Genomic DNA, 70,639 nt, shown 5'->3' on the forward strand with positions numbered 1-70,639 from the left:
ATTCCAGTTCATTTATGAGCAAGTGGGAAATGCAGGTCCCAACAGATCTTGCACCCACAAAAGGTGGCATGGGGGAGTCATTGTAAACCATGTAAACTATTTGTCTCCCCAAATGTATCCACCATTCGGCCTGCTTTTAGTCTGGAAGAGCATTGTACAGACCTTTACTTAAAGAAAGGTAAGCAGTTTCGTGTTCAGACTGACAGAGTCTGCAGTACCTCAATCTCAAACTCACCAGTAGAGCTGCAGAGTTCTGAACTGGTCTTACCAGCCACTGCCCTCAAAAACCAGTGGGTTGCAAGGAGATCACCTGCAACAACATGCACACACTCATTAGCAACATATTCCTATGCATGTCTCCTCAGACATAACTCCAAATGTGTTCAATGGGACGTACTCCCCGGAAAGTGCATGTAGGATTGTGGCCTCAGACGATCCTCAATAAAATAACTGGAGAGGTATACAAATGAACACAAACCCCATGGCCTACTTTTATTTTGGTGAATTCTATTGGGATTTTTAATCTAGTTTAAGTGGTTTTTATTTAATTCAGGTAATCTGCAATCTCAAACTAGATTCCAAAAAGGGAGAGGTGCTAGTCATCACCCTGGAAATATATATGGTCAGAGAAGCAAAGACTTTCAGAAAAAGATCATTTTGTGTTTGATAAACTGCAGCAAAGACTTTTACTCTGTGGATCAGAAGAAGCTCTGGATGGTCCTGAGGGTGCCTCAACACCTGATTGTCTTGAAGTGTTTGTTTAGATTCCTAAATCTTCTGGGATATGCCCATTGCTCATTTCACTGCTCAATTGCATCCTCCTCAGAAATTCCATCTCAGCCTCACTACCTGAAATAACATAGAATAAGTTCCCGAAAATATCCACCCATCACCCCGCTTTCAATTATTTATCTCAGTTCTTCCAGAAAGAAGGAAAGGAGCGTGTTTGTTGGTGAGGGGAGGAAGAGCCGGGGTCATCCCAGAAAATATCTGATGAGGAATTCTGGAATGCTGTTCCTACAGTCCAGTCCACTGGCCAAAGGCAGCCCATCTCCATACAGCCCCTACACAGCTTTCCCCAACTCACAGAGAATCCGTAAGAGGTTCATTGGAGCGTAGAAGCTGATGGGTCAGTGAGGAGCTCCTGCAGCAGCTCCAAGCCCTCTTTCCCTTGACACCATCTCAGCCCCACTCATTTACTCTTACCAGATGGCTGAAACTTTCAGGGCTGCTGTGCATGCACGCCTCTATCCCCTCCCACTTGCGCACACACAAGCAAACAGACAGCAACTCCAGCAGTAACTAGGAGCGAAGGATGCAAGCTTTGCACCACTCCATCTAGTGAGTCGTTCCATATTTCACTGTCAGAAACAGTTACAGAAATAAGATGATTTGTTCTACCAAAATAACAATTGCAAATCTAGCCATAGAACTCAATTGCTTTTAGCACGGAACTCAACAAGCTCTCCCTCTGCCCAACAGAGGACCTAAAGGGTCCTGGATGACAAGGCCACTGATGTTCCTCAGGGCAAAAGGAAGAAGTTCTTCTATCCTTGCAACTTCTGTGATGGAGCATAGCATAAAAGAGTTCTCTAAAATGTACAAAACAGGTTACCAAATAGTTCTGGGAGGGTCACAGATTGTAACATGGTGAGAAATTACTTTGCCATTGGATTTTTAATTTGGAAAATGCAGTGTGGGGGAAGAGCAATTTGAGACTGTGAAGCCAGAGCAGACAATCTTTCCTTCAGTTCTCCAGTTTAAAATAACTACACAACCCCACACTGCTATTTTCTCCGTTGTTGAAAATATGTATAAAGGCAGTTCAGATGTCTTCTGTTTGGGGAGGGTGATGATAACTGGAAAGTAGAAGGTCAAAGAAAGAAAATAGAAGGTCAAAGAAAGATGCAGTGTGGGGGAAGAGCAATTTGAGACTGTGAAGCCAGAGCAGACAATCTTTCCTTCAGTTCTCCAGTTTAAAATAACTACACAACCCCACACTGCTATTTTCTCCGTTGTTGAAAATATGTATAAAGGCAGTTCAGATGTCTTCTGTTTGGGGAGGGTGATGATAACTGGAAAGTAGAAGGTCAAAGAAAGAAAATAGAAGGTCAAAGAAAGAACCCCACATACACTATTCTGGCTCTGATCCAAATTGTCTTCTCCCTACCTCCACTGCCACATTTATCAATTAAAACAACAGCATTATTCACCAAGCCAGGAAATTCTACTTGTTCTACCTGCTTGGGCAATTCTGAGTTTCTTTTGCTGAACTTGGCTGCAGGGAATGACTGTAAGCCATTTTGGATATTGTTGAAAAGGGAAATATGCAAATCTCTAATGGTGGTGGTGATGGTGATTATGATAATAGCAAAATAATAAAATATACTACTAACCTAGGCCTTGAATGCCATTTGAAGGATTCATGAAGGATCAGCCAACAACGGTGGGATCTGTCATCAGAGATGTGCTGAACCTCTCTGGAATCCTGTCTGCACCTGCCAGTCAGACTTCTTCCAGCACACACCCTTCTCTAAGGAGGAAGCTGAGCCTGGAAGAAGTCCATGAGCATTCATGGAACCTCAGTTGTGCAACTGGGAATGTTTCCCAGCTGCCCTGCATGGCAATCAACCTTAGAAACATAGAAACAGAGCAATCCAGAAGGGGCCTCCCAAGCCAACTAGTCTGATGCCCAGCTCCAGCCAGTTCCACTCATGACATGCCTGCCATGTGCATGTCCAGCCTATCCTTGAACTCCCTCACAGATGGGGTTTCAACCACCTCCTGTGGAAGCCCATTCCATACCCTTGGGGTCCTAACTGTCAGGAAGTGCTTCCTGGCATCCAAATTGAGCCTCGGTTTCCTGAGCTTTGCTAACCCTAATCTTCTTCCCTGTTTGCTGCCGCCACCAATGCACAAGGAAAAGGGACGCAGTGAACATCAGCCTCCATTCCCAGGGGACGTATGTGGACATATGTGCCAGCCTCCATTCCCAGGGGCCAGCTTTCATCCCCGCTTGCTGCTGCCATCAGCAGCAATGCACATGAATGAAGGGAACTACTTCTGCAGAGCACAAGGCTTGATTCCTGGGGAACACTGGACCGGGAGGCTGAAACCAGGGAATCTGGTGGCTTTTCCTCCCAAAGTGGATTCCTCACACTCCTCTATCTAACATGTCCAATAAGAAAGAATTGCAGCTTTGCACCTAGCACTCCCTGGCCATATGAATCCCCTGATGGTTATGTCTGTTAGTTTTGATGGCGTTTGTTCCACTGGATTTTGTGCTGTAGCAACTGAAGCATGTGTATATAATTCATATCAATATGAGTTGCTTGCCAAGTTCCACATGGACAGGCTTCCAGGCCATGGGGCAAGCTGAGTAGGCTTGGGTGCAGGAGCAGTGATCTGGTGACCTGGCCTAGCCAGTGTGAATGAGATAAAGAATGAACAGTGAAAGATGGGGTTCTTGCAAAGAAAAGGTCAGGCATAATCTGAAGAGGTTTCCCCTTAAAGAGATATGGTGAAACAATCCTCATCTGATGGAGTCCCAATTCACCTGTATTTTTGAGAAACAAGCAGCCGTTCCAGACAGCTCTGACCTAGTCTGAGGGCTGTCATCGTCATTCCTTTTCGGTTTGTCTCAGGAAGATTAAAATTAGTGCATGCTTTAAAATGGACCTTAGACTGAACCATTGTGGTCATTTTTGCAACATGCCTGGCTCTATTTTCAGTTTTATTTTCCCCCATTGAGGTTTTTGAGAATGCATGTTTAATATTCTATATATAGTTTTTTAAACCACATTGTCTCCTGCCATATATCTACACATACACACAGGAGAGGCTGAACCTCAAGCAGGCCACTGGGGTTGGGTTTATGCTCCCAGAGGCCAAACATACATGGGTTGTAAGAGTGTCTAAGGGGGCAGGGACATATTAGCTCAGCAAACGTGAGGTTAGAGGTAAGGTGAATGCAGGGACAGGGACCTTTATTGTGGAGCCCCTACAGAGAGGACATGTCCCAAACATTATTTTCCTCTAGGCAAAGCTTTCCTGTTGGTCTATTTTAAATAGCACTGTGCATGATTGTAGGTTAACTGATCAGCTCATGGAGGACACATGGCTGTTTTTAAAGCAGATTCTCAATAAGCTAGCCAAAGGCCATGTACAGGGATAATTTAAGGATAATACATCTAATTACCTAGCAACTAGGGCACCCCTTTTACTCATGACTGGCCCTTATATACTTCTCTATAGCTGCTTTCAGAGAAATATGTTTTGTTTTTTGCTTTGTGTTGTGTTGTTTCTTCTGATGCTGAAAATGCCCTGACTTTGGCACACACAGACAGCCATTTCACATCAAACAAAATGCTTTCTGTTGAATGAAAAGTTGCTTGGACCTTCAAATTTAATATAGAAATAGAAAAAAATAGAATTAGCTTACTATATTCACCATTGAAAGACCTGTCTTACTTCGAAGACTCTTGTATGGATTTGGAAAAGACCGTAGGACTCTTGAACAAAATCAGGCCATGATATCTGGGCAAAGGATGCTTCATACCACCCTTGTGTTAGGCCAATTCCCATGCTTTTTTCCATGCTAGGTTAGTAGATGGATACATGTGGTCTGTGTATTAGCATGGCTTGTTCTATGTCAGGCCTATGCGGCTTGTGACATGCCGAACACAAGGATGTGCCATGCAGGGCAGCCCATCAGTTGCTCAGTGTATTTCCAGGTTTTGCTGCCTACTTGGAACTTTATGCCTCTGCAAAGATTTATCATGTGCCAATAGATCTTCCATCCTTTCCTCCATGAAGTCCAAACTACAGGAGCTCCACTGATTTGATGCAACATGATAGGGAACCTGGGTTAGGGCAATACTAGAAGCAGATGCCTCCAGTCTCCTCAAAACCACAGTGGAGGAGGAGAGGAGAAGAGGAAGCACAGGAGCCCGTGACCCATGTCTGCTTGTGTGTGAAACACTAAACTATGGTTTAGTGCTTTGCTGCTCAGGCTGTATGTGGAAAAGGCTTTCTGCCCCAACTTCTGGAGACTCTGTGCAGTGCAGTGCAGTGCAGTGCAGTAGATTTCATGGGCATCCCCTGATCATCCACAGTGGCCACTTACGAATGGCCAAAGATGAAGACAAAAGAGGACAACAGTAGCCATAACATAGATGTGAGCCCATTCAAACATACCCATGCAAATGTGCAAATTCTTCTTGCAATGTGGATGAAAATACAGTACAGCTCTCCAAGGGAGACCTGTGTACCTATCTGTTCACTCTCCCATCACTTGCTATTTATTCATTTGATTTATATCCCATTTTTTGTTTTTTAAAGAACTCAAAGTGGCTGACACCATCCTCCTCCTCCTGCTCCCAATTTTAAACACCCCACAGTAACAACTCTGGGAGGTAGTTTGGGCTGAGAGTCTGTGACTAGCTCAAAGTCTCTCTGTTGGTTCCATGGCTGAGTGGAGACGGGAACCCAGATTTCCCGAGTCCCAGTGCCACGCTCTTAACCATTACACTGCACTGGCTCTCAGTTGATGCTCTCAATAGCTGATGGGCAATAGGGTTAACAGTTCTTTCCCTACAAGCTGGGATTGAAGAGGTCTGCTCTTTGAGCAGAGGTGGTCCTCTGGTAGCCCTTCAAATAGAGAACCACTCTGTGTAAAAGAGGCCATCTGGTGAGACAAGGAAACCCGGGAGGTATGGTGAAGATGCAAGCCAAAATCACCCCATCACTGACAACCCTCTTGACCCAAGGCTCTCCAGTGCCAAGTAAGGTGTTGCCAATTATTATAATTCCAATACAAATATAATGTGGAGGACTGATCAGGTGACCAATGTGTTGCTAGGTGCTGGTAATTGATGGGTTTAATTCTATAAACCAGAATTAGACAGGAATGCCCTTCAGATACAGGATGGTCCCCTGGCAGACTTTCAAACAGAGGAATGTCCTATGCTGAACACAACTAGATGATGAAAGTCAGGAGGTATTGACCTGAGCCTGGAAAGGACTACAGAAAGCCTTTAAGCTTTTGGTAGGACTTGAAGGAAATGTTCACTAAAAGCTGGATGTACCTCCTGAGTTCATGCATCCCTATTGCTGTTATTCCTGCTAGGAAGTATAAAAATCTACATTCTCAGAGGATATGTTGGGAGAGGTATCTTTGAATGCAAGAACGGCATAGGAAAGTCAGTGTTCAGCTTCCATGCCATTACTTGAGGAGGAGGGAACAACTGGAAAACAAAGAGTGCCAGCCAGCAGATTCAAACCAAAGAGGAGCTGGAGCAAGAGGCAAAGAAATATATAGTGACCAAGAAGGAAGTACATATTTTATTTGTCCATTCATCCACACATTTTTGCTTTATTGCCATGCCATCTCCACTGATGCCCCACTGCAAACATTTATCTCAGAATCATACAAGAGCATCCAACCAGGTAGCATCTAGCCTAAGGTTGATTGTCTTAATTTATTTATGGGCTCAGTGCAAAACCAGGTGCATTGCTTTCAAATATGTTACCTTTTCCCATTGCAGCTCAAAAAACATTTCACTTAAACTGGTATTAATGTTCAAATTATCTGAGTGGTTCAAACCACACACTGATTTAAACAGCCAGTTGATCTGGGGACTAAAGGAGGTGACACCACTGTGGGAAACAACCACATCATCAACCACATCATATTCAACCCAACTGGGTTTATGAATCATTTTGCATATTGGTTTAGTGGGAAGCGAATATGTGACCTGCTTGGAGCCCCAGTGTGCAGGGGAGGCTGGGTGCAGGGACTCTCCATCAGGTCCTTGATGAAAATTAAGCTGAAAAGGCCAGAGGGTCAGGATTTGGGGAGGGGACTGAGCTCAGTGGGCAACAACCTCTGAGGACATTTGTTTCTCTAAACGGTATTTTTCCCATGCATCCAAATTACTCTGTCTTCACAAAGAAATGTGATAGTGCAGGTGATGGATCCTGGCACCTATATACTGTATGGCAGTGATGGGGAACTGCTGACCCACAGGCCTAATCCTGCCTCGGCATCAAAAGACTTCCTGACTATCTCCAATTTGCAGCCGGAGATTGCAGAGGGGCTTCGCCTGTGTGCTGCTCTCCCATCGTGGGCCAGGGGGTTCCAGCAGGGATGCAGGTGGCCAGGGACTGGACTGGTGCCGGGAGAAGCCCCTCTTCCCAGGCCATCGGAGCCCTTCATCAGTGAGCACGCTGCACCCAGGGAAACAACTTGTACCACCCCATGAGTGCTCAAGTTGGAATCTGGTCCTTGCTGGGAAACTTTGCTGCTCCTCCCATGCCTGCCAGGCCCTGGCTCCATGTCTCTTCCACACAGAGAAAGGGAAACTGTCTGTGGGGACCATTCAGCCTCCCCACCTCGAATGTGCTATTGGTTTGCTCTGCCAATAAGGGAAAGGGAAAATGTCACACAGAGAGCCTGTGGGGGCCATTCAGCCCTCCTCACTTAAAACACGTGCTCTAGCTTTTTTCCACTCAGCCCTACTATAATGGTACTACATATAGTGAGATTTGCCTGGTGCTCAAGCAAACTGTGATGGACATAGGTTCCAAAGCATTGTGCTCATTCTTATGTGAGTTTCAGAAGTTTCAGGTTCAGACCATGTTTCAGCAACATTTTTCCAAAATAAAGTTGAAGATGAATGATGAGCCCAGGAGGAGAAGCACTATGATGCAGCGGAGAATCCAGATATGCAGAGGTATTGCTGCGCCTGATCACAGAAAGAAAGAGTGTTATCGTCTTCTCTGTGTATTGTGCAAACACACAATCAGGAGTGACCAAACTAAGGCAGCAGTCCTGTGTCACAGTTATGCCAGCTGAGCAGCGTCAGGGAGCAAGCGATTGCTGGCGTATCTGTGACCCGGGATTACTGTGAGCATAGGAGTTCTCTGCCTATTGTGATACAAACCCAGAACATAGAAATCTAACTATTTTATTATAAAATGTATATAACACTTGTAGTCTATGAACTTAAATGCTGTCCATATTTATTCTAGCTTTCCAGTGTAAGTGCAGAGAAGTGAATGCTATCAATGGAACATTCATGGAATTCGTCCTGAATGAAGGACAGATGTTTGCATGCATCTTTTTTCTAACAATTTGTGCCTGTAAGAACAAAGGTTTAGAAGTCAGTTTTCCTTTTTGGTGTACCTGCCATTGCTTTTGGAGCAGAGTTAAATGAGCTAAATACCCAGCAGAAATGCTTTTTTAAAAGTTTCAATTCTAAGTGGGGTTAACAGTCCTAATTCAGCACTGCACAGACCATCTCAGAGGGCAGAACTTCGCACTTACTGTCACACTCAATGAAATATTGAATTTGTTGTTTTGCTTGACATACACATTTTTTTTAAATACAAATAGTAGCTGGTAGAAAGGCAGATTATACTTAGGATTGAAGCAAGCAGGGAGAGGGAGCAGAACTGTCTCCCCCACTCCAAAGCCCATATTTGCAACAGAGAAAAGCTGCTATCACTCATCCAGTCCACTCTGGAAATTCATGAAGCATTGCTTAACCTTTCAAGAAACCAGTGCAGTCACAGAGATGGAAGGTATAAGCTTCCATTTGTTTGTTTATATCAGTGTATGGTATTCAATGCAGTGCATATCATTTTTGACACAAGTAGTTTCATGTCTTCCTAAGTATCTCCAGTTCTAAAGTGAAGATCATGGGATGGATCTGCCTCTGGGCTTAGAACAGAGGAGCAGAATTTTGCACATTTGACAGCTAGTCCACACATGAAGTTAACTGTTAAAGTCTCAACTCAACTCAGTCTTAAAACATTCAGAATTAATCCTGTAATGGAACTGGAAATTAGTAGGATCAGAGTAGGGATGGAGGGAAATTTTATCCCTGCCGTCCTCTGCCACAGTTGCAAAGGAAAAGCCATCTCCTGAGCTAGTGCTTGCTTGGGATAAATCCCCCATTGACACCACTGGGAGAATCCCTAAGACAAATAACAAGGGCAGGGAGTTGATTTAGATCAAGAATGAATGGGGGCCAAATGTTAAGGCCCACATGCCCAACCATGATATGCTGGGAGCCCAGTAGAGTCTGGGTTCCCATGCTAGCAATTTGCTTCCTTAAAAATGCATCAGTTGTGTATCTGGGGCTGAGCATCTACTTTGATCCTGAGTAGATGCACCAATTGTTCACCTGGTTTAACCCTAAGGCCCATTTATTTGTGCCACCCATACTGGCAAGGAAGTGCAGCAGCAATTACCTAAATCTCATGGCTTAATTCAGAAAGGTAAACTAAAGCAACCCCAAAACAGCGAACCACCAGAAGAAATCAACCTTCCCCCCTGCCTCTCCACGGAATCCAGAGCTGCCTGTCAGTTATGAATTGAAATCCTGCTCAAACCATGTTGAATGACCTGATACATAGACCTTCCTGACCATTCCCAACCCTTTCTCAACACTCTGCAGCTACAGCCATCAAATCGCTGAAATTTCTTTCAGCACAATTCAGCCCTTTCCATTTCACATGCATGCAGGCCTCCACCTCAAAAGCTTGCACGCATCCAAAGATTACTCTCAGCAGTCTCTGCCACTGCTGCACCTTGTGACACGTATGGAGGGCTTGGGAAGGAAACCGGGGCTCCCAAAGGGGTTGGCATAAACTCATCCATAGCTTGGTACCACTGGCTGAACTCAATAACTAGCACAACCCAGTTAGAAAGCAGAGACAGTATTGCAAGTCAACCTCCCTCGGCAAGATTATCGCCTTGCTAAATTATCTTCACCTGCCTGAAATCTTGCCACAATCTGAATAAAGCATGATTTTTTAACTTCTGGTACCTATGGTACTTTTCATCAAATCAAGTTTTATCAGCCAAATTTAAACAAGCCCAGTTTTGACAATATTTTATCAAATTATTGTATATTGATATTCAATTGAATTTGATTATTGAATATTATCAATTTTTCCATATTCAGAATGAAGAAAGAACACCCATGCATGCATACATGCAAACACATTGCTCCCTCCAACCAGGCCCACAGTTCCGAGTGTTTGCGCTTCAAAAGTGTGGGTTTGAATTCTAATTCAAGCTAAGTCAGGCTGCCACCTATTCGTTCCAAGAGGCTCCTCACTTTTAAAATCCATGTGGCAGGCAGGTACAGTACGGTAACTTTCATGCTAGGAATAGCTAGATGAGATAAATGAGGGTTTCCTCCAGCACATTTATTGAAAAAGAATTTACCAAGTTTTACAAAATTCTCCAAATTTAGGAAGAAAATCTCCCTTCGAAGAAAAAATGAATATATCAGAATGTGAAAATGCCACTCACACAGCACACAGAAATGCTTTGCCCTTTTTGACTAGAAACGTCAGTCACAAGGGTGGGAGGCATAAAAGTAAATCAATCTAAAGGATTTGTCACCACAGACGAACACACACCCACAAATGTTTGCTTGACTCTCGCTCTCTTACCTGACAGGACAGTCAAATTCCAAGCGTCACTGAGGATGGAATTCTGCCTCTGGTTATTCCAACGCCTGTGCTGATACCCACAGTAATAAAGTCCAGCACTCTGTTCATTGACTGAGAGAGAGAAAGTGTATACAAGATTGTCTGAGACCCCCTTTTGGGCTGAAAGGGAATGCCCATCCTTGCACAAAAATATTTTTATGTCAGAGGTGTTAGAAGGGGCTTTGCAGCGTGCCAAGACAATATCCCCTACGTGAGCTGAGGACATGTTCAGGAACAGCTCTGGTGGCGGGAGGACACCTAAAAGGACAAAAGAACAAGACATGAGCTTGACCTGTCAGGAACAGGTATGGCTCGCAGTGGTTCCCATGATCCAAGACAGCTTTTTGCATAGCTGCTAACACTCTTATTTGTACTGCTTGCTATTTTTCCTGTTTCGAAGTCTTTGCACCACCTTGTCTGTGTCTTCACAGAGTGGTGTATAAATATTAACAACATAAATACATAAGCCTGATGCCTCAGATGCAGTGAATAGTTCTAATGCCATCACCCATGTAGAAGGAAACAGTCCAGTTAGCTTCTTTGTGGAAGATGGGAAGATAAGCGATCTGGGCCTTTGTTTGAGGAAGCTAAACGTTGCGGACCAGCCCTGATTCCAATAGAACTGTTTTATTTTCTTTCTTTTGTAACCCCTTCCCTGTGTATTCGAAGGAGGTTGGAATTTCAGGATGGAAATGGGGGAGAAAAAGCTTGAATTCTCCACTTCCATAATTCTCAACCAAGGTGGGGCAGAATAAAGAAGCCAATTTCGCACAGCTCTGCAGAACTGTTTCATTTGTCCCATCTGCTCACCCGGAATGCTGCATATTTCTAAATCTTTTCCATGGGTATCTTCATCCAAACACCAGACAGCAGTCGGTAATATACCTACAAGAAGACAGCACAGCACTTACTGATTTTGAAATTTCTTCAATATGTGAAGGAAAAAAACCTGCTTTTGTGAACTAAACAGGGAAGATTGAAATTAGAAAAGACAGCTTCCACATGTTGTTTTGATATTTCAGAATTCTGAATAAAAATTGAGAAATATATCTTCAGGATGAAAATATATCTTACCAGTATCATCTTTAGCTGTCAAAAGATATTTTGATGTTTTTGCTGCTTGAGCCAATGGGCCTAAATTTTACTGGGCATTCACCATTTTCCCAATATGTTTGTTTTAAATAGGCTAAAGCAAATTCTATCTGCCATGAATGACTGTTATTCAACTAGCATTTCATGAGCTGCACCAATTGATAATATTTTGCAGATGGAGATGTAGCAAATTGAGTTTTTTCTACCTATCACTTACAGCTATTTGTTGTACCTTTGTTCATTTATTTTTAGGAGAAGCATATAACATGCAAATATACAAACCTCACCCTCTTTTGCAATAATTTCCCTGTGCTTTCCCTATCAGTCCAGTCCAACCCACATTTTGTATGCCTTTGGTACCAGGGGTTCCTACAGCCCTCTAGAAAGACCATCCTTTCCAGTTTGCTCTTGTGACTTACAAATCAGGCACAGGATGCTCATTGCTGGCAAACGGGAGTCTTCAGGCTCATTCTTACTGGCACTTCTTCTTCGTTGTATTTGCCACCTATCCCAGCTCAGCCAGAAACCTACAAGCCTCTTCAAGAACACTTAGGACAGCCCCCGATCCCTCCCTCCACACTGTGACTTCAGCACTGAGATTAAAAAAAAATGTTTTATACATTTGGATCTCTGTAAACATGAGGATTGGTCAGGCAAAGAGGTTAGAGAGTGTGAAGGGTGGAAAGAGGTACCTTCCTAAAATAGTGTCTTCTGCATAAGGAAATACTTGACATGAACATTGGAGATTTATTTATTTCCCTTCTAGACTGCCCCACAGTGAAGATCTTTGGGCGATTTGCAGAGTACAGGAAAGAAGATGATAAAAGTACAATAAAAAGTTCATAAAATCAGGGAAAAATAAAAAGTTTAAAACAGCTACAGACAGACAATAACAAGGAATAATTGAGGCGGGGAGGGGAGAGATATTGATTCTGCAAAACACCTGGTGGTTCCTCTCAAGCTCTGGGTGGCCAAGCAAGTCTTTAAAAGCCTCTGAAAAGAGAGTCATCCTAACCTGACACTGAAAAAAAATATTATTACATTTCTATATCGCTCATAGCCAAAGTTCTCTGGGCAGTTCACAACATTTAAGTCTCCCATCCAGTTTTCAACCAAGCCAGACTCTGCTTAGCTTCCAAGATTAGGCAAGATGAGGCACCTCAGACCATATGAAGATGAAAGATTTGAGATGAGCTCTTTTTTATTATTTATGTATAGGTTAACTCTTTACTCTCAATTAGAGTGGCACTTTTTCCAGGAAAAGTGGAAATGCATCACCAAAGAGGACAGAAATGTGCACAGTGTACATTTGCTGCTTTATCCATATAGATGCACATTTATTTTATTATTTTGTTTCTACAGTACCCATTAGCCAAAATGGCTCTCTACAGCTGTCTACAATGTAGACAAAGTTACTGTAATTTAAAGGGAAATGCAGTACATCTCACTGTAGCATAGAAGACAAGGAGCAGATGCCTAGGTGGTGGGGATGGGGAACTTCAAAGCCCACTTCTCCCTGCTGATAGTTCTTTATCTTGAAATCCAACTGAACGGATCAGCGCTTCACGCAGAAAATCCCTTCAAATGCAGGACAGGCCACCCTGCGTAAGGTGCAGTGGTGGAAATGCATAGGAAAGGTTAGCTTTAGCACAGCTAGTCATTTCTGGACCTAGACACCAGAGGGCGCTAAATCCATACGTTTGCGGCACAGTTTCTCTTCCCTTCCCTTCCCTTCCTTCCTTCCACAAATCTGACTGCACTTCTTAGGAGAGAATTACAAATTATTTACAACGCACAATCAAAGAAGTTTCAGAAGGGTGGATTTGAACTAAAGAATCAGCAACTATGTTTGTTCATCACATTTGTATGCTGCTCCATAGCCAAAAGCTCTCTGGGCGGCTCACAGTGCAATATAGAGATCAAATAAAAATAAAAATAAATTTGTTCCCTGCATGCCATTTCTCTGTCGTGAATTGCTTTGTCCACCCACAGGTTTCAAATCTGGGAGAGTAGAAAAATAGGATTTGGAGTATACAGAGAACTGAGGGAGGGACTGGGTCAGGCAGGGCTGTTACAGGCATTTGCACATGGAGTTCCCTCACCACCCAATCCAAAACAATTCCTTCCAGAGACCAGCTGCTTCAGACAAGGGCTCTTAGAGGTAGCAATCAGAAGGCACTGTGCACGCATCCCATCTTTGCCTCTTTGTGGATTTTCTTTGCTAAGGAAAAAGACAGAAGCAGCTAGGAGGGCACCTGGGAGCATCACAAGTAGATGATGCCACCTGGACCAGAACATTCTGTGAACAGGGAAAGGCAGTCAGGAAAACACCCTTGTCTGGAACACCCTCTGTGGAGTTTCCAAGCCATAAAAATATATATTCTGGGGTTTATTTATGCACAAGGAGGTGGAGGTAAAAGTGAGACGAACAGATTTCCCTACTGCTCCTCGCAACCAAATCTTAGTGTAACAATTCCAGTCTGTGCTCATGGATGTCATTAGAACAGACAGACTGGATGCAGTGGGACACTAAATCATCATGCACATACAGAAGATGCCCGATGAGACAGAGGATGCTTCCAGATTAGCTTTGATTGTGCCAGTGCCTTTCCCCGTTCACAGAATTTACAGGGCACCCGGGCAACCTCTTCTGCTCACAGCCCTCCTACTTTTTTCCACCATTTCTGGTTTTGTTTTTCTTACCACAGGAAAATCTGCTAAGGAGAAAAGAGATGCAATGCCTTCTGATCAGGGGTCCTCCATCTGCAGACACCCAGGCATGTTCTCAGACCTTTCTCCACAAGCCTTTGGTCCCACTGAAATCAACATAAAACATGAATAAATTCCCCTTGATTTCAGTGGGAACAAAGTGCAGCTAAGCCCAGAATATGTCCTGCATTGTGAGCCACTCAACCAAAAGTGGCAACAATAAAAGTGACAAGGAAAAGTGATCAAGTAATCTCCAAAATCACTAGGGAGGAAGGTGTAAATATAAAACTTTTTTAAAATGTGAAGTATTAACTCAAGGTCATTTAAAGATTATTTCATGAGTTTACACCATGAAAATCCATACATGAGCTAGTAGAGGAAGCAGTGCTTCTCCAAAGTTGTTTCTATGCTACAGCTTGTTTGTTTTTCCTTACGGTCCAGGCAATAAACAAACATTAACCTGAGAATTGCCCAGACAAATTTGTTTTGTTTTACCATGGTTTGAGTACAGCCCAAACCTGTCCCCTTCAGCCTGCAACTTCACAAGGAAGATGAGTTTGGGGGGAGGCCTGGGAGAACAATCAAGGTAACCAGTTTCAGCACAAGCTTCCAGCAGAGAATGGTGAAATTTACATGACACCCGAATAGCGAAATGATGGTTTGGTGCACTGTAATTCCCTTTCTTTGAAGAGGTGCTGTACTAAATGATGGCAATAATCATGCTTTATTTGAATTCTTGATGAAAGTGACCTAAGGAAAAAGACTGATTTTTTTAGTCTGTTCATCAACAGCTTATGCTCCTCACAATGGCAGAATACCACAACGTGCAAGCAAGAGCATCGAGCAATTCAGCCAGTGCTTGTTCGTGCTTCATTCAGCTCTCTTGTCCATATAGAGAGGGTACATGAATTCCCTGGAGAGAGAGGAGGTCCCCCTTCTTGCTGAAGCAGTCTCCAAACAGGTCACAAGTGTAAGGCCTGTCTCTTCAGTGCCTCTTTTGGTGTTTATAAAAATTGGACAGATCCCCAAAGGTTTTCCCACACGTCAGACATTGGTAAGGCTTCTGGGCTAGGAGGTGATGGTAGAAGTTGGAAGTATCCTTGTATCGCTTCCCTCACTTGCTACAGAGGTACGGCTTCTCGCCCAAGTGGACCCTCAGGTGGGTGATGAGGTGACACAGCCAAGCGAATCTCTTCGCACAAATGGTGCAAAGGAGGGGCTGCTCCACCGCTGGATCTCCTTGCGAAAGGTGGGCAGGAACTTCCCCCACACTCACAGCTCTGCTGAGGTCCCGCACCCCCCAAAGACTGGCCGAGCTTGGCTTCCTGTGTCCTTTGCTTACTGCAACACCACCTTCACATCTGTGCTTTGTGACAGGAGGACCCTCAAACCTCTTCTTGGCCCTCTTTCGTTGGATAGTGGGTTCAGCTTCTGAGCAGCCATCCCGCTCACCTAGCTGTTCTCCTTCCAGTCGGAGGAGGTTGCCTCACCTGTATAGATCCTGGGGTACCTCCAAGAACTCTTCAGGTAGACTATTAGTAGCTCAGCTGGTCATCATGGCACCTGCTGAGATTTCAGAAACCAAATAAATCCAAGTGATACTCCCATCACCACAATCAAATTATTCCTAGTAAAGGGGCTTCCTGTAATTAAAAAGAGGCTCAAAATGGATTCAGACCCATAGCTTGCATTACCAGTGTTTGTGGGGATTGAGGAGAGGCAGCAAAAAGTGGGCATATGATGAATTTGTTCCCTGTTCCCTGTCATTTTTCCTCCCCCCGTGAGCTTCACGGCTGAGTGGAAAGTAGAACCCCTCTCTCGGCGCAGCCCCCTAACTCTCCCCCAGTCTTCCCATAGACGCCCAGTGTAAACCAGAGAAAGTCCTTTGTATATAAGCCCACAAATCACAAGTCTGTAACAATATCATGTGTTATCCTGGGGGTGTTGCCTGGGCAGGCAGCCCAACACCCACCCACTAAACCAGTTAGAGCTCATACCAGTGAAGGGCTTGAATTACCACAAGGTGTAACCTGAACAAACCTCCTCGAAAGGCTTCCTGAACCGAGAAGCATACCGGTGTGCGAAAGAGCAGATTTGTGTCCCACTTGAACCAGCTTGCCCCTTTCAAGGAAAGCAGCTCTTGAAACCTGTCCAGGGCAGAGCAACCCAAAGGAGCAAAGAAAGAAGGTCTGCAAGGAAGGTTGAATGCAATGAGAAAAATCAGAATGCCTGTATCAGCTGTTTTTTTCTATGCGTCACACCTGAGCAGGTACATGCCCTGGCCAGTGTATTGTGCCATTTTTAGCATGGATTACAAACTTAGGAAGGAGGCCCCTAATATTTCCACAGTGCTCCTTGTTATGCTTGTTCAGCCATGCTCTGATATTCTGCATTGCAACCAGCACTTCTTTCCCATTCTACTCTGCTCCCTTCTCATTTTGTGTGTGCATATCCACCTCTTCATCCTATCTAACAATAGAAAATTCTGCTTGGTTTTCCTGGTACTAACTTCCAAACCTCACAAATTTCATTTGCACCCATCTCCCAGGTACTGTTATGTATCTGGCACTAGCTGGCAGAACTCCAGGTCTTAATACATCCTGGAAGCTTTAACTCAGGCTGCCCACACCTGAGTTACAGCGAGACCCAAGTTCAAATCCCTACTCACTGGGTGACCTGGGGCAAATAATGATTGAGAGGAACTGTAACATAGCTGGCAGAGGGTTGAACTTGAAATCAAGGCCGTGACACTCACTGGGTCTCCTTGGGCCAGTCACTCTTTCTCAACCTAATGTACCTTGCTGAGTTATTGTGAAGATAATGAGGGGCAGGAAAAAAATAAGTATACCTAAGCATGGGATTTTTAAAAAACATAACACAGAGAAATCAATTAGTAACTCTCAGCTTAACCTAACTCAAAAAACTGTTCTGAGAATAAAAATGTCTTCATCCTGGAAAAAAAGGTGCAATATGCAAAGATAAGTAAAAACAGTGAACAACCAGAGAGGAGAGTGAAACACAGATACCGGAGTATGCTGGGAAAGGGGGATATTCTTACTTTATGTTAGTATCATTACTTCAGTGTGATTCCTGAGTCAATAGCTACACAACAGCTTTTGGCTATTTTCCACAATATAGATGTGAGAAACAGGTATTTTAGCCTACAGTTCCCAGGATCCCTCCCCACTGGCTATTTTGACTAGGAGTGATGGGAGTTCAACCCACAACATCTGGTGGGCCACAAGTTGCCCAATCTTGCAGAAGACAGCCTAGATCAGTCTTCCTCAACATGGTGCCCTCCAAAAGTTTTGGACTACAGTTCCCAACGCAGTAACCACAAGGCATGCTCCTAGGCTGGCTGGAGGTTGTGGTCCAAGATGTCAGAGGTCATTACAGTTCTTTCTACATGTCATCTGGTTCTGATCCAAGGATTTCCCACACAAAGACCAAGTCATTACCCACTTCCTGTGGGGACTGAGGTTCTTCGCTGGGTTCACAGGTCATGCTGTGGTTCTAGGGGTTCTTTCCAGGAGACTTCCAGGATGGTTCTGGGAGCCAGAAAAGCTGCACCGTGCAGTACACGACATCGTCGCTGCTGCCTCCAAGCTCACTTCCTCCACCCTCATGTGAACAGTGTGACCTGAGGAAGAAAAGATGCATCAATCCCAAATTGGAATAGCCTACAAGACAAGGCTGATGGCCAGTTTACCTGCTTCCAGCATACTAATTGCGAGGGTGCTTGAAACTGTGCACAGGTAGCAATTCATCAATAACACAGAATTATGTAATCCATGCTAGTAGCAGAGCACCTGCTTTGCACATGAAAGGACCCAGGTGTAATCCCTGCTATCTTTGGTAATAACCATCGGATTAGTAACAGGTGGTCAAAAAGACCCATATCTGAGTAAGACCTTAGCGAATCGCTACTAGTCAAGGCAGACAACACTGAACTAGATGGATAAGTTGCCTGTCTGCAATTTCTTACATTCAACAGCGTGTTTTCTAGGGCAGCATTTCACATTTTCTCCAATCACGGCCCTTCTTCCAAATGGACTCATCTCCCAAGGAAAGTCCTTGTGTCACTTCGTTTCAGAATTCCACTGGTTGCAGAAGATCCTGGGGCACATTTAGGATCCACAGTCATTTCATGTGGCGCACTGCCCAACAGGACCTCATCACTGTCCTGAAATAAGAGTGTGCTCCAGTCCAATACTCTCCCATAATGCATTTCAGGGAAAGCAGGCATGCTGTCTCCCAGAGTGTTCCTCTGCCATGGCCACGTGTCTTCTGGGTCCTGCTACTCAGTCTTCACCACAGGCAGTAGGTCTTCCTGAAGCCAAGACAGGCCCAAGAATGTAGCCTTTGTTCTCCTTGTAGCTCAACAATGTATTTTCAAACCTGGATTCACAGGCCTCCTTCTGAACTAGTGTGTGGAGATCCCTGAGCCAAGGACCCAAGCGATGGCCAAGGTCCTTCTGTCTACCACATTCAGAGTTCTTCTGGCAAATAGCAGTTCTGTAAAGACATGCCACGAGAAACAAAGGTGACTGTTCTGCCTAGCAATGAGGCAACAGAAAGATAAAAATGGCAGGCAAGTACAAGAGGAAGGGTCCACTGTCTGCCCTTCCATAACCAACAACCCAAACTCAGCAAAGTGTTGAAGAATAATTTTCCAGGGGCAGCTTCTTTCCCACTGTGGTTGCCTGGATTTTTTACCCTGCTCTGCCCTAGAGCCTAAGATAGGTGTATACGCATACACATAAATATATCGTTTATAGATATATATACATTATAGAGCTGCCAGGTTGTTAACAGGGACTTGCAGGTATGAACATATAACACTGGACATTTACCACCTACACGGGCTACCAGTTAAAGTCCAGGCCCAATTTAAGGTGTTGGTGATGCCCTAAACAGCTTAGGACCTGGTTACCTGAAGAAGCATTTCCTTCCATATATGCTTGCCTGCCCCTTAAGATCTGGGGCAGAGGCCCTTCTTTGGGACCGCTTCTTGAAGGAGATTGGGAAGGTGACTACCCGGAGAAGGGCCTTTTCTTCTCCGGGTAGTCACCGGAGGTGGCACCCTGATTGTGAAATACACTCCCCAGAGAGGTTCACCTGGTGCCGTCAATTTATTCTTTTCAGTGCCAGGCTAAAACCTTTATTTTCCCAATATTTTAAGGTTTGACTATTATTTTAATATGAGTTTTATTGTTGACTGGTTAAGAATTTGATTAGGATGCTGTGTTTTGTTTTGTTTTGTTTTTTGTTTTTTTGTCTTACTGTTAAACCGTCCCAACTCTACAGTAAGGGACCATCTAAAAAAGTTTTAAATCAATAAAATCAATCAAACAATAGATAAATACATAGTTATAATTTGTATTCTGCCAAGCAACTAAGCACAGGATTTTTTTACCTCACAATGACACAGGGAAGCAGATTAGGTAACCAACCCTTTGCCCATGAGGGCCCAGAAAACTTCAGGTAAGCAAGCATTTGACACCAGTGCACCCCCACATGGGAAAATTCCTCTCCAGTTCCAAATATGGCAAACAGTCAACCTGAGGATGAAGACACATCCACCCACCACAACTCAATCCTACCTTAAACCAAGAATAATTCTTAATCTTCGTCTCAATATCCTGCTCCAATTATGACCAGGGAAGAATGAGGATGGGGACCCTATTACTTTAACATGGAGGAACAGCGCTTTCCCTTCTCATGCTCATGAATACTAAATTGAAATCCAATGATGTTTAAAAGACACTGCTGGAAGTTTATTCTAAGACTATGGTTCCGTGGTTTTGTTGCTGAGCTTTTCTTTGCATCGGGCCTGACACATTTTGAGTTCAAATCCTGAACTAACCCAAACTGAAGGCAAGGAAGAAGTGGTGCCTTTGGTTTTACTTAGGAATCACGTAAGACATTATACAGAAATGGATCATAATTTTGCAATAGAAATTGTGGGGAGTGTCAGAAAATCCCGGAATTTCAATTTGTGAGAAGGAAATAAAACTCGGGTTCATGGGAAAGATCAAGCATCCAGACCATCTGTGGCTTTATTGTTTGGCCCAGGTTCCCACGGTAGACTCACGATAATGCATTACCGGTCAGGCAGAGGTGAACTCACTGCAAAGTTTCAATACAACTATAGGGTATTTTATACCCTCCTCGTCACATACACAGGTACAGAGCAATTGATGACGGAATGCAGACATTACAATAAGATTCTGGTGTCATCATATACAGAACAGATAAAGGAATGTCAGTCCATCATACAGTGACAATGAGATTACAACTCTTCCAATTGCAGAGTATTGACACTTCAGCCAAGTAACTTGAACTCATCTCCAGGTCTGCCTAGACATGTAAATTCAAGCTGCTGAGAAACTATTAATGAACTCATAAGCTCGTCTAGACTCAGACCCTAAGTAATGCATCTACACCATTCTGAATGGCTGGGGCACATAGAGCCCTCTGGGCTAGCAAAAGATACTTCCTGGTAAACTGTGAATTCCAACAATGATTATTTAATAATTGTGATGGTATATAAAGTATATTTGGACTAAATGGCCTATCTACAGTAACCTACAGCTAAAGGTGAGAGAAAGGAACAGGGGAGGAATGCCATTTTAAACAATGACTTAGCTTGGTTTGAGAAGGAGTACAGGATTGCTTCCACAATGCAAAAGCACACAGAAGCAATGTTTTTCTGACAAGATTTATCCAAATTTTCCCAACGGGAGCTGGATGGTGATAGGGTTAAAGTGTATTAAACATAAACATACACACAACTAAAGTGGGAGTCTAGTCCAGTCCCCCTTGGGTCAACTCTACAGCTAAAATGAAACATACAAAACACTTTTGTTTTGTTTTGCTCCTAGCTACATCTTTTAAGTGTTGTTTATATTGACCCTGAGAGCACCGGTGTTAAGTCCAGCCTTCCCCACCTGATGCCAGCCAGATGTGTTGGGTTCGACTCCCATCATTCATAGGCTTTTCAGTCCAAAAACACTCACATAGATACGTACATACAAACACACACACACACACGAATGAGTCTTTAATGCAGCGTCAAAAAGCAACACAATTACACTAAATCCAGAAAAGCTAGTTCCTTGGAGTAGAAGATGCAGCCTTTCTGAACTCAATCTGTACTCAATAAAATTGCTAGTGCATGTAAACACTTTAATTGCGTATCTATTGTATTTTATATGATCCTGTAAACAGCCCAGAGGCCTTAGGCTATTAGCAGTACTGAAATGCAATAAAGCAATACATAACAAGAACAGCAACGAACAGTTCAAACTTAGCATGCACTAGTATGTTTCCGTCCCAGTCGCTACGATCTTACTCACACTTTACTCACTGAATTCAGTAGAACTTCTTTCGGAGTCGATATACCCAAAGTCAGCTGGTTTTAATCCAATTTGTTCCCTTCCTTACGGGCAGAATACGACTGTAGTTCTTCCGTCTCACTTTAATCATCGGCTCCAGCAAAGCACCCTTTTTTCCCCTTGGCCGCTAAATCACCCAGAAAAATCTTGCAGTCCCAGAACAGCTATAGGAAGAGAAAGCCTCTCCTTCCAAAACAATCTGGACGGCTCTAGGACCCAGCAAGTGCTGCCCACTTAACTCTTTTGCATATTATTCGGCAGAAACTAGGACTTCGTTTTCAGGAGATCCCGGCGCCGGGAGCTACTTTTTCACTCCAGAAACCTCAACGATCGGAACCAATGAAAGAGCAAGCAAGAGGGACGTGCTTCTGAGCATAGACAAAGAGCCTTTCTACCGCCCTTGCATAATCACAGCCAATTTCCAGACAATTGGGATCACTAGGGGGAAGGACTTCCCGGGTCAGAGGGATGTGGTTTCCGGGCAGCTTTGAGCCCCGGCACCTCTTTTTTGATTTGGAAATTAACCGCCGGCAGAAGCTCAAGCAGAATAGCCCGCAGCAGCAACACTGGCTAAAGTTGCATTCTCAAGACCACTAAACACAGATCAGTGCTACACCCTTCAGCCACCCTGCCGTGACTTGTGCACAGTGTACGCTGCGGGGCAGAACTTAATTTCAGCCAGGGCTCCCACCGCAGGTACCGTTGCCCCCTCCCTGAGCTGCAGCATCCGCTGTAATTTTCTGGATGTTTGACTGCCCGAGAGGAACCGGTTGTACCTGGTCCTCGCCACTGTTTGCTTTGAACAGCAGTAGACCATAGGAATGGGCAGGGCAGTTCATCCGCTGCCGGAGGAAGAGTTCTGTGTAACCTGGAAACTTGCTGGGAAGGGGTGGAAAGAGGACCTTTGCGGTGGGGCGGGAGGCTGGGCACTGAAAACGGGTGGGATGCGGGGTTGAGTGTTGGAATTAGTCAGTGCTTATTGAGAGGTATAAATGTCGGCCACTTTGGAGAAAATATGCACTAGTAAGGTCTTAAGATAGGCAGTGAAGGGAAACTTGCCAGACCTGTTCCTAACTAGCTAGACTGAGACCTTGGGACAGGGCATTCCTTTATCTCAGGAGGGGGTTTAGCAATGCTTTCAGGAGCCTGATCTTGAGAATAAACACTGGGTTGAGTTTCGACGCTCTCCAGAATCACGGGCAGACGGCAGCTTCGTGCAAGCCACTGAATAAATAACCTGGCAATACTGTGCGCACTTATCTGGGACGAAGCCGCTCTGAACGCAGTGAGATTTGCTCCTGAGTAAACATCAGTAAGATCAAACTGGAAAAGGAGCAAACAGGCTGTGGACCACAGGGAACAATAGAGAAAAATGTACGATTTATTGCTGTGAATTACCCCGTTATGTGTAATCTGATGGAGGCGGGACAAGATGCAAAGGAAGACCAGGCACCTGTGCTGTCCGATCCTATGCGCCCGTACTCAGAAGTAAATCCTACTCGCTTCAACAGAATTTGCTCTCAGGAGCATTTGTGTCGGGTTGTGACGACCTTAATAGGCTTGAAGAAGATTATTTCTCAGATCTTGCAGCTTCCCCGCATTTTTTTTCTGGGGAAAAACCTGAAAATGACCTCTGTGGTGGACCTTAAGGCATACAAGGTCTGCCCTCTTTTGCATTTTATCACCCCCAGGTTAGTCAGACAAGCTAATAGCTTGTTCAGGCTGTGCTTTAAAAGATCAAATTCTAATCTCGAAGGAATTTTTTTCAAAGTTTACTTAGAATTGCAGCCTCAGCGAATCCCTCGAGTAAGTTTTCTTGACTAGTTCGCTTTACCCATGCTGTAGTTACGCATCACATGTTGCACTTGCCCTATACTACAAAGAAACGGAGGCTGCAGTGCTAAATCTTCTGACGATAGGGCCCCACTAAGACTTTTCAGTCAATATGCATTGGTTTCTTTAGGTGCAGAAGCTCCAGGCATATCCAAGCTGCATCACAGGCAGAAATCAGCTGGTAAACTTTTCCCCAATCCCTTGCATTTCCATGCTGAGCAAAATACTTTTGGTTGCAATCTGACTTCTTGTAATTACTCGTTCCATTGCTGTAACCTAATTCTTACCAGTCCACATTGTTGTTGTGTTGTTTTGAAATCGCTCCCTCGGCAGGCTTTTAAATCTGAATTATATTGGCAAGAATTTCTTGAAGGTGATTATTGGGCAAAGGTCAGGAAATGAAAGGAGCCAAGCAGTCTGGCCAGTTGATGGCCTTCTTTTGTGCAGTCAATGCACTCTCCTGGGCTAGGCTTTGTTCCCATGCACACCAATGGCACATATTTGAACACAGGCGTTCAACTGTTCGTGGGAAATACAAATTGGCTTGAGACCACATGGGTACAAGGAGGACTAGTTAGTTGCATGCTGGGAGAAGGGCGGAGGTTGATGAAGTCATTCCAGAAAGAGTGGGATGCAAAGGCAAAAGAGCTTGGCCGTCTGAAAAAGCAAGTGCTTGGCCATCTGAAACTTAGTGCCAGCAGTGGAGAACACTTTGGGGTACTTGGTGTGCAAGATACTGGACTGGTCTGGCATTTTTTGAGTGACCAGCGTATACTTGAGAACCAGGCTTGTAAGAATTTTTTTTCCAGATCTTATTCCAATTTTTTATCCAGGTATTGATTTAAATTGCTCCCTTGCATGGCTTGAGTGGAATGGATTCTATTGGAATGGGTTTTGAGCAGGTCATCGTAGGGTTGCTACGTGAAAGAAAAAATATTGTTCCAATAAAAATGTAGTTCTAAACATTTTCATTGCCTGGTGATAAAGCATTGTAGGTCTGAGGAATCTAAACTTTGAAATGTTTATGGTCCAAAGTTATAGGATCTTCATATCTTAGAAGATCTAAGTTATATATCAAATAAAGCAGGGGTCTCAAACTCGCGGCCTGCGGGCCAGTTGCCGGGACGGGCAGGGCACAGGGGAGGGGCCCTGTGGCCTTCAAAGTGCAGGCGGCGCCCGGACCGCCTGCGGGATGAGCGGCCCACCACCACCGCGGTGGTGGAATACTTGATGCGGCCCAGCCTCACCCAAGCTCTACTTCCATCAGCCCCCGGGTAAGTTGAGTTTGAGACCCCTGAAATAAAGCATTAAGGGACATAGAAGAATGTAGAAAGATTCCAGTATTGTATCTGCACTTGTAAATAGGGTCAATTTAAAAAAAAAAACCAAAAACATTACCATGTTTTAATTTTTGGTTAAAGTTATTGACCATGCCAAATGTATCAGTTCACAAAAATGTGTTCACAGGGTCAAATGAAAATTGGCTTGCAGAAAGTTACATCCTTATATTAAGGCATAATTGCCCTATTAAAGAAATTTGGAATCTTGAACACCTATTTCTTTCAGATGAGTTAAAATGTAGACTATTATGTATTTTCTTTGGCTGAAATCCTGTGTACCCTTTTTTTTAGAATATTGCCATTAACCTCATTAGGACTTATTTCTGAGTAGACATGGCTACAATTAGATCGGTAGAACTTTCTTGTCTTAGGACAGTGAGCCAGTGATATAATCTATTCAAATATGAACCCGGTTTCAAGGATTATCCATGCAGAATTGATAAATTTAACTGAAGAAAACTTATTTTTCCCAGATTTCAACCAATGCTATGTGTAGTGTTAGAGAGATCCAAGTTGACTAGCTTTCTGCATTAATTCTTGCATCTATCACTTAGGAGCAACCAAACCTAGGCTCTTATTTGCTTTTCTAATTGGCACTACCTCAGGCTGTAAGAGGAAATGGATATGCGATAAAAAGAGGTTAATTGGTCTGATCTCCAGAAAAGAGGGTTCCTTTGCTTTTTAACAATGACTACAGGGTAGTAGATAAAGCTGCTGTATTTTTAATGGAATGAGCAGACTTGGCTTAAGCAGAACATAACTGATTGTGTTACCTATGTTAAACTTAAAGGTTTTTCTTGTTTTAACTACAGCAAGTTTTTTAGATATCTTGATTCTAATTCTTTTCCTTGGAGTTTGTAATGGTTGATGACTATACAGTCAAATGAATTGAATAGCAGTACAAGCAGCATCAGTTGCTTAATTCTGTGTGACAGGCTTTGAGGCATGGAACCTACATTAGTGGGAAAAATGAGAACCCTACATATTTGTGCAATTGCTCCAGCTGGAGTTAGTTCATGTGACTTTGAGTCTCCATGCTGAGAATGTCTGTTCGATGGATCAGCAGTGCATTCAGTGCATGCTGAAGAGACTTGCGGTTACTTGGGAATGCATCCAGTGCATCTCTCTATTATAAAATAGCTGCACCACCATCAGTGATGAACGATGGAAGCCTTGGAAGCACAGGAGAAGCCATGCCATACCTGCTCGTTTCATGTTCTCAGTGTTCCAGTTTCACTGTTGTAAATTCAAGGAGGAGGGTGTGTTTCTTCTATCTCTGGATCAGATTTGAGGGGCACAGTGCCCTCTAGAAGACCTGCTCATTAGTTAGTCAGCTCTGGCAGAGTTACCTGGAGGTGGAGTGGCTGGCCTCGGCCAACATTTTAATCTCCTTCAGTGCCCCAAAGAACTGCCACAGGGAGCAGGGTGGGATTGTGCTGGATTTTGTCTTCTAAATGTTGGCAAAACATTTGCTGGTCTTATGTGTCATCCCTGCTTTGGTCCTAAAGACCGCACCTCAGATTAAAGCAACAGATTTAATTTTGTTGCATTTAATAGTGAAGAGAAATCAATCATTCAAGAGAAAGCCAGTGTGATATGGTGGGTCGGGTGCTGGACTGAGTCCAGGGAGATGAGGTTCCAATCCCCTACTTGGTTGTAAGTCCCACTGAGTAGCTTTGGGCTAGTAAAGGACTTAGCCTAGCATCCCTCATGGGATTGCTGTGTAAGGGTAACATGGAAACGAGGAAGAGTATTTTGTATACTGTCCTAGGCTTCTTGCAGGGTCCTAAGCAAATGGAGAGACCGTAATAACAGTTCTAGCATTCCTGAAGTGGGCCTATGCTGTGGCAGAGACACAGTGACCCCAGGGATTCCAGCCCTGGAAAACCATTTCTGTGTATTTGAAGAGCTATTTAGAATAAGGATGCAATTCTGTACATGGCCCAACAAGTCATAATGTCATAGGACTTCTTTCTGTCTAAATGTGCAGAGGATGGCATTATTAGTCATTTGACATTTTTACTTTGAAGTGAGCTTTCCTGAGTTCAGATACATGTGCACAGAATCCAAGTCATAGGAGCTAGAACCCTAATGTTTTGTTTTATCCATGTTGTTATAGATCTTTTCTCCCTGTTAGCTAATCTTCTTTATTAGCTATGAATTTAAGTGAACTGGCTTGTTAAAGCAGAATTAATCAAAAGATGTGTGTCACTTAATCCCATAGACTGCATTATACTCCTTTTCACAAAGCAGTGATGTAGTCAGAATAAGAATTTTTGTTGCTGGATCAATTTGATTAGAGTTGTACTTAAAGCACAAAAAATCTGCTTTGTGTGTCCAGCAACTGGTCAGTTATTAATGCCCTTGTTTATTATTATCATCAATTAATTCATTAAAGCATGCGTTCCTATTAATACTGTAGCTGAAATTAACGTTTTAATGAGTTTATTCATGTATGCTATACATTGTATGATTATTATCTTTCCAGCTTGGCAACCCACCCCATTAAGGAATTTTCCCATCTCTTAGCGCTCCCCTGTTGGCAAATTGGTCATTGAAAACCCAAGCAGAAGTCCGTGGAAGCGCAAAAGCTGCCCCAAGGATGAGGAGGAAAATGGCAGCAAAGCGGAACATGGCCCAATATCTCCAGTGTCAGGCACCATTGGAGCAACGAGTGCAGCAATCAGTGAAAACGGAAAAGGAGCCAGACCCAACTGGCTCCGACTCACTGGGAATATCAGAGGGTTCTGTAAAAACCTATCGAATTGTGCAGGTGGGAACTGCTGGAGGAGGCCTAAGGTTGGTGACACCTCAGCAAACTAGGAGTGAACGTCTGGAGGCTCCCCAGCGCTGGGAGATCCAGGGACAGGAGTTACCAACCCCAGAGCTCACACCCGTCCAGTCCCCGGCATGGAGAAATCTGCAAGTGCCAGAACTCACGCTGACAGAAGATGTGGAGACCTACTTGGCTACCTTTGAGGATGTGGCTGAAGCCTGCAAATGGCCAAAGGAGCAGTGGGTGACCCGGTTGGTGCCAGCTCTCAACGGAGCTGCACTGCAGGCTTACAATAGCTTGGATCCTAGAGAGAGTGGGGATTATGGGAAAGTGAAAGCCGCCATCTTGCGGGAAGATGCTGTCAGCCTGGAGAGGCAGCGCCAGAGCTTCAGGCACTTTCGCTACCAAGAGGCCGAGGGACCCCGAGATGTCTGTGCTCGGCTGCGTGGGCTCTGCCATCGCTGGCTGGAGCCCGAGAGCCGTAGCAAGGAGCAGATCGTGGAGCTGCTAATCCTGGAACAGTTTCTGACCATTCTGCCAGAGGACATGCAGGACTGGGTCCAGGAGTATCGCCCAAAAACCTGCATCCAGGCAGTGACCCTGGCAGAGCATTTCCTGCTAAAGCAGCAAGAGGGTGAAAGATGGGATCAACAGGTGAGCACTTTTTTCTTGGGAAACTGAAAGTCTAGGAAGAGGCAGGACTGATAAGTTCTAATGCAGAACCTGGCACAAGGATAGTGTACCTTTTGGAGCTCATGAGCATGTCTGGCATTTAAAAAAAAATATCCCCACTATAAATTTGTGCCTGTGTATGTGGGGAGGGGTAAACATTTCACAGGGCTCCTTCTCTACATCATAACTTTTCATTTGCCCCTTCTCTGGTTTCCCATGTTTCCTTCCACCCCACTTGTCTAGATTCCCCTTTGTTCTTTTGCCATTATCAGTGGTCGGGGAAAGAGTGTCTTGCTGAAAAATATGCTCCAAGGGTCCTTGATGGAGGGTTGGCTTCTCTCCCCCCTCCCCAACCATTTTTCAGTTGGGCACCCTTTCCACCTCCTTCCATAAAAGTCAATGAGGCAATTTTTGCTCCATTGACGGACAGAGTGAGGAGGATGGGTACCCATTAGAGGCATTTTCTGGCGTCTTGGTTGCCCCGCACCAGTGACCGCTGCTAAAGAAGCTTGCACAGAAACATGGGAAATCGCCTTTTTTCATTCTTTTAAAAAGAACAAGTTTCTGCCCTTGCCATTTGAGGACATCAACCCAAACAAAACCATAAAATATGTTCAAGGAGCCAGTGGAAACTGTGTTTATTGCTAATGTTCCTCCTCTGAAGCCTAGAAAAGCCCAGTTTCTTTCTATTTGTTTTCTAAGAGGTTGCCAGCATTGGCCAAATCCCACAGAAATGTGCTTGTTTTTTGTTTATTGTTTCTTTTTTAAGAAACTGATTAAAGGTGCTGAATTCTGCAGCTGATTGGGTTCACAGTCCCAGAATACACATATCCTTGCATGTAAGAATATGAGCTGATGAAAAGGTGGTTCAATCCTTGCAGAGACTGACTGTACTGTAATAAATCTGATAAACAGTGCCATTTGTCTAATGGTATTCCTGGTGTGAAAATAATGTTGCATGTCAAAAGGTTAAACTGAGGTTCACATGAAGGAGTAAAGTGCTCTTGTTCATTTTCTTTAGATACAGCTATCTTGCTTTACTATAAACTACAGTGAAAGTGACTTACAAATAAAATTCCTACCATCACCATAAAAACATTTTGCCAATCAGAAGTGAAGTTTTGGTTGCCCTTTAGCTTCCATATTGTTCACAGTAAGAAGCAGCTGGAGTAATTCATTAACTTCTGTGTTGCTTCACCAGATGAATTCTACAAGAATGGGAGGTCTCTTCTCTCCAAATTGTATCTGTTCCCTTAGCTAGAAGGTTCATTTCTATCTAGCAGAGCAGAGATGGTATAGTCCTTGGAGAGGGCAAGTCTGATAACAAAGTGTGTGAAATCATGTAAGGCTATAGCTCAGTGACAGAGTATGTGCTTTGCAAGCTAGCCATGGCCAATCTCAGACTTCTCCAGGTATGGCTGGAAATGCTCCTGCCTGAAACTTGGAGAGCTACTGCCAATCAGGGTAAACAGTACTAAGCTAGATGGACTAATGGTCTGACTCAGTGAAAGGTAGCTTCCTGTGTGACTTGAGGCCCTGGACAGGCAGAGGCCGCATGATATCCTCTTAAAATTCACAGATGGTGTGTGGAAAGTAAAGGGTATATGAGTGAGTGAGAGTGAGACAGAGAATGATCCCGACTGGAACAACTGGTTCTTTGGGTTTGTGTCAGACTGGCATGAATGCTGGGCACCAAGCTTAATGGAGCCCATCGGGCATGCATGGCAGCCTGCCAGGCGCTTGAATAACTCTTCTGATCATACCTACTTTTTCCTGAGCATGGCAGGCTACAAGATCAGATTTACTGAGCCATCAGTGGGCTATGTCTGGCTTGGCAACTTGCAAGCTGTACAGGCCTGGCTTTTGCAGCTGTGAATTCAGCACAGAAAAAGCATTTGCTCTTTCCTTCCCTGCCCTACTCCCCAAGTAAAGATATTTGGCTGAAGTCCAGGCAGTGTTGTATTGGAACCAGGGCCTGCAGGGTCAAGACATCAGGATTTTTGGATTACAGGTATGATTGTGCCATTTGCCACTCTCATCAGGGTTTTTTTCCTGCCCTCTGAGCTGACCACTGGCAATCCTTAGAGCAGCAGGCAGAAATAGATTTTCCCAGGAACAATGTCTTTTATCTGTTAGAATTCCCTGCCTGGAATTTGCTCTCTGGATTTACAGGTTGTTTTACTACATATTTTTGAAACAGATGATTTTGAGACTGAAACAGGAAAGCACAGCTCTGCCTGTAGCCCTTATCTTTCCTAATGGATCCTATATTTTCCTCCCTCTCCCTTGTGTCCTTCTGCCTTGAATGGGGGCGCCCATGCTGCTGTTTCAGGTGCTGGGGCCATATGTGCTTGAGGAGGCCGTGAGTTTCCCAGAAAATGAACAAGTACCATTGGATACCAGGCAGATGATGCTCTGCAGAGAGGCTAAGGAAGAAGTCAATGAGAACTCCACCTCCCTTGGTAAGGATTTTGTTTGCCTGGAATACAAAGACCACGGGAGCAGAGGGGTGTGGGAATGAGAGGGGAACCAGGGAAAAATAGATGGAGTCGAGAGTTCCTAAGTGTGTGTAAAGTAGAGAATGAGTGTGACTTAATGATTGACATAATTCCTTTTTTATACTTGGAACGTATTTCCGGAAGTATAATTTTCTTGTAAATTTTTATGGGATTCTACTCCACCACGGTTATCCTTGCAAAGGAAACAACTTTTTGATCAAGAAGGTGAATTTTTGTGGGGTGTCTTTGTTGACTTGCTCTAGATTTCAGTCGTTTCCACTTAGATTAGATTCCTCTCTCTGGTCAGTTCTGGAATCCTCATTTTTGCATCCTTTCTCCATTCATCCTTTCTCATCATACCAAAATAGAAAATGTGCAGCTGGGGAGCTGTGCCATATTTCACATCTGTTGCAGTTTGACATCTTTTCACAGGCAAAATTAACTTTACAAGGAAATCCAGATTTTTAAACTGACGAAAAAAACTTGTTTGGTAGACTAAGAAGGACAGACTGATTTTTATTTTGGAATACCTTGTGGATCCTGATGATAATTTGTTGCCATTTTCCACTTTGTATGCTAAATTAAATTGCCAGTTGCAGCTGCATGTTAATATAAACAATTGAAACATTTAGAATCTGGGTTTGGTCCTGTTGCTTTTTGCAGCTGCAGAGCTGCCTGTATTATTGATTGGCTACAAACAGCTACATCAGCCTACAATTCATGTTTATAAATATGTAATACCAGTGAAGAAATGCGATGTGCAGCATCTCAAGCAAGAATGAAATAATTAACTGGAGAACACTATCTTGCCCAGTCAGTGAAGTGCATCATTATCTGTTTTAGAAGGGGTCATGGATATTAGGCTATGCGAAATGCAGAAAAAAAATGATATTACAAGAATTCTGGTCATGACACCGTCTATTTGATGAAGACTTAGCTAAACTCACCACTTGCTGGAGGTGTACTGCTGCAAATGCTTCTCTTTCATATGTTTTGGCAATGCCCAGTGACAGTTTCCTTGTCAGTGGGTGACCTTTAGAAGTAATCTACAAATGGATAAATACATGGATTTTTGGACTGTTTTGTTGACATCAGTAGCATTTTGTTATATGTTAATTCATAGGGACATATATATATATATATATATATGTAACATAAACTAGGGATCTTTTAAGATTTCATTCAAAAATTTTAATATTTTAGCTTTATTCTTATTTTTTCCTTCTCTTGTGGTGCAGTTCTGTTTTCGTATTGCACAATAAAAATAAATTTAAAAAAACTAGCATACTAGACTTAGACCAGGGAGACTTAGGTCCAAATCCCCAGTTAGCTGTGAAGCTCACCCACAATCTCTCAATTCCTATCTTGCAAGGTTGTTGTAAGGTTACAGTGGGTTGAAGATAGGGAAGCACCATATACATCATCCTCACCCATGAACAAGGTACAGATAAAAAAACCCTCAAATGTCTACCCCTCACCACCGTGAAGTCACAGCCAATCTACACATATTTAGGGAGGCTGGAGAAGCAATTGCTTGTAGATCAGAATAAATTACTTCTGGCAAGGATTCCATACTTGCTATCTCTTTATCATATTATGTATTTATTTCTAGCTTACAAAATTAAGAAATCAGACAGTCACCAGCCCCATAGGCTTCAGTTTGAAAGTTAGGACACAGATTGAATGGGGTTGTTTTGTGGGGTGGGGAGCACACACACAAAGCACTTTCCTTCATGAAGAACAAAGGATCTAAAGCCTTTCCTCAGCAGACCGGTAAAAAGAAATGGCAAATTTTAAAATAGGATCTCTTCTTTCAATCCAGCAGGTGAGGAGATCCAGGCCAAAAACGAGGAAGAGTTTCTAGTACAGGAAAATACGAAGAGGCAGAGAAGCCGGCTTCTGCCCGACTTGCAGCCAACCCAGTTTTCCCGCCAGAATGCCGACAGGCAGCCAGTGGTTAACAAGCAGGCCATTCACAAGCAAGATGCTCTCTTCCCCTGCCCCGAGTGTGGAAAGAACTTCTCTCGTAAATCCACCCTCACCAGACACCGGAGGGTGCACACGGGCGTCAAGCCCCACCAGTGTACTGAATGCGGGAAACGGTTCTTGCACAAGTTCAACCTGGTGAACCATATGAGAACCCATGTGCGGGAGGAGTCGAGCCGTTGCGGGTTGTGTGGGAAAAATGCAAAGCGGAATTCGGGCCTAGGGGGCCAAGAGAGGAAGGCTGGGTGTTGCGAATGCACGGGAAGCTTTGAGTTGCAGTATGACACAGAGCAGAGAATGCCCGAGACAGGAGAGTCTTTCAGCTGATTCGGATGAAGTGGGGACAAAAAATGTAGCTGACTTGATTGTAGGCAGAAATTTTTAGGAAATCCCCTAACTGTAGGGAATTGGTGTTTGCCCTGGAACTTTCTACAAGCCAGAACACACTTCCCTAACCATGATCGGAGCAAAGAACACCTTCAACTGCTCAATTTGGTTACGTGTTTATTTTTTTTTTCTTCCCCTTTGCTTGTTTGTTAATTTGCAAAAGCATAGAGCAAGGAAAAGAGGGGAGGGATGGTCTAATACATTTACAATATGAGATAGGTCCTTATAAGAGAGCACAAAGATAGGCAAAGAGCTTTGATGTGTCCATCACACAGGACCTGTAACCAAAATTAATAGGAATTCCCCTTCGGAAAAATACCAGCATGTGATTGAATGGCATCTGCTCATATGCCTTTCTCAACTGACCTGAGTAGGTTGGGCTATAATTTATGGATAACTGATTTCATTCTGGAATAACAGAATACCTGCTTTTGAGGAAAGCGGGTCTTACCAGGAGCGACACAGTCCAAGGCACATTCAGACAAAGAAAAGGTCCTCCAACTCCCAGCATTCTCCAGCCAGCTGTGCTTGTACAACTTGTCTGCCTAAACATGCATAGGATTGCACTCTTGTAGGATAATTGGAGTAATGCTGTTTATTTCTGCCTTTCCCAACCTGGTGCCTTCCTGATGCATTTTACATCTGGATGTGTTTCTATTACAAGCTCGGTATGTCTTCAGTGGATGTTCCTGGAACAGTATGTGAATGGATGTGATCCCATCATATTTTGCAAATCACTATAGTCAGAATTTTGCTGGTTTGAGGCCAACTCCCCAGTAACGTGTGATGGATGCTCACCTCACAGGCCTTCGATCGAGTGCCTCCATAGTGCCCTTTAGCATGACAGATTTGATACTGTAATATGGATGAGAATTGTCACATGGACTGTCAACTTTCCTTTGCATTTTGTTTTGAACAGTGGCTCGATAAGAAGAATTTACAAGGATATTTCTTGTCCACGTGAATGTTTCCATTATAATTATTTGTTTCAGGAACCCTCCCACCTCTACTCTTAGAGGTGTGGGTTCCCCCCTCCCCATCCATGAATTTGCCTTTCCCTTAACCCACCTGCCTTTAAAAAAAAAAATAAACTATTGCAAGAGTCTAGGTAAAATCCAAAGAACTGTCTTGCTCTAGCTTACTTTATATGCCCAAGGGAACTTTGGGCTTGTGTTTGTTGAATGGCAGCTTTCTGTACCACAAGGCACATGGCTTTTGAAATAGTGATGACTTTTAAAGAGCAGTTTGTGATAAGAAATGGGAGGCATACTATTCAAAACTGGGTGGAGAGAGTTTTTTAAAAATCCCACTGGGTAGTATTTTGGATCTCTGTACATGCCTGTCAAACACATTTCAAGGCTAACACTACTCATTTTTAACCCCTGTATAACACTGTTGATATACCAAAATTGCATGTTTGGGATTTTGCAACAGTTATAACTGCAAATGTAAATGTTAGATTTTTTTTTAAAGAAAACAGTAATTGTTTTTGTAAAAAATTTTTATTAAAGCTTTATTTTTTTGTAGTTTGCACATTAAAAAAGTTTAATGTTGTAATAAGAATTCAAATTCCTCCTGTTCCAACTTTGCTGGAGGCTGATATTCTTCAATTTGATATTAACTCTAAGTTTATAGTTAACTTGAATGCAGGAAGCCTGGATAGAGCCGCTTTATATGATGGTGTTCAGTATTGAGATGGGCTCATAAAGCAGAATTAAGGCTTCAATTCTACACACACCTCTCTGTAAGTCACTTGGATTTTCTTGTAAGTAGACATGCATAGGATTGTACTGCAATTCCAAACAATTCCTCATAGTAAAGTCTGCTTTGTTTTGAGGTTTTGTGTAGAAGCTGTAGGAAATCAAGGGGAAATTACAGGACAGTTATACCTGGTAAGTTGGTTGAAAGCATTATTAAAGGTTCTTCGGAATGAGGGCTCGTGGAAGGGTGCGGGGGGGGGAGAGGGTGCTTTTAGGACTCATTTATAGAGGCACAGGTATAAGATGGCAACTTAGCACAACTCGTTTTACATCGTGTGTAAAGGTGTGCATTTGCCAGAGGCCAATCTGGGGGATGCTGGCTAGAGTTGGAGCACAGAACAAAGCTGTAGGAGGCCATTTGCCGCATCACTCTGCTGTCCACAGGCACTTGCTGAATAAAAGTACAAAGGCTCTGATTATCTTGGTTGCATCTGATCTCCCTGGATAGGCCGGCTTTTTGCCCCTCCCCGTGGATCTTTCTGCTTGAGGTTTTCTTCTAAAATCAAATGCCTTCTACTGCCCTATCCGTGCACCCCTTTTACAAATAAGGTTGTCTTGAGGAGACAGAGTCCTGTAAAAAGACAGAGGCTTTAGAGCACATGAAATTAGCATATGCAAATCTATCCGTGTTTGTCCTGCAGCCCTGAGCACAGCCCCCAACAACCAGACTGTAGGCAAACTTAGCATACCTTTTCTTCTACATCTCAGTGCATAAAGGGAAGTGTATTTGCCATTCAAATTGGAAATAAACCTAGCAAAGGGTTAACCAGTCCTGATTTCCCCATGACTGACAAGAATCCCAACCAATGTCGATGGAATGTTGGGGAGGGGCAATTAACCCTGTGCTCACTGGTCCTGCATGCTGGGAAATAAGTTGCTGTCGCTCCTTTGCTTTCCCTCCGGGCGAAGCTCCTGGCACTAATCGCACAGCTTATGTCAGTTGCCCAGCAAATTCCTCTGACTAGGACACCTGGGTGAGTCACCTTGGTAGTTACTCCCTTTTCAGGTGCTATAATGGCAGATATTGGCCATGTCAGTAAAATACCCAGGAGCTTCCCATAGATCTACCTGGTGGCATGTACTGTTTAGACAGATTTGGAAAGGTTGCTAACCCCTAGGGCCTTCCAAACAAATCCCACACTTCAGTTTCAGTTTTCAGTGAACTGGAAAGCTTGTGTAGGAGCAAAGAGTGCAATCCTATGAAAACAAAAGTCCTATAATTTCCATCAATCCCCAGTAAGAATACTGGGGGTTGTAGGACTTTTTCCTATCTAAACAGGAATAGAATTGGATGCTAAGAGACTGAGCCATGATCCTACAAAGTGACTGGTCACCTGTCTTGCACCATAATCTACCATAAACTTACTAGGCAAGACCCTATTTCCTCTTCAGCACAGGCTTGTGCATACCTGCTCAGGAGTAAATCTTACAGAGCTCATGGTGTTGCAGATATTGCCACCTGTTGCTTGACTGGAATATGGAGATTCCTGTAGTACTGGCCTACCTTCCAGCGTTATAAAAATCACTGAGATAATGAGATACAAATTTAACTTCATGAAAAAGCTGTGATGTTTATTATTAGTCTATTGACACCTGCCAGTAAATACTTTGTACAAATGCTAAAGGTATTGGCAGATCATTAAGCTCATGATGCAAATAAGTTATTTCTTTATTAAGTATTGTTAATTTTATCTCTATACCACCCAATAGCTGAAGCTTCCTGGGCAGTGTAAAGTCCTTTAGAGCACAATCCTTTTGCATGTATAGATGAAAGGGCATGTATTGTAGGACTTTCTGGCTAAATCTCCATAAAATTGTATGCCATCCTCTCAGACTTGTAATCATATTTATTTTAAAAAGTCGAAACTCCCCAGTCTTTTAAAAGCTGGTGTTTGCCTAGTACCTCCTGCTCTTTTCAAGGCCAGGTGAAAAGCTTTTAATTTTCCCATGCTTTTTAGGAATATGGCTTTGCTTTTCAATGCATTATCAAATTTTAGATGTTCACGCAACTGCTGAGGTCTTTTACTGTTTTTAAATTTGTTTTTAAGCTACGGTATTTTATGGTGTATGAAGGGGATTAACTTTAGTCAACTGTCCAGAGAGCTTTGCCTGTTGCATAATTTAAATGCAGGAAAAACTCATTCTCTCATTTCCTCCAGGAATTCTGATTTTCCACATTGTTGGCTTCTTCCGTAGCCTGCTCAACAGGATGACTCTTCTAAACAGAAACAGAGAGTGAAAGCAAGACTGTACGAACACATGTGGCCCAGTTGAGGTGAACATGGAAGAGGAGGAGCCAGAAAACATGGATGAGCAAAGAGTGGAACACAGCTGAAGAAATCCTGAGGGTAAACCCAACCAAACAAGTAATTCCTCATCCCAGAACATGTCCCTGTCCCAGTATGTGTATCCTAATGCCAGTCAATTGGGTACACTGGAGGATGAAGTGGAGGTCTACCTTGCCACCGTTGAACGTGTGGCTGGCACCTGCCAGTGGGCCAGAGCAGAATGTGGGTAGCATTTCAAAATCATGGTATCACCAGTTATGAAGGACTTTGGACCAACCCTTTTGACTTGTTGCTCAATAAAGATGATACAGGACAAAGAGTAACTGAAAATCAAATAATGAAAGAAAGAAAGTGACTAAACTGGTTATAAAATTGAATAGTTTGGAATTCAGAAAGATGCTAGAAAACAGGATGAAATCCTGAGATTTTTGTCCACCTTGGGTCCTACCCCATCAGAATTATTGACAGGGAGTTTTAGAAGAATTTTTAAAAACTCCAGAACTACAGTCCGGAGGGGCATGTTCCACTCTACCATCTTAACTTGCTGCAAAGGTAGGATGGGCCTTAGCCAAAATGACGAGTTGTGTGGTCTCTAATTTAAGACTACTAGATTTAAAAAATAGCTTATGGCCAATCTGGACTTCAGTGTTGAGCTCCAAAGTCAGATAATCCCATTTCCCAAATACCACTTACCATGAGGCAGCTAAATTTGTATTCAGAACCTGCGAGGAATGTCTTACCATTTATAAAACCAAAGTAGGTGGCAGCAAGGAACTCTTGGGATGGAATATCTTGCAATGGGTGGTAGTCATAAAACTCCCCTTCTGGCATTCAATTTCCATACTTGCACTTTTTCGAATGCATGCAGCAGAATTGCACAAGTGATCATTGCATGTGCAGGTCTTACATTCACACTTAACCTTTCCGATGTTCCAAAGACATGCCACTGTGCCCACTTCAGTCTTGCATTGTTTTCCAAAATATATGCATTCACGCTCAGGCACCATGTTGGCATCCAAACCCACCAGACATGCCTGAACACTGAATTACTTTTTAATACCTTAATATGTTTGTTTTCTTTTCTAGTTTCCCCCAACCCCAAGTGATTAACTCAGAATCTATTCTGAGTCTACATACTGTACACCTAAATAAAGGAGCAATCCTACGCCTGTGCAGACACTTTAATGTCCTGCATCCTCAAGCCTTCCCCAACCAAGCTAAGGAACACTTGAAGTTGTAAGCCTTTTATGACCAAACATGCATAGGATTATGCCTTTAGAGACTCAGTACAATACACTGGTATGTTAGGGGTGGATACAAACACTACCTATGTGTGATACATATATATGCTTCAAAGGAATGCCCTGCTGGCTGGGAGTTATGGGAGATGTACTCCAACACACCAGATTACTATCCAGGCCTAAAGCCTTTATAGACTTTAAACCTTTAAGCAATTGTCATTTTTATTTGGAAAGAGAATGGAAAAGATCAGAAATCGTCACAAACATTCAGCAATTCAAGGAAGGCAAGAATGAAAAACAAGATTTTAATTTGGCTAAGAAAAAGTCATTCTGATGATGCAATCTTGCACATACACGCTTGACAGTAAGCTGTTCCGAAATGAGTGACTCCTACATCTGAACAGACATGCTTTGAATGGCACTTTAAGAAATTCAGGCAGGGGTGAAAATCAGGTTAGATTAACTCATACTTAAAGAGACCAACTGAAATAAACGGGACTTAGGATGCAATCCTTCACATGCTGACTATGCAACACAGGACTTTTTTCTGTTGAAGCATGCATGGGATTGCACCCTTAGCCCTGATGCCCTTAAGTTTCATTGATTTTGGAGAGTCTACCCCAAGTATGACTAAATTTGCTGTGTGATGTATCATACATGGACAGTTTATGATACAATGATTTGAAATTGAATAGCTCAATATTTGCATGGGAAACCATAGCTATTTATATTATATATGTGCAAACATTTTTTAAGAAATTGGAAAATATATAAGGGGAAACACTGTCAGACGGGCACAATTCTAAATAGTGTTATATGCATGGTGTATAAAAAATGGCTAAGAGCAAATCCCTTACCCACAAGCCTAGCTTCCTCTCCCCCCGAAAGAGATAGTTCCCTCTCTTCATTTAACGGTAGAGAGCATGCCCATAACCCCGGCCCCATGCACACCCAGGGTTCCTAAGCCCTCTCTGCGCAAGTTCTGCAACCCGCTCACTCACTAGCCATAGACCCTTGGCTCCTCCAGCACGTAAGGATACCTCCAATGCCCCTGCTGCTCTTTGCACGCCGCCTAATCATCTGAACGCCTTTACCCCAGCTGTCTACATACAGATCTAGCTCCACCAGCAGCCACCAAGCGACCCCATCCCAACTCCACAGCTGCGAGGGTAGGAACCGAGCAAAGGCCTGCTACCCCCTGGCAAGGGCAAGGTTAATCCTCTTCCTCCCGAATTAAATGGTCACGAGTGGTCGAGAGGCTTGTCATTCAATCTCAGAGGAGGCAAGGCCAACCTCTCGCTCCCTTTCTGCTCTTCTGCTTTGGCTGCTACGAGTTTCTGCTCTGCATCTGATACCACGAGTTGCTGCTGCGGCTGCCTTTTCTCTCCTCCAGTATCAGCGCTTCCAACAGTATAGTTGACTAGACTAGACTAAGCTGAACTAGAAATATTATTTTTCCTCCAGTGGTCAGATGCTCCCTGCGGGCGTCTGTTTCATCACCGTACAACCTGGAAAGGAGGCAGCGCTTCTCTGAGCATGTGCCAAGTTTTGAACCGGGTCGGAGTCGGCACGTTCTACAAATGCACCGGCAAGCGGCTTGGCAGGCACAAATTTAACGAGAACAGCTGTTTCCAGCACGGCATCTGCGTGCTGAGAGGAGGTGGAAGTAATAGCTGCTGAATTTCTGCAGGTCGAGCTTCGTCAGGACTCTGGCTGCGATGACCAACGAAACGAGTGGATGTACTGAGCAGAAGGGGGACGGACTTAAATATATTGGAAAATAAAATGGTTTTGAACCGCTTTTCTCCTTGTTTGTGCCAAGACACAATCATTGTGGAGAGCCTCCTGAACGTGTGCTAAGTGGATTTTCCTCATCATTGAAACTTTCTCCATATCTGGAGTAAACATCTTAAATAGAAAAAGGATGATCATTGAGTAGAAATCAAGAGTTACCAATTGCTTGCCTGCATCTTTATACCATCGGTCCTTCAGGAAACAGGGTAGAGCAATGATGCCCTCCCCCCTTTCTCTATTAGCACAACAACCCCGTGAGGACAGTTAGCTGAGAGAGGTGAGCTTCGTGGCTGACCAAGGATTCGAACCCGGCGCTCCTTGGCCGTGCCCCAACACGTCCCAACAGAGGTGTCGGGGCTCCTTGACAGCCGCAATTGCTGAACTGGAAGCTAATATCCGCCTTTATCTCCGATGCGCGAACTCGAGTAGCTGAGGGGACGAGGGGAAAACATTCTGCATATGTTCAGGGATATCCTCTTGGCGTGTTCCCTGCAAACACGGGGCTTGGGGACCTAAGCGCATACTGGGGGATCTCCAAGACTTGGCTGGTGCGGTGCTGCTCTCCAGCGAGTGGGTTGCTTTGCTGGAAGCTCCAGCAGGTGGAGCTCGCGGCTCGCCTCTTCCCCCCGCCGAAATCAGCAAGCGGGAGACGGAGCGCAGGGTTCGTTGGGATGCGGGCGGGCCTTGTTGCAGGCCGCTGCTGCTAGCAGAGGGAAGGAGCCAAAGTGGCTGGAGCAGGTAGGGCGACAGCCGGCCAGGTATGATTCGGGGGTGGGAGGGGGAAAAGGGAGCGGGACCAAGGGACATGTGGGTGCGCTTTTTGCAGCCGGATCATGGGAGCCGGGGCACAGGGTTCTGGGGTTACTGAGTTCTCAAACACATATTCATAAAAGATCTGCCCCTTTCCCACACTATGTGCACATCACCCAGTAATATGTTTTTGCATTATGTATTGAATGCAAACATTTATGTGTTAGTTTATGATGTAAGTTCTATGTTGCATGTGGGCATGCACAGGTAAGTAAAACTGCATGTATGTGTGTATATAATCAACACACACACATTTTTACACAGGCTAGGGGTTTGGAAGTGAGGATCAGATTTCTGCAGGGTAAAAGCCTTCTTTATATACACCAACTGCCTTCAGTTTTGAGATGCTTAGGTTCTGGCTAGTTTTGAGGAGCCCAGTTGGCAGCTATCTAGGGAGGGGTCATAACTCAGTAGCAAAGCACTTGTTCTGCATGCAGGCTCAGTTTCTGGTGTTTCCTGTGGAAAAACTCCTGCCTGGAATTCTGAAGAGCTCCTGGCAGTTAGTGTTAACAGTACTGGGCTCAGCTTCCTGTGTTCTATGTGCCTTTGGCAGAAATGCAAAAGTACACAGGCATGTCTTATTTCTTGTTCTATGTTAATATTTTGATAACTTAGTTGCACAGGGTATAAGTTATCACCATCACTTTTATAACAAACTGAAATCACATCCTTTGCTTCTTAGAACCTTGATTCAGATGCACTAGCAGCCTGACAAGGGCAGTTGTTCCAGATGGGTATAAATAAATCAAAATACCCCCATATTGTTTTTCAGGCTCAATTCATGGTGTTGGTTATAACCTAAAGGTTGTATGGCGTAGGACTTGGTAAACTAAGGAATTGCCTGTCTTGTTATGGGCTTATCCAGTTATGAAGATTTGTAGGAGAAGCCCTTCTTAGAATGCTATCCATTGAGGAGGTGCATTCAGTGGGGATACCTGGAAGATTTTTCTCATTCCGCCCTTTAAAATATTTGGCCCCACTCTGCAAGCTTTTCAAAAAGGATGCATGTTTGTCAGTACTGTTTGCATGTTTGTCAAGATTGCCTTTTGTTTTTTAGTGGGCTGTATACCACCTCTGTGATAAATACTTATCTCTGTACCGCCTAATACATATTTGTTACATATGTAAATCTTTTTCTTCTTTAGGTTATTTCTAATTTGGATGGTAGAAAGTCATCATAGTTTACCAGAGAAGCATCCGCTTCAGTAGGTACAGTATTAATTTGTCACTATGTGCTCTTGTTGCAGGTGGATAACTAGTGTTAATTCTACTTAGAGTAGAGCCATTGAAATGAATGAGATTTAAAGTTAGATTAATGATGGATGCAACTCACAATCACCAATGCTGAGATGTCATAGCCTCCAAGTATGTTCTGTTTGACAAATATTGTTCCAGCTTCCTTACTCAAATACCTAATTTAATTACTTTGGTAGAATTTGCTGTATTCTGCAAATCTGATTTCTAGCAAATACTGAAAAATAACCCAATGTGGATTCTAAGTAATATGTATGGTTAGATCGAATTGCAAAACACATGCCTTTCCCAGGAGATATTGCCAAAATCAAGCATTTTAACATCATAGTGTTTACTCAGAAGTTAATAGCACTATGATCAGTGGAGTTAGTATTCCAGAAAAGAATGCACAGAATTGAGCTGCAACTTCTACCGATTTCAGTGCTTTCCTGGATTCCCATGGAATTCAGTGGGGCTTACAAACCAAATAGAAAAGATACTGAGTTGTCTTGTTAAGTAAATAGTACAGCACAGTGTTATACATGACTGAAGTAACTTTCTCTGAGTTCAATAGGGTTTACTCCCAGATGTGAGAATATAGGATTTCAGCCTAAAACTCTTTCACTGGAACCCATGCAGCTTAACTTTGACTGGATAATGCTAGTAATTTGCACATAGTCACTATTAATAGAGCATAAAGGGGGGGTTGGACCCAATGGCCTTCTGGCCCCTTTCAGCCGTACTATTCTATGAGTCTATGGGATCAGCATCTATAAGGAAATGTCATCATGATGAGATGAAACAAACAAGCATGTATTTCTTTAGATGAAGCTCTGTAGCAGAGGCACGTATGCTGTAACTAAAAAGCATACTATGGTTCATGAGCTTAATACCCCATATTTATTCATGTTCCTTCAGGCTACTCATTCTTAAAATGGCACATCTCCTACAGAGTTAGCGACAGATTTGGGGACCCTTGGGCAAGACACCTTGAATAGACCCCCTCCCTCAGTGACCTGGTTTATCGAGTCACCTTGGGTTAAACAAGCCATGATGGCTTGTTGAATCCACAGCATGCGTCCAGAGTTATTTGGAGTTTCTCTCTCCAACAAACCATGCAGCAGTCCTCCAGAAGCTTGGGTACTTCCAGGAGGGTATCTCTTGATGAGCACAGCAACTGAGTGGGGTGGGAGGGGATCAGATGATGTGATTGACTTTGCTGTCCGGTTCACAGGTACCATGGGGGACCTAGGCCTGGGCAGGGAGTTCCACACATGGCACCAGTTCAGCATGTTCTTCGACGACTGGTGTGAAAAGCATAAGGTGCTGTTCATCATTGCCAACCAGAAGCCCCTGATCTCCCTGCCCCAGGACCCACCATATTATCAGCCCAGCCTAGCCGAGAGGCTCCGCTTCCGTTTTGTGCGTCTCATCTGCAAACACAGCAGGACCTATGTAGGGCAAAGCACAGTGCAACGCAACTGCCTGTAAGTTGTTTGATGTTTATTTACATAGTGCCATCAGTGTCCATGACACTTTACAAAGGGCAAGAGGACAGGCACCTGCCCCAAGGAGCTTGCCCTCAAAGAAATTAAGGGAAGAAAGGATTGGGGGGGGCAGGGGGGAGATACGCAAACCATATGCAGTTGTTTCAAATTGCACATGCTTAGGTTATGACAATAGGGCAGTGATCCCAACCTAGTTTCCCCCACTGTAACTCCCATTCTTCTTGAGCAATGGCTATGCTAGCTGGGGCTAATGGGAGCTGTATTCCAAAATCTGTTCAAAAAAATTGATACATTAACAGTCCAGAATTAAGGGGTGCTATTTGGAATGAATCTGCAGTAAGAGCTAGCCCTGTTTTCCCAGCAGAAATGGCCTGTTATACTTACCATTTTCAATTAAATCAGAGAACATTACTTTTAGAAATCACAGGTATTACCTTTCCAAGAAGTGTATTGCTTCCTTAGGGAAAAACATACACAGAGTGACAAGGAGGAAATGGAAGTTTTTACTGCCATCCTTTTGAAGATCTGCATTAGTGGCACACTGGCTTCCTGCCATATTCTGCTTCCAAACGTCCTGAGCCTTTCCCCTATCTCCTTTCTTGCAGCAGTGAGAAGAGCGACTGTCCTGCCACCATCACACTGCGCCTTGACCCCAAGAAGGACCGCCTGGTAGTGATCGAGGCCAACTTGGAGCACAACCACTGCTTGTCAGAGCTCGAGTTTGCCCACCACTTCAAGCGGCACCAGCTGAGGGCCAACCTGGGGCTGCCCATCCGCATCACCAACAGCATTTCCAAGCGCTTCCTGGCACCAGAACTGATCTGTGATCTGGAGGACTACAGCAAAGCCAGAGACAAGGGCATGTGTGAACTCCTGGCCATTCTGGATGGACTGTTCAAGGCCGACGTGGGTGCCAAAGTCAAACTGGTGTTCCAGGAGGACGTGGCTGTCCTCAATAGCATCTTCCTTGCCACCTCACACATGCGTGAGCTGGTGCACCGCTTCCCTGCCCACCTCTTCCTGGAGCGGGCTGCTTGCCTGGACGCAGACTTTGAGCTGTATACAGTGCTGTGCCAAGATGCCAATGGGCGTGGACGGGAGGTGGCCTATTGCCTAGCCCGCCAGGGTCTGCCTGATCTCCTCATCTTCATTGTGGCTTCCCTGGTGCAGAGTGCCCCAGACATCAAGTTGCAGGTGAAGGTGGTCACGGTCGGGGCCAGTGTGACAGGGCTGGATGCAGTGGAGGAGGTGCTGCCATGTGCCCGGGTGCAGATTTGCCGCCTGCAGGTCCTGGAGGCCCTCTACCGCAAGGCCTGTGAACTCCGCGTGCCCAAGGAAGACCAGATCCGCAACCTGCTGCTCAACCTGGCCAATGCCAATTCGCCGCATGTCTACAGCCAGTACCTGAGTGACCTGGAGGATGTGGCCCCACTCCCCTTCCTGCAGTATTTCCTAGAGCGTTGGCACTCGCAGAAAGGCATGTGGGTAGAGTGCTGGGCCTTTGAGAAGAACCGAGAGTGTTCTTTCCTTGATCATCTCAGCATGCATCGCTGTAAGCTGCTGACGGTGCTCAGCCCCCCGATGGCTCTGGCAGCCTGTGTCCAGGGCCTTCTGGATCTGCAGGCCCTGCATGTGGAGACATCAATGCTCCATGTGGCCCCTGTGGCTGAGCTGTACCATGCTGCCTGTCTGCCAGACACTGCTGACCTGGTAGCAGAGGAACTGGACCTGGTGCCCCATGCACACTATGAGCTTAAGGAAGCATCTGATGGCTACCTGCTGGAAGAAAGCACCTGCTCTTTCCTGGTGAGCCAGGACCTGGGCACTTGCAGCTGCTCCATCTACTTGGCTCACCAGCTGCCTTGCCGTCACATCTTCGCTGTACGCCTCTGGGTCGGGGAACCTCTTTTTGACCCCAGCCTGCTGCCCAGCAGGCTTCAAGACATCACGGGAGAAGAGGAATGCTAGCTGTTGTACCCATTGCCAGGCCAGGAACATATTGTGTGCATCAAATGCCAGTCCACACAACCTGGTGACCTGATACATAATTGCTGGTTTCATTGTACTTTGGGTAAAAGCAAACTAGTTCAGAGCACTAGACTGACTGCTGACCTATCATGGGGGCCAACTGAAAGTGCCCAATCCAAGGATGGATGGGTGCAAAAAAAAAAAAAAAGAAAGAAATCACACAGGTACTGTTATCCGCTAGAACTGGGTAATTTTGAAGATCCACCACTATTTTAAAGAAAAGAGAGCAGAGGCAGGCACAGTTAAAGGGCAGTTTAAAGGCCCCACTCTGTCAGAAGGTCCAGATACATGGAGGAAACTGCTGTAGGATGTTCGACTCGGATGCTCATTTGTTCTGCAAGTCCAAGCACAACATTCTTTAACCAGGAAAGCAGATTCTGACCATTTCCCTTCTGCTGCCCTGTAAAAGAAAATCAAAATTCTACACCAAGGTAGCTCAAATTTTCTTGTGAAACTCAATTCTGTACATATCATGCCATTCAATCCTATGAAACACTGCCAAGGATCAGGCTATTAAGCATACTAGGTTATTTCATGCATTGGTTTGTTTCTACTAGTTATGGGAAAGAGTACAAAGCCGAGCAGGGCACTGGAGACTTGTGACCACTTGCAATCCTACTTAAGCAATCCTTTCCCCTTGTTTTACGAGACTTCTCCCAGGAAATGCCCACAGTATTACAGATGCTGATTTTGATGCTTCATGCAGTTTTAGTAGCTCAGTCAGCTCTAGAAAGAAGCAATGTGCCTGAATGCACAAAATGAAAACAATGCCATTCTGTTACCTGATCAAATATACCCACTGATTTGAACTTTATTCAGGCGTACTGTCCTAGGGTTTAATGGACACATAAAAGCAAGAACAAGCACACAAGCTCAGGCATGGGCAACCTTTTTTCTGCTGCAGGCCACAGCTAAAGATAATGTTAGACAAAAACAGAGTCAAAAATGGATGCGTCTATTTTTTGCTCTCCATCTTCCTATCTACCCAGCAAACAAATCACATGCAAAGAGATCTTGGAATTAAACTAAGGGCCGCAGGTTACCCATCCCTGCACTAGCTCTCCACTACCTCTCTACCACGATCCTTGTTGCCCTGCACGTGTCAAAGAAAAACCTTTGCAGTGGGAAACTTTTCTTTCAGTGAAAGCTTCCTATGCAATTTTAGATAGCAAAGTCTTCCCATTGCAGAAATTTGCATTCCATACATGTAGTGCAATGAAAGTGGCAATTGAGGAGGGTAAAGTTAATATGCCCATCCTTCCTCCTGCTTTCCCCTTCATGCATTTATTAAATTCTAAAGCAGAAGGCGTGAACAGGGCTGGCTATCAACGGGGTTTTGAACCATTTTGTGTTCCTTTTTCCAGTCCAGAACTCAGTACTAACATATCTCAATAAAAATAAGTTAGGAATAAAGATTTCAAGCTCAGAAGGCTTTCTTAATTTTAAATTAGGCAGGGACTCTGGAGGTTTTGCTTGGTTTTTTAAGTCATGTGGACATGGTTTGCACATAATTCCGAGTACAGGTCAAGTTTTTGTTGAGTTTTCAACCCAACAGCAAACCACAAATTCTCTTCCTGGGTGTTTTGTAGTTAACAAACCATAGTTAAACTCATAATGCAGGGTTTACACATAACAGCTGCCCAGCATTAAATGAAAACCCACAATTCAGCCCATACTCTGGCTTGTCATTATATACAAACTAGGCCACTGCTTGCTGATGCTTTAAATTAATATAAAAAGGTGTGAGTACAGGAGGCCCTGGGTTATGAATGAGTTCCATTCCTGAGAAAATGAAAATTCATCTGTAAGTTGAATTTAAGTTGGATCACGTTTAGTCAGCAAGGGTTAGGGGCATGGGACCCCAATGAAAGTGGAAAAATTGCAAATATTACTCACCACTCCTCCAAACTCACCAGGAGCTCCTCTTTACAGCAAGGAAATGCTGTAGAAGTTTCCCTCCAGATGGGCTGGACAAGGTGGTGTACTTTGGGAGCCGCCTTCTCTCTCTTTTTGTTTCCTCTCTATGGTGATGCTTTGGAGTCCCTTCCTCTCTCTATGGTAATGACAATTTTCTGCAGTAATTTTTTTAAAATTAATAGGCTTTATGGCAGTTTGTTCAAAGTACAGGTTGTTCCTAACTCAGACATTCATAATTTGGGGACTGCGTGTAATTGTAATTTTCTTACCCTAAGACAGTTGAGGCGAGCCTATGGCACGTGTGCCACAGCGGGCATACAGAGCCCTCTCTGTCGGCATGCGAGCCAAGTCACCCCAGCATCACCCCAGCAGATGAGCATCAGATAAGAGTACACATAGGGGCCGTGCACATGCTTGGAAAGGAGTAGCAGCGCCAGGCAAGGACATCACGAGCTTCAAGGTTTTAGCCACAACTCGTCTGAGCTTTCGCAATTCTGGTCAGTGCGCTCCCAAGGATATATATATATATATTTGCTTGGACTGGCTGTGAGTTGTGTTTTCTAAACACCTCAGTTTTCAGGTTTTATTGCAGTGTTGGCACTTGGCGATAAATCAGTGGGTTTTGGGTTGCAGTTTGGGCACTCGGTCTCTAAAAGGTTCACCATGACTGGGTTGGGGTTAGAAAAACGAGGTGTCCTGGCATGGTTTTGATGGTTGAAATGTGTTTAGAATGGGCAGAAATTATGAGCTGTGCAGAAACAGCTACTCAAGGAAGGCTTTTTAAAAACCTCTCTCTTTTCAATGGAACTTTAGTCCAATATTAGGGTTACAGGTGTGCACCAGGGCAGGGTTAGGGTTGCAAAAACGAGGTGTCCTGGCATGATTCTGATGCTTGGAATGTGTTCAGAATGGGCAGAAATAATGAGCAGTGCAGAAAAACCTACTCAAGGAAGACTTTTTAAAAATCGCATTATTTTCAATGGAACTTTAGCCCGATATTAGTGTTACGGGTATGCTCCAGGGCAGGGTTAGGGTTGCAAAAACGAGGTGTCCTGGCATGATTTTGATGCTTGGAATGTGTTTAGAATGGACAGAAATGTTGAGCTGTGCAGAAACAGCTACTCAAGGAAGGCTTTTTCAAAATCACATTATTTTCAATTGAACTTTAGCCCTATGTTAGGGTTAGGGGAGTGCACCAGGGTAGGGTTAGAGCAGTGGTGGTGAACCTATGGCATGTGTGCCACAGCGGGCACACAGAGCCCTCTCTGTCAGCATGCGAGCCAAGTCACCCCAGCATTGCCCTAGCAGCCGAGCATCGGATAACAGCACAGATAGGGGCCATGTGCATGCTCGGAAAGGAGTAGTGGCGCCAGGCGATGACGTCACGAGTCATGACTCATTAGCCATGCACGACTCATCTGAGCTTTCGCATGGCTGGTCAGTGTTCTACCAAGGATATATATATTTGCTTGGACTGGCTGTGAGTTGTTTTTTTCTGAACTAAAACCTGTTTTCAGGTTTTGTTGTTGTGTTGGCACTTTGCGATAAATAAGTGGTGTTTGGGTTTCAATTTGGGCACTCATTCTCTAAAAGGTTCGCCATCACTGTCCTAGGAGGAATGAGACTAATAGCTTTGTCAAAATAATAGAAATTAAGATTTATAATGCACTGGGTCATGCAGGGTTTTGACTGACAATCAAAACAGTTACATATTTCATACTGTAATATCTGTTCAAACTATGAAATTGGTCTAATTCCTTTTTAAAGCCATTAGAACCAGCAGCCCACATCCTGATGACAACAGAGTGAAAGAAATTAGTGTGACAAGAATTGCTTCCTTTTTGGCCGTCCTCTACTACCCTGCCCATCCAATTCAGGGGTTGGCCCCAAGTTTGAAGCACACTTCTCTCAAAAGAAGACATGCCATGAGCACAGAGTAGTCAAGAAAATCAAAACGATGGACTGCCAATGAAATACCCATCACCGTTTAAAGAATCAGGTGCAGAGAACTCCCTAGCCTAAACAATTGCAACATACTTTAAATTAAAACAGTGACTCATATGCTCCCCACATCTAAGCCAGAAAGTGCTGCGTGTTTAGCCCAAGAATGAGCAACTCTTGGCCTTCCAGATGTTTTGGTTTACAACTCCAATCAGCCCTAAGCAGCATAGCCAATGATGAAGGGTCATGCCAGTTTCAGGACAAACACTTGGACTGTTACAAGTTGTTTGTCTCTGCTAACCCATCCACCCTTGCCAAGAAGGACTATGAAAACTGTCAGAATCCGGGAATTCCAGTTGCAAGGAATGAACACTCAGATTCACAGGAAAGACCTAATTGTCTTGAACTCCAGCACTTTTATTGGTGAGACAAGCCCAGTTCTTGCATTAAACTAATGACAGCATGCTCTCAGGTAGAGGCTGAAACCAACTCCAAGCTTATAGAACATATACAGAGTGTTTTATAGGTTTGGAGTCACATGTACACAGCAGCAGGGCAGATGATGATGAAGTGAGAACACAGTCAAAAAAGTGAGAGCTCTGCAGAGGGGACTTAATACAATAGTGTTGATTACAGATTAACAACAATTCAGGAAGGCAGAAATTATTGTAAATCTTAGCTGTGAGTTTGAAAATGCAAGTTAGGGTGATTGCAATGCTGCTGGAAAACTAACCTGGCAGCCTTATCAGCTGTTGCTGCTGTCAGCAAAAGAATAGGCAGGGATTAACTTCCCTTGCAGCATCTCAGGCGAGCTGAGAGTTCCAGTCTATTAAAGTAACAACACTAAACAAAAGCCTGGCTTGGAAAGAGGCACATAGATGCTACAGGTTTGATCGTATAACACAAAGGCACATATAAGCAACATTTTCCTACCAGAATTTATCTGAATATCCCCCAAGAAAGAGGGCAAGTGCACTGTGATGGCCTTTGCTGCCTTTCTCCTTAGCTACTCTCCCTCTCTTTGCCACTTGCCTTTGAGTGCTGTCCTATTCCCATACACTCGTGCTCCCACAGGCAATTCTACCTTCTGCTTTCTTTCCAGTCGTTTTTCTTTCCCTCCTTCCTAGGACTCCTGTCAAGTCCCCCCCCCCCACCTTTTTCTTTTCAGAATCCTGCCCCTACCCACTTCTCCTATCTATCCGATTCTTTCCCAGGCAGAAAAACTTGAAGAAGTCTTCCCCAGGGAAAGACTCGGCTCTCCACAATCGAACTACATTTCCCACCATGCCCGCCAACGCCATGGACGAACGAGAGCACGTCGGAATCCCTCGGAGAACTCTCTTTCCCAGCATGCCGCCCGCGGGTGGTGGGCCCGAGATTATGACATCAAGGACTGGTCTCTCGTCCTGTCAATCAGAGCTTGGATTTTTCGCGCGAAAAAAAAAGACGGAAGAAAGGAAACCAGGTTGCCAGGGGACGGAGGGACGTGGAGGCTCGCGCAGGTAATTCCTCCCCCGCGCGCCCCTCCCTCCCTGCTGTTCAGGGGCTGCCGAGGGGAGGGGAGGGGGGCGGTTTTGGCGGAAAGGAGCCCATCGACCGCGGAGCGCGCGAGCAAAGCGACGTGCCTCCCTCCTGGAGGGGGGAGGGGCGATGGCGGGAACGGAGCCACCCTCCCTCGTTATACTCACCTGTTCCCGGTGGTGCCCCCAGCCCCCTTCTTCTTCCCACCCAAGCAAGAAGCCCCTCGGATGTGGTTGTCCTGGCGCTTCTTCTGTCGTCAAAGGCGGACGTGAGCGACGGCGAGGGGAGGCAGGCCTTTGCTTTTGCTCCGCTCCGCTCCGCTCCATTGATGGATGCTTTTTGACGACTTGTGCGTGCCTTTGAATGGCATATGGTTTATTCGTGTGGGGTTTATTTGTTCACCGTTGCCAGTGTGTGTAGCACTCCACGACAATCCATCGAGACTGAGCGTGACATGGGCACCCAGTCTGTACCTCAAAGGGTTGCAACCAGAAGGAAGGAGCCAAGGAGCTTACATTGCAATATTTGACTGAAGATGAAGGAAGGAAGGAAGAAGGGAGGAAGGTGGAAGGGAGACCAAACTAGGGAACGTTCTACATTCAAGTCATCAATAGTTTCCAGAGGGTAGAAATGTGAAAACAATGTTGTTACAATGTTGTAACAAATCAAAAGCAAGCATTGCAATCTGAAAGAAGTGGACTAGAGCCCACAAAAGCATCTGTCAGAATAAATGTTTAAGTTGCCATGAAACTCTTTTTTGAGTTCGCTAAAAAAGAACAAGGTGAAGTCTAAGCAATGACTTTACTCTGGTGTGTATTTCACAATATTAGTTTTCACAGAGTGTTGTGTAAGCTGCCCTAATAAATTTTTATTTGGAAGGTGGGTTGCAAATTGACCAATACAATTGTTCCCACCATTTTGGAGATTTCAAGAAGAAATTTAAAAGAAGAGTGAAAGCAGTGCAAAGGTGTTCAAGTAGCCATTTCCAGGTTTATCTGACCATTGAGTTCATTGTTTACTGTGCTTTGTTTGTGGGGGATTGTTTATTTTGTATTTCCCATCACCTATGAAGTAAGCCAAAATGCATGGTAGCCCCAGTTCACAAATATTTGTTATTCAGATCTGCATTGTCTGGAATGCTGCTTCCAATTTTTGAGAAATTATTAATGCATAACAACAATAAATAACGGGAGGAAAAAAATAAGTGGCATGAATGTGTATTTATTTTTAAGTGTTTTCATTTGTCATGCAAAAGAGCACTATTTGAATCTCTCGTGTATGTTTGCTATGTTACATATAATCTAATGGGAAATAAAAGCCAAGAGAAAACTACTTGATAATCAAACTATGAAAACACGTGTTATAATTAGTACATAGAGTGTTGTGGGAAGACATACACATTGCAAGCTCATATTTGGATTTAAAGCATCTTTGTGCTCTTGCTGGATTCCTGTTAGAATGTGTAGTGCAGGTTTTGTTCTCTCTCAGGTAGTAGTGCTTTATTCTTCTCACCACTGTGGGAATGAGTAGAAACATTTGATTATATGCAAAAGAGTAAAGGAGAGTAAAGAATATTATTGTGCTATGGTTTAACTCTGTCCTTAATAGTCCAAGAAAGATGAAACACTAGTATGTACCTCTTTCAAGTAGAAAACATTCAGACAAAGCACCATTGGTCCTAAATCTGGCTCTGGAGCTCATAATTTTTTTTAACCCATTTCAGAAATTCTGGAAGAAAACTTAAATTTCTCAGTGAGGCAAATATAAAGTTCCAATGAATTTTATTGAAGGCCTTCTTCACATCCAAAGAGGTATTCTCAGCTATATCTGTTCTATAATGCAATCAGACACACAACCGATCTAAGGTTATCAGTTCCCTGCCTATTTTTAATCAATCACATATGTTCCTGTTGGACTATCATTGTAATAACTCAGTGAAGTCTATCAGTCAAAATTGCAGTTAATCAATGTCAACTTTAATGTCAACACAAAAAGTAAGGCCTCTGTCTGGTTTAGGAACTACTGTATTGTAAGCACCACTGAACTGATACTGTTGTCCAGGAAGATTTTATAATTATGGGTATACTGGAAGTGGCTCAATCTTAGTGTTGTGTGACTCAAATCCAAGTTGCTCATCTGCTTTTTCTCTCCAACAGTGGCCTTTGAGAAAATAGGATCTAATACGTGCCCTATTCCATGAGCTCCATCTGTGCTGTCTCTGCCCTTTGGAACTGGCCAGCTGAGTGGTTTCTCTGACAGCAGGTTCAGTACCACCCTTATCTAAACGTCAGCAATGCAGAGCACCATAAGGTAAGTTTGGGAAGGTCTTTAACTGTGTCTCTATAAAACTGCAATCTTGCAAGGACATTTTTTTCTGGTGCTCAGAAAACAAATTGAGAGCTTTGCGGAAATGTGTTTGCTTATGAAATATCTTTTTCCTGGGCTGAACAATGTCACAGTTCTTAAGAACAAATATTTTAAATGAGGACTTTTATGGTCTCTTTTACAGTATTTTCACAAAGTATTTAAAAGAAAGTTCCTTATTTAGGGTTTTTTTAAATGTTAGATTAAGAAACTATGAGAAACAGAAAACATGAGGAAATAAAAGAAAACTATTTTAGACTTTCCAACAGCATATTCTTATCTCAGGAGCAGATTGAATGTGCTAGTGTCACCGCACTGCCATTTTCTTCTTAAGGCAGGGATGGGAAACAGTATCCTGTCAAAGGGGTACACACATGGGTGGGACTGAAGCTGGTGTTGGGTCGAACCAAAGCCAAAATTGGGCAAAGCAAGCCCTTCTTTTATATACACTGCCCAGTGGTGTTGTGGCACAAGTGGGTGGCATACAAATGTTTTAAATAAATAAATACACAGATTTTGTGCCTTGTGTTGTTCCCTGCCCACCAGGCTGCTTGAGAAGGGATGGGTCACTCTTGCCAGATATCTGGACTGGTAGTGTGCAAAGAACTGACAAACTTCCAAAGTATGTAACTGTGTTTGTTTGTATCTGGATAGATCATTCTTCCAGCCCCTGGCACGAACACATCTTGGCAATGAGACAACAGAGAATAATCACCTGGAAGAAGCACTCACCCCCAAAAAGTGAGTTACTGGAATATAGACAAAACTGTTAATTCTACCTCACTTTTTTCCTAAAGTAGTCCTGAGACTTTTGGGTTTCCAGATCTTTATTTCCTGATCTTTATTGAATCCTCAAATTTCATATGCTCACATGATCTGTGGAATACACACAGCCCTGACTATTGTAGTCACCATTGCTCCCTATTCCCCTTGAAGATCTAGGAGTAAAAGTGTCAGGGAACTACAGTTAGAGTCACAATATTAATTGAAGTGTTCCTGTGCTAACAAGCTTTCTCTGTAAAAAAAAAGATTCTCGGGGCAGGTTGTGTGTGTCCATGCTAGCATAGAATCCCTTTTCCCCAGTCAATGGATAGCATCAGAACAGCTAGAGAAATCTTTCCAGTGTTAAAAAGACATTCTAGATCAAACTGAAACGTAGAAAAGACTTTTCCAAACTATCAAGCAGAGTTGAGGGAAACAGGCAAAATTCCTTTCAAAGCTAAAAATGTAATTTAATGGAACTGAAGAAGAATACTGTTCAGCAGTCTAACAACACCATGGTCTATTTAAATAAGAAAATGTGCTTTTACTGGCATTAGGGTTTTATTTAGATTGTGTGTGCATGTTAGAGGATTAAAAGATGTTGGTGTATAAGAATACATACTGTTTTTAACTTAAATTATTTTTAAGCTGCTTTTGAGGGTAAAACCCTCTCAAGACAGCATGCAAGACAAAAACCATCCAAATCTCATTCAATAACTCAATGTTCATTAAAAGTTCATTAAAACAAGGATATTGATTTAAAAATTAATAAAACCAATGTTGCTGGGAATCAGTAACTTATGCATTGTCCAAAAAATTAAATGAAAGCAGGTGGGTGTCAAACTTTCCTGAATGCCTGCAAAGAAAGGAGCATCACAGCTCCCAATGGAAGCTGATATATAAATAATTTAAATAAGCAAGTCTCAGTTACTTATTACCTGGATAACCTTGGGCCAGATGCATCTCTCAGTCTAACCAACTTTATGAGGATAGAATGGTTGAATTAGAGCTATGCTGGCTTCCTTGATTTCTTTGGAAGAAAGGTGAGAGATAAATGTAAGAAATGATAACACTGGAAAGGTCCAGTGGCTGTGATACTAAGTGCTGCATCTCTTTTCAGAAAAAATGTTCTGAAACATTCTGAACAGCTGGTAAATGGTACTGCACTCCATACGAATTCCTCAGTGAATCCTGCAGCCAAAAATGCCACCCAGACACTTAACAGTGAAGATGAAGAGGATCCTGAAAAACCAAGGCAAAAGGATACACAGGAAGGTGGTAGTAATCAGGTAAGCCCCTTCCTATCATGTCTGATTTTTTTTACTCTATATACAGGCATCCATTCTCTCTTCCAGCTCTGTAAATACAAGTGTTCTCTTTGCACGTTTAGTCCTTTGGATATAATTTCTGTTCCAGCTGCTTATTCTAGTTAGGGTGCCCTGGTTCAGGACCATGCATAAAAAATACAAGCATCACTATGTCTTTTTGCTCTAGAAGCTACAAGGGACATTCTTGTGGTGCTTTTGTCTGTTCCATAATAAATTGATGTCTATGCAATCTTGCTCTGTTCAGCCCTAAACACACCTTGATTTGGGGTTGTTTTTTCTGTCTAACATTTAGTTTGTGTCCCTGCATTTTTAGACACCTGACTGTTCTCCTGAGAAAAAGATCCCTGCGAAGAGCATCTCGCCAAGTACCAGCCCATCTACTTCTAATTCGCTCTCAACCTCCAGTATCCCAAGGCGTAAAACTGGTAAGTCCCTATGTTTTTGGTCATTGAAGGCAACCAGGAAGTGTTAATCCTAGGAGGACTTTTTCCTCAGAATGAGGGATTAAATTGGATATTGGGATTACTGCTACAATAGAACTTTAATCTCTTTGTTCCATGGCTTTTTTACATGATTTAGTTTTAATTGATTTACATACTAGAGGGTAAGTCATTTTGAACTTAGAGAATACGCCTGGTTTAGGGAATAGCCTTAGAGACGGACACCATTACTCAGTCTAGCTTGTTTTGCTTTGATGTCCATCATGCATTGAAATTCTATCTTTCTTTCATGTGAGGCAGATTTGAAAAGTTGGGACAGCGATTATGGCTGGGCTCACAGTCTGCATTAGGAAACTTTCTTCTGATACATGGAGCATTTTAGAATCACAGTGTGTTGAAAATATTTATATGCATACAGTTTAAATGAGCATAATTGTTTGTCACTAATACTGATAGTGTTTTATAGGAATGATTTGGCTGTGAATGGAGGGACATATTATATGTCTGGGGTTCCAGAATTTGACAAAGTAATTTGTACTCTTGGTCTATGGAGAAAAGTGAGGAATTTTCAGACTCTAAATCCAGGACAAAAGAAGTTGGAACCATGGCTTTATGTACGATATTATCCTTTAATGAAGTTGCACCTGCTCTTCCTTTGGTCCTGTTCTGCAGTCTTCCATCTTAACCCTTTTGGAAACCATTCCACCTTGGCCTAACACCACACTATGTGGCCTTAACTTACTATATAGGTTCTGAAGTAGTAATATATCTTTTAACTCTTATTCTGTGTAGATGCAAACAAAAGTATTCTAATTGTTAAGAAAAGTGTACTGCCAGCCCTACTACCAGTCTTACCTCTCATCTTCAGCCCGTAAACAGCTCCCTAAACGTAAAGCAGAGGAAGAAATCAATGGCCATGATAGCTCCCTGGAGGACATTAGTGCCAAAAGGCAGAAGGTAGATGATGGAAATGGTAAGTGCTTTCTGGTGCTTGGTTATGGAACTGGAGATGGCATAAAGTGGTACCCTGGTTCATATATAACAGCAGCACATTTTTGATTAAAGAAGGTTAACTGGGTTGTTTTATTCACAAAAACAACTCAAAAGTGTCTGATTTCACATATCAGGCACCAACCTACAGTTGGGACAGCAGGAGGTTCCATGTGCAAAATATTTTCTCACATGTAGATGCATTCTGGCAAATCCTAGCTTAATTAACCCACTGTTTGTACATTATGAACTAGGTAAATGATGGAGGAATGTGTTCTTTCTGGAGTTAGTGAAAGTATAGTACCTGTTTTCTGCCTTTGGGATGTTGTATTTCAGCTGCAATCCTGTGTGTAGTGACTTGGGAGTAAGCTCTGTTGAATTAATAGGGACTTATTTATAGGCAAATCTGTGTAGGATTGCACAGTTAGAGCTTCAGGCTTACATTTGTCTCATAGGTTATAGTCTTTACACTACTTTTTATTTCCCAGTATATAAGGGTTCTTCAAAAAGTTTCCTCACTTTTAAAAACTCTATTTATTAAGAGTTTCAAAATCCAATTGCAACATTTTTCTACATAGTCACCTTCCGTTGTGATGCATTTTTCCCAACATCATACCAACTTTTTAATGCCATCAGCAAAAAATATATAAAATATATTTATAAAATATAAAAGTGCAGAAACTTTTTGAAGACTCCTCATAGATACATAGATTTGACTTGTAATGTATTTCTCCTGAAAATAAAATATATGAAACAGTATTTACAAGAGATATAAAGGCCATTTTTTCCCAAAGCTTTATAAATTCAGAATTGACTTCACTTTGGATCATTTGGGTCAAACAGTGTTCCCTAAATCATTGCTTAATTAAAAGAATCCATAGCCACCTTAGGTTCTGCGTTTATCAAAAACAAGCTTGCTATAACTGCAAGCTTGAGTTACAGTGGTTTTATATAAAAGAGATCTAGGCTGAATCTTTTTTCAAATTCAGTTGGTCACTTGACTTTTGTTTGTTGTGTAGGCTCCAAGGGGGAACCAGGTGAGAGTCCCATGGAGATGGAAAAAGAGAAAGATGAGGATTCAGAATTGGAAGAGCATGAAGCAGAAAAAGATACCAAGGAAGAGAAGATGTCAGAATCCCCTAAATCATCTAGCAAACCCATCTCTAGTTTTTTTGGTAAGCATGTGAGAGATGTACCACCATTTGTATCCACTAAGAGTATAGAACAGGAACATATCCACAGCTGCACATTTTTCAATGCCACCTGGAATCTGCTGTGTGATGTAGGTTTGGATTCCTCAATTATCTATTTAAGTATTTATTTAATAACACTGTCAGCCTAAATGCTTATGAAAGGAGATCTAAAAGGGTGAATCTTGGATTGGAGAAAAGTTTTGCTGTGTGGAGAAGATACATTCTCTGCCAATATCTCACAAAATAAAGTAAGCTGATGCTGGCAGGACAATATACTGTGGGTGAGTTTGGTAGGTTCAGGGAATGATTGCCCTCTCTGATCTCTTGTGTGATGTTTAAGAATTTGCCTCACAATAGAACTGTTTCAGAGTCTTATACTTTATTTCAGTACCCCTTAATCTGATACTTACCTTAAGTTAAGTAGCTCTCCAAAATAAATGTAAATCTGTCCATATGAGCAAATCTTGTCTTTTCTATCTTAAAGCCCCCAGGAAAGCCTCTGTGAAGGCAGAGAAAAAACAGATGCCTGCAATAGGAGAAAACACACCTGCACCAAAGAGCCATAATGAAGGCAGTTCTCATACACTGAGCAATATGACTGGGAAGTAAGTGACTGAAGCTATTTATTTTATTTATTTATTTATTTATTTATTTATTTATTTTATTTATTAAAACATTTTTATGCCGCCCCATTCGCCGAAGCCTCGGGGCGGCTTACAACATAGATAAAACAATAAGTTAAAATATCCATATAAAATAATCTAAATTAAAACACACATTATAAAATAAGCCGCCCTGGCCAGATAAAATTCAATTGTATTTAGCATTTAAAATGTTGCTTAAATAAAAAGGTCTTAGCCTGGCGCCGAAAAACAAATAACAACGGCGCCAGGCGGACCTCTCTGGGGAGCGCATTCCATAACTTAGGCGCCACCGCTGAGAAAGCCCTTCTCCGAGTAGCCACCCTCCTAATTTCTCTCACGGAGGGCTCCTGGAGAAGGGCCTCTCCTGCCGATCTCAGGGGGCGACTGGGCAAATATGGACGTAAGCGCTCCTATTCAGAGGAAGAGGTCTGTTCCATATCATCTTGTGTTATCACCAGGGTCTGCGTGAAAATACTGTGCAGAGGAGCATGCATGTGGTAGTCACTCTGCCCAGAAAACAACTTACAGTGCAGTTCTATGCATGTTTAGCCAGAAGAAAGTCTAACATCTCCCAACAAGCCCCAGCCAGCCTTTGGATTCTGTACCTTCCCTCCTTAGTCACAGAATGGTATTGCTTATATTAATAATCTTCACCAATTTCCATATAATAGGATGTGCAGCCTTACTATTTTTGCCAATGTTAGTTTAGGTAAACAAGAGCCAGTGTGGTGCAAATGATCAGAGTGCTGAACTGGGATTCAGGAGATCAGGGCTGTAGTCCCCACTGCAGTCAGTACTCTCTACCTAACCTACCTTATAGGGTTGTTGCGAGGATAAAATGGGAAGAAGGAAGCTTATATAAGATTCCTTGAGTTCCTTGCAGGAAAAAAAAGTAAATATAAGCAAGCAAACAAGGGTTATCTCTTAACCATCATGCATTGTTCTGTACTTAAGACAGGCTTGTAGTAGAAAAAATACAATGAGATGAGAAAGTAGGAAAGTCATTGTAAACTAGGTAAAAGTAGGTTCTTTCCATCACCACCCCTCAGTTGTGATTGATGACAGGTTGATATTCATGGCGAGGTGGTAGTATTAAAAGAGTTTGTGGGCACTTTTGTAGGCATGTGTGACAGGTTGCCTGAAGGCATATACTTAATAGCTACTTTTAAACTAACTACATACGTCCCATTTTTATAGTTCTCTCAAGCCATCTCTTACACTTGAACCTGCTGATTACAACCCTACAAAAAGCAACTATCATCCTGTCCATGATGCTTGCTGGGGGCCTGGCCAGAGGCAAGTACTACTGAAGTGAGCTTTTCTGCTGCAGAAGGTTGTCACACTCCTTGCTTCAATACTTCACCTTATCAGAACCCCTTACCTTCCAAGGGCCAGACAGCATAGAGATACTGGCCACCTGCTTTCACATCAACCTTATTCCAGGCTTAATCACTGTGTTGAAAATGACTGTACTGATGTTCTAGAACAACCTTCAACAGCCCAGTGCATTTCAGATGCTTTAGACTACCACTCCTCACATCCCTTACCTATGTTGGAGAATTCCAGGAGTTGCAGTGCAGAACATCTGGAGGACACCAGGTTGGGCAAGACAGATCTAGACCAAATGCTCCTCTATGCCAAGATACTGCATTTCAAGATAGTGTAACTTCTGTGAACAACATGTCTCTTCCCCCGCTCTACTATCAACCACCATCCTAAATTGCTTTACTCTCCTTGCACTTGTTGTCTTGCTCTGTCTTTAGTTAGTGATTCTGTGTTTGTGGAGAGGGGCTGGCTTTTTATGAAGAGCAGAAGCTTTTTCCTACAGTGATTTGGCTCACTTGTTTAATTCACTGCCTGATCTCTGTGGCACTCTAATGGTCTGGGTAGCATGAATTGACTTTGGCGAGGGTGAGTGGACTTTCCCCTTCTTGACTTCTGAGTGTGGGGTTGGCCTTTTGGAAACTTCCCAACACTTTAGTTGTGTGATTGTAATCCTTTCCCAGAACTGGGTGGTATAAGAGTTGCAACGAGATGGTGGAGGCCTCTGTTTAACTTCTGCTGATCTGTATGATTTCATTTCATTCCTCTTACAGGGTACCATACTTAGCTGTGGCACGCACTTTTGAATTGATTGAGGAGGAGTCTGCACGGTAAGGTGTCCCAAAAGATGGAAGGGATAGATAGTGCTGGCACTTTATATTGACCCTAAAACCATTCAACATCCTTCTGCTCTTCGTTTCCAGGCTGAAAATTATAGAGACACTGAGCAACCTGTTCCGGTCTGTGATAGCCCTGTCTCCTGAAGACCTACTGCCCTGCATCTATCTGTGTCTCAATCAGTTAGGTCCAGCATACGAGGGCCTAGAGCTGGGCATTGGCAAAACCATTCTCATGAAAGCTTTGGCTCAGGCCACAGGTAAGCTTACTCAATTCTAGTTAGTATTAAGATGTTGCTGGACAGTTGTTACCAATACGATAGTCAGCCAATGCACACATTTTTATACCTTTTTTTACTGTAAAATTTCAACAAAACGAAAAAGGAAAACTCATACCTATATAAATTGGAATAGACCAATTTCAGTATATGGATATGAAGTGCACATATGCAGACAGGGTTTGCTGCAAATTATACATAAACATTTACCAGAGCAGACCAAATAACCCTTCTCAAGTGGCATCTCTATAGCTCCCATTCAAATGTTGATGGTGGTGTTAGGTCTTCAGTTCTTTGCATTGTAGGTGGTATTTATCCGTCTAATGTTTCTATTATCAGTTTTTTAGCTGTCAAAAGGCAGTGGAGAACCCATTTGTGCTGACTATGCACTAACTTCTAGAGAGCAAGTAGACGGCCTGGCGCCGTCGTTATTTGTTTTTTGGTGCTAGGCCAAGACCTTTTTATTTAAACGATATTTTAATAATTGTTGATTTTATTTATTGGTTTTAAAATAATGAGCCAGGATGTTTCCAGATTTTATATATATGTATTTGTATATGTATTTATTTATGATGTTGGAAGCCGTCCCAAGGCTTATGCGAATGGGCCGGCATACAAAAATTCCAAATAAATAAATAAATAAATAAATAAATAAATGATGATACAGTAAAGAGTTTTCCAATACACACTCTTTATATATTTATCTATATAATGCTCTCTGTTCAAAAAGAGTTAATCATATGGCATTACTGGAAAACATGGCTAAAAGAAGCATTGGTTGTGTTCTATCTCTAGAAATTAGCCAAGTTGGACAAACCCTTAATAAAGAGACATTGTAGCAACCAACAGTCCTGGAACAGAATTTTTATTGAACAAGGCATAACCTGAGATCCATAGTTGCTTAAGATACAGATGCTAAAGTGTCAATTGTTTGATTAGCCCAAATAGGACAATCCAGTTCCACATACAGATAACAATAATATAATAATGTGCCTTGGTCCTTATTGAAAGACGAGAATGAAGAATTCATTCAGTTTATGATTCATGAGTGTTTGGTCCTTCCTTCTCCCGTAGGTCGACAACTGGATCAGATCAAGGCAGAGGCAGCTGAGAAGGGAGACCTGGGTTTAGTTGCTGAGAGTAGCCGCACCACACAAGGCACTGTGTTTGCCCCACCCAAGCTTGGTGTAGCCGCAGTCTTTGGCAAACTGCAGGCAATTGGGCGCATGGCAGGAAGCGCTGTAAGTAATGGGTGAGTGGGCGTGAATGATCAGGGAATAAAGACAAGGTATTGGCATTGGGCTGTCAAGGAAAGGCCAAGGCTGAGGTCCAGTAAGTCTAGGGGGTTTCTCCTCTGATTGTGGTAATGTTAATCTTACCCTGCACTTGGCACAATATGTCTGCTGTGATTCTTTCCAAGATGGTATGGCCTGACTCTAATATACGACATTGGGTTTAGGAGTGGAATGGTTCTTCAAGGATTCCCAAATTAAGCAGAGATACCTTTTTCTGAGTTCTTAGTTTGGGCTACCCTTGTGAAGGAGAGTCTGCAGAATCTTGTGATGTCTTCAAAGAGAGTATGACTATGGTAACATCTAAGGCAGAGTTACACATTTATTTGCTTGAAGACCTCTGTGATGCTACGTATACACAGAATAGTCTTTTTGTGAGCTTGCTGCTATTACATAGCACTAGAAAGAACTTCTGATGCATGTGCTAGGCTCTCATTCCCTCTCCAATCCCTCAGGATGTGTGTCAGCACTCACTCCCATTTCTGTCCCCTTCAGTCCATGAACAAGAAGATTGACATTATCAAGTCCTTGTTTGTTGCTTGCCGCCATTCAGAGGCCCGCTACATTGCTCGGTGAGTGTGATATAACTGTTATCCATTCCCATACCTTAGCATCTCCACAGCATATCCCTTTTATCAATCTGTTTAGATTTTTTTTAACCTGCTTATCTCTAAAGGGTTCCTAAAACTATACTGCAACAGTTATTTCTTGCATTCCTACCTTACCCATTGGCATATGGCTTTTTGTCTTTCAGTTCCCACTCCTACTACCCCCACTTCCAACAATCAGAGTGCTATATTTATACAGTGTTCTCTTGGAGCCTTCCACTTCAGCCTTATAATATTACAATGAGGTGTTTTGTGTATTGCAGGTCACTGGAAGGAAAGCTGCGGATTGGATTAGCAGAGCAGTCTGTCTTGTCAGCTTTAGCCCAGGCAGCATCACTCACTCCTCCCAGACAAAGTGAGTTCATGATGCAGTTGGGGAATGCACTGGTGCTTGTTTAAGGAAAGTTTAGAGGGTTAACTATGCTTCAGTACAATACAGTTTGGGATGACTGTGTCTGTGTGCTAATGCAAAGAGTTTTAGTGTTTCAGTTAGAGGCGTGTGAGGACTTTGATGCCAGGTACATGACAGGACATTGTGTGTTTTGTAACCAGTCAGAATTAAATCTGCATAATCTTATTTCTTAAGTTCAGATTTCTAAAGAATGTGGCATTTGCAGACTTGAGAGGCATAGAGGTATAGGAGGAAGTCAAGGAAATGAAACTTTGCTAACCATGAAAGAGATAGAGTTAGAGCATATAAGTCCAACTCAGTTTCTTTTTGGTGCCTGATTTTTTTCCAAATATTTATTAATTTGATTTATATGCCACCATTGGCACTCTGGGTGACTTACATATAAGCAGTAGCACAATGCAATACAATAAAATAAAAATACAATAAAACCAATAAGAACAATAAAATCAATGATAACCAACCAAGAGAATAAACAATTAATAATAAAAATTAAAAAGAATTAAATGATAAACAAGTTGAGAAGGGCAAATATCCATACATTATAAAATTGTGAAAATGTAAAATTAACAATTGTAAAATGGTAGCAGCAATTAACCTCAAAGCAATCCATTAAAAACAAAGCCCAACAGATTCACCCTCCAAAAGGCCTGCAAAAGAAAAATATCTTTGGCTGGCATCTAAAGGAATATAGTGTTGGTGCCAGCTGCTTCTCATGCATAATTGGGGTACAATAACAGAAAAGGCCCTCCTTGTCATCTCCCCTGCCACCTTTACACCTGGGAGAAATGCAAAGGAGAGCCTCAGATGTTGACTGCAGTGACTAGGAGGGTATGTATGGAGAAAGGTGCTCCCTCAGATAGCCTGGCCCCAAGCTGTTTAGGGCAGGGGTCTCAAACTCAACTTACCTGGGGGCCTCTGGAAGTAGAGTCTGGGTGAGGCTGGGCCGCATCAACTATTCCACCACCGTGGTGGTGGTGGGCCACTCATCCGGAGGCCGGCCCGGGCGCCAACGGCGCTTTGAAGGCCACAGGGCCCCCCCCCCCCGTGCCCCGCCCGTCCCGGCAATTGGCCCGCGGGCCACTAGTTTGAGACCCCAGGTTTAGGGCCTTGTATGTTCCTTAGAATTGGGCCTGGTTGGCAACTGGCAGCCAATGTAGCCTACATGCAACTGGCATAATGTGTTCACAAATGCTGGTTCTCCTCAGCAGCTGCCCGGTTTTGAACAAGTTGCAGTGGCTGGACTGTCTTCAAAGGTAGTTCCACATAGTTCCAATTATTATCTACATTTCCTTGGTATTTAGAAAACGAATTTACTGAGGTCTGAGCCCAAAATAGTTTCTGTACATTTTCATTGAAATCATTAACATATAAAACATGCACATTCCAGCCACAGGGACCTTAATGCTTTATATGTTATCTATCCAGTATGCATGCGTTTTCCCCCCATGCAGAATTCCCCCCAGACATTTTGGATGCTGCAAAGGGCAAGTCTGCAGAGGCACGCAAAGCCTGGCTGGACGAAAGAGTCTTGATTGTTAAGCAGGCCTTCTGGTGAGTAATTTTCTACTTAAAGACTGACCAAGATGTGCATTCATCTGTCCCCAGCTCCCTGTATTCAGAGGCTGCAATAGCCTGAAGCCTAGAAATCATTGGGTGTCTGACCTTTTTGTCTTCAACCATGCCAAGGTGGGCCTTCCTGAACAAATCAAGCCTTTCATAGGTGGTGAAAGGGGAAGTCTGGATATGCTTTCATTCTCTCCCACACATCACCCAAAAGCTGTTCTTTGTCTAACCCAGTTCATGCCATCTAATATCTACATACCTTCCCATTTGTGTCCTAGTGTTTTTCTTGAGTGGTAAGCAAGCTGGATTTTTAGGATTCCTTCTCACTTTGGTCTTGTCTTTCTACAGCCTGGAATCTGGTTTAATTTCCTGCAAGACAGAGGCATGCTAGAGAAGCCAGATGGAGCCTTAGAGAATACTGCAAGTGTACTGCTGGCTGGAAGCTCCTCTGTTTCAACAGTCTAGGGTTATAAATAGCAGCAGCAGCTTTCTTCATAGATGTAACCTGGTTCCTTCTAGTCCCCCATAATTCAAGGCCTTTAGCCCTAGGAGGAATGCCTCTTGGTCATTCTGGTTTGTTCTGTTTTCAGTGAGCTGCCAAATTATGGCACAATTGTCCCTGTCCTTCTGAAGCATGGTGTGGAGAGTCTTCCTCAACACTGCAAGATCACACCAGGTATCTGTAGAATTCCCCAGTGTGCAGGACATTGACATAGCTGTTTTCTTCTCTTCAGAATCATTTATCCTGTGCAATTCTATAAATGCAATACTGTACATAATCCAGTGCAAAATGCAGATTTCTGAAAAGTTTGAGCTTCTATTTCAAGAACAAACCAACCAGTTTCTAGCCATCTTGGTTGTATATTTTAAAACACAGACACTGCCCCAGAGATAAGGCCTCAGTAAGGGTTAGATCTTTAATACTTTGTATTACCATGAGCCTTGTAATTGCTTTCTTCTAAGTGTACTTATTAACTTCCCTTATCTGATCAGTTCTCCCTTTATTACTTTGTTTCTTACCAAAGAACTCAAAATTGTGCAAACATGGCAAATGTATGCTTTATGATAAAACATGAATATATGTTTGTTTTATAATCAGCAGTCCTGCATATACTTATAGATTAGCTAGAGCTCTCACACCAAGAAAGCTCAAATTGGAAAGTAAATGTTTGGCAAGGAAACACTGAGTTTCCCTTGCCCATTTCTTTCATGTCACCATCATATGTGGAATGAAATGTAAGAACTTGCCTTACTGGGAACTTTGTTGCTTCACCCTTCAGTGACCCAGGGAATGGTTGTTGCTGCAAGTTCCAACCTTGTGTACTTTGCCCCACAGGAATTCCCCTGAAGCCTATGCTGGCTCACCCAACCAAGGGAATTGGGGAGGTATTAAAGCGCTTTGAAGAGGCTGCTTTTACTTGTGAATACAAATATGATGGAGAGCGAGCACAGGTAAGGATTTGTAGTGTGCAACCAAAATGGAGAGCTCTCATTCTCCTTTACAGTTATAACTCGAGCTCAACTTTTTCCCTCTTCACAGATTCACATCCTGGAGAATGGGGATGTGTATATATACAGCCGGAATCAAGAAAACAACACGACCAAGTACCCAGACATCATCAGCCGTATCCCTAAGGTACAGTAACTTCTGGAAGTATGAGGTGAATGTGCAAAGTAAGCAGGGCACAGAAGGGAAAGGTGTGATTTGCTGGCATGGGGGCATCTCCATAGTTAATGAGGTTCCTGAGGATCAGTCTGTGGCAGAAAGTTGGGAGCTGGATGCAAAGAAAAACTCAAGCTGAATCCCACCTTCATGCAGGTGAAGAAGAGTTCTGTGCAGTCATGCATCTTGGATGCAGAGGCTGTGGCCTGGGACCCAGACTCCAAGCAGATCCAGCCATTCCAGGTACTGACCACCCGCAAGCGCAAGGTAAGTTGTTATTTTACGGAAATGTTGATCAAGATCACCTTTAATTACTTCTGTCTTTTGCTTTGGGCTCATCACAATCAGGAATGAGTTGAAAGGGTAGGAGGATGATATTATGTGGTAGTTGTGGCTTTGAAAATAACAAATCTATAATTAATAAGCTGTGGGACATGTGGAAGAAATACTACCTTTCTGGCAACTATTGGTATGTTTGGAAGAGCAAAACAGAAATATTTCAAAGAAACAAAGAAATTTTGTACTCCACTCTGAAAATAGCTACTATCACTTTCACCTGATTCCACTATTCTTCTTCAGGATGTTGATGCTGCAGAGATCAGAGTGCAGGTGTGTGTGTATGCATTTGACATGCTCTACCTCAATGGGCAAGTAAGTGTACCAGTTCTTCCATGCTGTTGATTCTTTGGCAGCTTTAATTAGCAGTCAGATAATATCCCATCAGCACTGCATTGTCAGTGGCTGTTCATTTTGTGCTTGCCTTTCAAACATGTTATCATGTGTCCTTCCAGTCTCTGGTCCAGAAACCCCTGTCTCAGCGCCGGGCCTTGCTGCATGATTCCTTCACTGAGGTTGAAGGACAGTTCCTCTTTGCCACCTCTGTGGATACTACTAACACTGATGAGATAGCAGAATTCCTGGAACGCTCCATCAAAGGTATTGTGAAGATAATTGCTATTCAGTAGTCTGGTTGCTCCCCTTCTACTGAGCTACAAAATGAAAACCAGGGTGGATAGACAAGGATGGTATGATGTATTAGGATTTGAGAGACCCAGGTTTGAATCCTCGCTCAGCCATGAAGCTCCTTAGGCCCCAGGCCAATCATTTTTTTCAATCTCACAGAAGGGTTATTGGAATAAACGCAGGGAAGCCATGTCTGTCATCCTAGGCGCTTTGGAGAAAAGAACAGGATTAATAATGTGCTATGAGGGATGGACTAATAATGTGGTTTGTCTCTTTTAGACTCATGTGAAGGTCTAATGGTGAAAACACTGGAAGTGGATGCCACATATGAAATTGCAAAGAGATCCCACAACTGGCTGAAGGTGAGAACAGAATTCCTGTTCAGCTTGCTAAGCCATTTAATGGAAGAAAATGTTGCTTGAACTTAACTGACCTGGGACAGGCTTTTGTTGAAGGGAGGAAGGGCATTTATTTTATTAATTCTCTTTCTTATTTATCAGTTTGAAGAGAAAGCCCATAGCACATAACAAAGATACCAAATTAACAATAACATACTAAAAAGCATCATCATGTATTTGGTGCTTCATATCCAGGATCAAAGTTTTGCATTACTGGAAAGTCCCAAACAATCAGTCCCACATGCCTGGAGTTGAATGACTCCTTGTAGTAACTGTGTTTCTCACACCAGCTTAAAAAAGATTACTTGGAGGGTGTTGGAGACACCTTGGACCTGGTGGTGATTGGTGCCTACCTGGGCAAAGGCAAACGTGCAGGCACATATGGTGGCTTTCTCCTGGCCTGCTATGATGAAGAAAGTGAGGAGTTCCAGAGTATCTGCAAGGTAAGTTATCTCCAAGCTGGCATCCCTCCTCATTAGGACTTTTGGACACTTGGCCCTTGTCTTAGTACTTAAGAAGCTTCAATGTCTATACAGTATCAAGTATTCCCAGCCTATAAAAGTAAGGCCTGCTATAGATGCTGTCATTTCATCATTTAGATGGGAAAAAGGAGAACAGGGTAAGTGGACTGTTCTGACAGGGAAATACGCATGGGGTAGGGTCTGAAGAATAAAAAGGGTGACTCTTGTATTTCCTGTGCCTTGTCCAGCCTAAGGTTGTTCACATGTAGTGACAAGCCTCTGAGGGTGAATTCCCCTGCAGGTCCTTTGCCCTCAAAATTGACACAATGAGAAACCCTGTGGGAAACTCAACCATACCAGCTTCTTGTTGTGTGCAAACCAGGTCTAAGTGTTATCTAACCCGACAAAGCATCCCTTCCCACAGCAAAGAGCGATTTCATTTCTAACACTCATCCTCCCCCACCTCTGCTTTCAGATTGGCACTGGATTCACAGATGAGGTCCTGGAGAAACTCCATAATTCTCTCAAGGTAGAAACTCCTCTCAGCTTTTGCAAAGCCATCCCCCTTGATGCCTCTGTGCCTGAGTCCAGAACCTGAAGAGATGCACGCTCTCCATCCCACAATATCCCTTCACAGATAATTTCTATGTCCAGAGAGTTAAGCAGTAGCAAGGAGGGACTGCCACCTTTTTTAGATCTGGCCATTTGTCTTCATCCCTTATTCATGATTTCACAAGAGAATAAATTCTGGCTTTTATGCCCAGAAGATGTTATTTCCCGATCCTGGTCAACCCTCAGTGGAGCACAGAGGAGAATTGTATCATGTTGGGGGAGCATTTAGTGGTTGACCCCACTGGACTAGTCCCTTGTGTGCAAATACTGCTGCTTATCCTAGTCTCCATTGCAGGAATATGTGATTCCACAACCACGGCCATACTACCGCTGGGGTGGGCCAGCTGAACCTGACCATTGGCTGGAGGCCCAACATGTCTGGGAAGTGAAATGTGCTGATTTATCTATTTCTCCTGTCCACAGAGCTGCAGTTGGTTTGGTGAGTAAATGATGGGCTAATGAGTAAAATTCTTCTTGAAAGCTTTCACAGTTGCTTTTGGTCAATGGATCAGGAATCATAAACATTGGTACAGCTAACTCATTTTGAATATTCTTCTGAAAATTGTGTCAAAGTAAGACTCTATCTTTTGCCTTTGAAATACCATACCCTAACTTATTAATATGTGACAAGTTTTCTATTAATATTTCCTACCCACATTTTATAGCATTTGCAACATTGTTATAATTTACATAGTTACAACAATGGTGTCAGTTTAGATACTAGTAGCAGTTAATATAGCAGTTCTATACTTAGGGTGCTCAGAACACAGTTACCATGTCCATTAATCCTTTGTGAAGAGTTAATATGATTCTACATCAGGAGAAGCACATATTAGAGAACAGGCAACAGAGGAGCTGGATTAGAGATGGAACTGACTACAGTCCAGTTATCTGGATTTGTCTGTTGTTTGAGAATTTTAAGATGGCTACTATTGTATGAAAGATTTATTTAATACTGCAGTCTTATTCACATATACTCAAAAACTCCATTGAGTTGAATAGGATTTGTTGCCAGTATAGGATTGCAGCTTTAACTTTGCCAACTTAGAAAAGCATAGGAAACCTTTTGGTTTCATACAGCACCATCAGTGATGGAAACAAATTATGCCAAATTCCCAGCCACATTCTGCAGTTCTGGAACATGCATGATGAACATACCCTGCATACATTACCTTTTGGTATCTATCTTAGGCAAATGTCTTATGTGACATGCTGCAAAGAATGCAGAATTATTGTTTAACGAGATCTGGCAGTTATTTTCAAGGCATCCTA

The 70,639-nt window shown here is 43.2% G+C and overlaps 3 protein-coding genes and 1 long non-coding RNA gene across 6 annotated transcripts in view; 3 read left to right on the top strand and 1 right to left on the bottom strand.

Annotated features, from left to right (window-relative positions):
* Window positions 1–6,322: 6,322 nt before the first annotated feature.
* On the bottom strand, window positions 6,323–22,107 carry LOC123033504. 2 transcript variants are annotated; one of them, XR_006416607.1, is made up of 6 exons: window positions 21,677–22,107; window positions 18,293–18,822; window positions 12,018–17,947; window positions 11,317–11,391; window positions 10,468–10,764; window positions 6,323–7,745 (listed from the first exon to the last, which is right to left on the bottom strand). It is a non-coding gene; the product is annotated as an uncharacterized LOC123033504 (long non-coding RNA). The 2 variants fall into 2 exon arrangements; XR_006416606.1 differs by having other exon boundaries at window positions 11,317–17,947.
* A 144-nt stretch (window positions 22,108–22,251) lies between these two features.
* On the top strand, window positions 22,252–34,783 carry LOC123033481 (zinc finger and SCAN domain-containing protein 16-like). The gene is made up of 4 exons (XM_044450085.1): window positions 22,252–22,400; window positions 27,366–28,307; window positions 30,658–30,787; window positions 32,646–34,783. The coding sequence occupies exons 2-4, from the start codon at window positions 27,480–27,482 to the stop codon at window positions 33,134–33,136; spliced, it is 1,449 nt and encodes a 482-aa protein (XP_044306020.1). The 5' UTR covers window positions 22,252–22,400; window positions 27,366–27,479; the 3' UTR covers window positions 33,137–34,783.
* An 8,778-nt stretch (window positions 34,784–43,561) lies between these two features.
* On the top strand, window positions 43,562–46,673 carry ZSWIM9 (zinc finger SWIM-type containing 9). Its single transcript, XM_044450112.1, has 2 exons — window positions 43,562–43,809; window positions 44,436–46,673. Exons 1-2 carry the CDS (start codon window positions 43,562–43,564, stop codon window positions 45,796–45,798), a joined length of 1,611 nt encoding a protein of 536 aa, XP_044306047.1. The 3' UTR covers window positions 45,799–46,673.
* A 4,379-nt stretch (window positions 46,674–51,052) lies between these two features.
* The window catches only part of LIG1 (DNA ligase 1), a 21,899-nt gene continuing 2,312 nt past the window's right edge, over window positions 51,053–70,639 (top strand). Inside the window, exons 1-25 of one of the 2 annotated variants that reach the window (XM_044450115.1) lie at window positions 51,053–51,218; window positions 53,394–53,547; window positions 54,256–54,342; window positions 55,484–55,652; window positions 56,005–56,116; window positions 57,000–57,104; window positions 58,141–58,296; window positions 58,799–58,919; window positions 60,156–60,254; window positions 61,055–61,111; window positions 61,205–61,377; window positions 62,470–62,636; window positions 63,183–63,259; window positions 63,559–63,650; window positions 65,159–65,258; window positions 65,861–65,946; window positions 66,607–66,722; window positions 66,811–66,906; window positions 67,090–67,200; window positions 67,513–67,584; window positions 67,725–67,869; window positions 68,176–68,258; window positions 68,585–68,737; window positions 69,231–69,284; window positions 69,663–69,806. In XM_044450115.1, coding sequence (XP_044306050.1) covers window positions 53,531–53,547; window positions 54,256–54,342; window positions 55,484–55,652; window positions 56,005–56,116; window positions 57,000–57,104; window positions 58,141–58,296; window positions 58,799–58,919; window positions 60,156–60,254; window positions 61,055–61,111; window positions 61,205–61,377; window positions 62,470–62,636; window positions 63,183–63,259; window positions 63,559–63,650; window positions 65,159–65,258; window positions 65,861–65,946; window positions 66,607–66,722; window positions 66,811–66,906; window positions 67,090–67,200; window positions 67,513–67,584; window positions 67,725–67,869; window positions 68,176–68,258; window positions 68,585–68,737; window positions 69,231–69,284; window positions 69,663–69,806 — 2,592 coding nt within the window. In that variant the 5' untranslated portion in view covers window positions 51,053–51,218; window positions 53,394–53,530. Of the gene's footprint in view, window positions 51,219–52,957; window positions 53,049–53,393; window positions 53,548–54,255; window positions 54,343–55,483; window positions 55,653–56,004; window positions 56,117–56,999; window positions 57,105–58,140; window positions 58,297–58,798; window positions 58,920–60,155; window positions 60,255–61,054; window positions 61,112–61,204; window positions 61,378–62,469; window positions 62,637–63,182; window positions 63,260–63,558; window positions 63,651–65,158; window positions 65,259–65,860; window positions 65,947–66,606; window positions 66,723–66,810; window positions 66,907–67,089; window positions 67,201–67,512; window positions 67,585–67,724; window positions 67,870–68,175; window positions 68,259–68,584; window positions 68,738–69,230; window positions 69,285–69,662; window positions 69,807–70,639 lie in introns of those variants that run through there. The other variant, XM_044450116.1, reaches the window with a different exon arrangement.

This window comes from Varanus komodoensis, unplaced genomic scaffold, assembly GCF_004798865.1.
Source record: "Varanus komodoensis strain SLA01 unplaced genomic scaffold, ASM479886v1 scaffold62, whole genome shotgun sequence".
In the NCBI taxonomy this organism is placed as follows: Eukaryota; Metazoa; Chordata; class Lepidosauria; order Squamata; family Varanidae; genus Varanus; species Varanus komodoensis.

Excerpts from the sequence above, each read along its gene's own strand:
- LOC123033481 (XM_044450085.1), top strand. The coding sequence starts at position 27,480 with ATGAGGAGGAAAATGGCAGCAAAGCGGAACATGGCCCAATATCTCCAG. Across the intron at positions 28,308-30,657 it reads GTGAAAGATGGGATCAACAG|GTGCTGGGGCCATATGTGCT; the intron begins GTGAGCACTTTT and ends CTGCTGTTTCAG. Across the intron at positions 30,788-32,645 it reads TGAGAACTCCACCTCCCTTG|CAGGTGAGGAGATCCAGGCC; the intron begins GTAAGGATTTTG and ends CTTTCAATCCAG.
- ZSWIM9 (XM_044450112.1), top strand. The coding sequence starts at position 43,562 with ATGGGGGACCTAGGCCTGGGCAGGGAGTTCCACACATGGCACCAGTTC. Across the intron at positions 43,810-44,435 it reads ACAGTGCAACGCAACTGCCT|CAGTGAGAAGAGCGACTGTC; the intron begins GTAAGTTGTTTG and ends CCTTTCTTGCAG.